A 72089-nucleotide genomic window follows, 5' to 3' on the forward strand; every position below is an offset into this window, starting at 1 on the left:
TTAACCTCACAATGCTGTTCCAATCCAGTATGGATGTATTATTTTTCACATTCATCATGGTAATGCTGGCACTGTGGAAAAATCGGGAAGCAACAAACCTTCCTGTATCTTGAAACCTTATTAATAATTGCATTTGATTTAGCTTGGGCTGCTAAATATCCAGACTATGGAGTACAATGACTATCCTTATTATTAATAAATTTCTCTCTTATTAATGATTTAAAATTATCTTATGGCTATGTGCAACCAATAAGAGTAGTCTGCTTACTAAATAAAAATATAAATATAAAAAAAATTAAAAAATGATTAAAAGTAATCTGATATATTAAAACAAAGAACTATAAAAATAATGTACTCACACATATACATATATATATATATTTTTTTCTAAAATTGATCCTTTCAGGAATCATATTCCTCTGCACTATACAAATTATAGTAATCCGATCAATACAAGTACAGAATTAATAAAATAAAATAGGATGACACCTACCTTATTCCATAATCCAAGCAAGAGCGCTTTCGCGAGTACCTCACAAAATATATAGAGCTACTATGAAATATATATAAATCAACAAAACAAAAAATATATAAGACAGCAACTACGAAATATATACAGAGCAACTGGTGATGCGAGATACTCACGTAATATATATATATATATATATATATATATATATATATATATATATATATATTATAATGCAGTACTGTCTTTGTATTGTAGTCTGTCGTTTCTTGGTATGCAATAACATTTTTATAATGGCTTTTCGTAGGTTTAAATACACACACAGAATAATGAAGAAAGGATATCTGCCACAACAAATAAAACCTTTTAGTGAATGGATTGCAATGAAAATCTCAGTGTCAGTAAACAGCATTTCCACGAGTTTTAGCTTGTTACTTGAAAAAGTAAGATTTTTAAAGCTTGAAATACTTAAGCTGCTTTAATGGTGTCACCATAATTTTATTTGTGAAATGAAGAAATACAAAATGAATGATGCTTCAACATGATCCACGACATCCGTAACAATTAGATGATTGTCAACCAGATGTAAAAGTTGTCTATTTGCCTCCTAAAATAATTTCCATGCTATAGTTTATTGTAAAGGTGTGGTAATGTCATTAAAAAAGCATTACCTGGACTGCTCATTCAAGAAAGCAATCAAACAAGAAATGAAAAAAAATTTTATCAACATTTAAAGAATTCGGAAACAACATTTATGATATCACAGAAAAAAAACCTGCTGCTGTGTCTAAAATAAAATTATTGAATGTGAACAACAATGTGTACCTATATTTTACTGTGAAATATCCTTATATTTTTTCAAAAATGAAATTGCAAAAGCCATTGTTGAGGACAATGAAGTAGTAATAAACTACATTTTAGATCCAGAAAGCCAAATAAATCTATAACTGGATACTAAATAACCATAAGCTATTTGAATCATTCACAATAACTAAGAAATTAGTAGTTAAAAGAATAAGGCTCAAGAAGAAGGACCACATAATGATGAAAATGTGGAACGAGAATCAGTTTTATGGAAAAGTCAATAGCTTGTTTCTAAACTCCAGACAAATTTTAATAACAGATTTGCTAGAGTTACACTAGTCATTTATTATGCCCTTATATGATGCAAAATATAAGAATGACTTATTAAAAGTTATAAAACAATAAAAAATAACCCACAAAACTTTGATTAAACAGTTTATTGTCTGGTAGAATATCAAAGAAACAAATAAATCATGGAGGAGCTCTAGTGCCAACAACATCCAAGAAATGAGCTGAGTAAACATAAAATATGAAAAATCTAAAATAAGACATTTTAAATAAATTATATATATTTAAGCCAAAATGTTCAGGATTTTTCTTTTTTTAAAGAATAAATTAAATTTTTAGAATCTAATTGCACTTTAATTTGATGTTTCAAACATTACCAGTCCTCTATAAATTTTTTATTTAGAACCTTTTGACATACAAAAGCAATAAGCTGGTAATTCATTTTTTCAATCCACAGTTACATGGAGGTGATCAGGAAGCAGGTTATCACTTTTTTACAATTTTGCACCAGTACACTATCACACAAAGTCCAAAATTTCTTTGATAACTAATTCCAGATTGAAAGAATAAATCTTTATTTTTACATTACTTTCTAATTTCATTAAGCTAAACAACTGAATTACTTGCACAGCTGAAGATGTGATACTGAACACATTAAACTAAGTTTGGAAAGAAATATATTGCAGGTGGAATAACATTTAAATTAACATTTTTACACTAATATCTATGTGGTTTTTGTTGAACATACATATTTAAATGTGTACAAGCCAAATCAAGGCTAATCCGTTAAAAACAGAACTATTTCTGTTTATCTGAATTTGTTTATTAAACAAAGGGAAGTTAAAAGATAGATGACAACCTACCAGATAGGAAGGGGTTATGAAAAAACAAAAAATAACTTTAAAATCACTTAGGAAATTTATAATCAGTAATGAACTATTATTAATTAATATTTACCTGCAGATGAATTGAATAATTCTGTAAAACTGAATGTGGTCTTTTCAGCTGATTTAAATGTTTTTTTTTAATTCATCAGCAACTTCATAATATGTTTCATTTGAAACACTTGGTTTGTTCACACATTCTTGTTCCTTTACCTCTTCTTTCTGCTTGTTTTTTGATTTTTTACTTTTTTTTTGCTTCACATCTTCTTCATTTTCATCAATTGATGAAGGTTTAACAATAAATTTCTCATGTTCAGGAACTGAGGGATCATAACGAACGCCTGTTGCTGAAGTAACATGTTTACTGCTGACAAAAAAAAATAAATAAATTTTTGATTTATTATTTTAATATTTAGTTTAAAAACTATACCACAATCAAAAAAGGATTAACTACTTTATAGTTCAATAAATCCAAAACTACACTTCTGAAAAACAATCTCAACAGATATAAGGATTGATGAAAAAGTCAGCGTAGATTACTGAATTGGATTATAACGGAGTAGAAATCGTGGACTGATGTCAGCCACTAGACACTTTGAATGATGGCTACTTAGAAAACAGGTTCCATGGATAAGCTTACAGGCCAAGTCACCAACTCACACATCCTACTAAGACAGTAGATTTACCGTGCTGTCTATTGACTTCAGAGCCTAGCAAGGTGGCTGACCAAAATATATATATCAACTAATGGAGTAGACCAAGAGGACAATCAAACCACAGAGTTCTACAAGTTCCTTGAGAAATCACAGTAGTCTTGTCTAGGGCTTATCTTTGAGTCAGAAATATAATTTACTTACATCAAAAATTAATTTAAACGTCAGGAAAACATTTTTGAAAGTATATGTTTGAAGTGTGGCTTTATATGGAAGTGAAACTTGGACAATTTGAGTACCTGAGAAGAAAAAATTAGAACTTTTGAAATGTGGTGCTATAGGAGAATGTTAAAAATCAAATGGGTGGATAAGTGAAAAATGAAGAGATGTTGCAACAAATTGTTGAAGACAGAAGCATTTGGAAAAATATAGTTAAAAAAAGAGACAGACTTATATGCTGCATATTAAGACATCCTGGAATAGTCGCTTTGATGTTAGAGGACAGTTAGATGGGAAAAATTGTGTAGGCAGGCAATATCTGGAATATGTAAAACAAATTGTTATCGATATAAGATGTAGGGAATATACCAGAATGAAACAACTGGCACTAGGTAGGGAATCTTGTGCCAGTATCAAACCAATCAAATGGCTGAAGACAAAAAAAAATGAAAATAAGATTTTAGGATAACTTACAAAAAAAAACCAGATAAAAGAAAGGTAAAAATAGGAATAATTACAAACAAGGTATGGGTTATTACATGTACTGTGTGCTATTACAAGCAACATACCAAGAGGATTTCATTGGTCAGAACACAGGAAGTTGAAGCCAATAAGAATACTGAAGATTTAAAGGCCATTTTCTACATTGAAGATGAAGATAATTAAAATGAAGAGTACAGATGTAGTCTAATACCTAAAATCAATAAAAATGCAATATGAAAAGAGGAGAAGAATACAACATTAAGAGAAATAAGAAAAAGAAAAGTAGTTGGAAGTAATAAGAGTTAGATAAAAAAAAAAGATAAACCTAAAATCGTTTTTCAAATTTTAATACCAAGTGTAAATGAATAATTGTGAACTCTCTTTTTAAAAATCATAAATTATACACAAGAATGGGGGCAATACAAAGGAGAAGAAATTGCAGATTTGATAGGCAGAAATACGGTGTACGGTGAGACATACAGATTTATCAAGCAATCTAAACAAGTTATATTCCACAATTACAAAAATTTTTCTTAGTGGTCTGGAGCAAAAAAGATGAGTGAGATTACATTGAGAGATCAATTGGTAAGGTTTCTCATTATCATACAAGTACAGAAAATTCTTGAAAGATATCCACACCAGTTAAAGCTGTTGCTGGTAGTTAGTATTATTATTATTATTATTATTATTATTATTATTATTATTATATATATTATTATTTTTTTATCATACAGTGATGTTTTATATCATTTCAAAGTTCATTTAAAATTTTTTCATATTTCATCAGCCTAGTTAGTTTTTTTATACCATTTCATATTTCATTCTTACTTTTTTAGTGCATTTTATTTTTGGTATTACTGTTTTATTTTGGTTTGGTTTTTTTTTGCGTTATTTATTTTATGAGAAATTATAAATTTATCAGTGAAATGACATCAAAAGAATTCAAAATTGGTTTTATAGAAATATACTGGATCATCGATACCTATGGAGAACCACTAATCCTGATTGTAAAATAGAAATTTAAAAATTAACTCATACAAAGAATTGATTGTAGCAATTGATATTTTCCTGATGCTCAAAAAAGTTTTTTTTAGTGAAAACTTCAGATTCTGTCTACAACCAATTGAAAGAATTTAAAAAAAAAGAAGATATAAAAAGAAGTGGTTACCTTAGATGTATATGTATCTAAGCTGTGGTACTTCAATATGCTAATGTTTACAACCGAAGGTGCTACATCTTGTCCTAGTCTCGAGACAGAAAAAGGGTACTGTTAAGAAGAAATGTCATAGTACCAACTTTTTATTTATAACATTTTTCTTGTTTTAAAGAGAACTTTAATATGATATACCACTCAAAGATGATACTGTTTAAAATATTAGAGTTACAACACCTGGGTCACCCAACAAAAAGGGATTGAAATTCTATTTCTTTCAATCCTATTTTTTGCTTGAGAGCACTAACAAAGATTTTTTTAACTGTAGCAGATAAATTGTTTAGATCGCTTGACAAACTGTTAAGATTTACATGAACCTGGAGTTAATAATGCTGACAATTCAGAAATGTCAGCTGAATTAGATTCAGCCGGTTTCCCAATTTATTGTCTGTCTGTGCATGTCTTAAATATGTAAAAATAAATTGGCCAGATATACTGCTTATAAAGATTTATCTGGATGATTTATCTTTATCAATAAATTGATGCAATTTAACATTCTGAATTTATCACGTGTACCTAAAATGAAACTGTGAAAAAACATGAACATAGAAGTAAAAAGTATTTAAAAATGGAGAGTTAGTTATTTTGAATTTGTAGATTTCAGTTCAACTTTTTTGTAGTAAGTTATTAGAAAATGTTAAAATATATTCAGTATTGTTGAAAAAGTTGAAAATTGATAAAAAGATCCGTACGACACTTACGAACAACATGGAAAGCAAACGTAAGGACATCATGATGAGAGCCAGTCATCAGCGGAAGGAGAAGAAAAATGGCAAAGTGTAAGAGATGTTGGAGAGGCCTGATGAATTTCCTGGGCTAGCTGAAGCTACAATGAATTTGTTTTTTTGAAAAAAAAACAGATAAAAATAACATACTTACAGTTTTTGTTTTTTCTGTTGACCAGAGAATTCTGTGCCAACAATGCTTTGTAATATTTTTAATTGTTTTTTAACTTTGTCATTTATTGTTTCCTCTTTCTCATCAAAATCTTCCAACCTCTCAATATCTTGTTTTTCATTATCATTTTTTTCTTCATCACTCTCATAAAATTTTTCATCCGTATAAAACCTTGAATCATTACCAAATCTAGACTGCAATTAAAAAAGCTAAAAAAAAGAAAATAAAAAAAAAATAAAAACTCAAAATCGATCAATAAAAATGAAAACATTATAATAAACAAGAAAAATGAGAATGTACGAAGCACTGATTAATATTATATGTTTCTATACCAATAAACTACTTTCTTTTTGTATATTTATAAATTCTTAAAATCACTGCCAAATAAACCAAACTTTTTACAATAAAATAAAAAAATAAAAATTACATAAATACAGAGGATTAGCTATACAGATTGAGTATGGAAACCCCTCGTCAACTTTAAAACCTTTCTGTATTAAAATAGAATATTATACAGAAGAATTGAGAGGAGAGTGGAAGAAGTGTTAGGAGAAGACCAATTTGGTTTCAGGAAAAGTATAGGGACAAGGGAAGCAATTTTAGGCCTCAGATTAATAGTAGAAGGAAGATTAAAGAAAAACAAACCGACATACTTGGCGTTTATAGACCTAGAAAAGGCTTTCGATAACGTAGACTGGAATAAAATGTTCAGCATTTTAAAATAAATTAGGGTTCAAATACAGAGATAGAAGAACAATTGCTAACATGTACAGGAACCAAACAGCAACAATAACAATTGAAGAACATAAGAAAGAAGCACTAATAAGAAAGGGAGTACGACAAGGATGTTCCCTATCTCCGTTACTTTTTAATCTTTACATGGAACTAGCAGTTAATGATGTTAAAGAACAATTTAGATTCGGAGTAACAGTACAAGGTGAAAAGATAAAGATGCTACGATTTGCTGATGATATAGTAATTCTAGCCGAGAGTAAAAAGGATTTAGAAGAAACAATGAACGGCATAGATGAAGTCCTACGCAAGAACTATCGCATGAAAATAAACAAGAACAAAACAAAAGTAATGAAATGTAGTAGAAATAACAAAGATGGACCACTGAATGTGAAAATAGGAGGAGAAAAGATTATGGAGGTAGAAGAATTTTGTTATTTGGGAAGTAAAATTACTAAAGATGGACGAAGCAGGAGCGATATAAAATGCCGAATAGCACAAGCTAAACGAGCCTTCAGTAAGAAATATAATTTGTTTACATCAAAAATGAATTTAAATGTCAGGAAAAGATTTTTGAAAGTGTATGTTTGGAGTGTCGCTTTATATGGAAGTGAAACTTGGACAATCGGAATATCTGAGAAGAAAAGATTAGAAGCTTTTGAAATGTGGTGCTATAGGAGAATGTTAAAAATCAGATGGGTGGATAAAGTGACAAATGAAGAGGTATTGCGGCAAATAGATGAAGAAAGAAGCATTTGGAAAAATATAGTTAAAAGAAGAGACAGACTTATAGGCCACATACTAAGGCATCCTGGAATAGTCGCTTTAATATTGGAAGGACAGGTAGAAGGGAAAAATTGTGTAGGCAGGCCACGTTTGGAGTATGTAAAACAAATTGTTGGGGATGTAGGATGTAGAGGGTATACTGAAATGAAACGACTAGCACTAGATAGGGAATCTTGGAGAGCTGCATCAAACCAGTCAAATGACTGAAGACAAAAAAAAAAAAAAATACTAATAAGCAAACTTTGAAAAAATTTAAGCAGTTGGCACCCAGAAAGAAAATATTTCATCCATTAGGCTTTGCTAGTTTATTTATTCAGAACTGTGTATCACAATTATAAAATATTAAACGATTTTTTTTCTTAGACCTTCAATAATTTCTAATCTGTAAATACATTTGGTAAAACTGAAATAGTAAGTTTATAAAAAATTACTGAAATGACTAAAAGCGATAGGTGATAAGCTGGAAAACAATGTAATTATGTTGATAAGATCCAATAAATAAGATATTGCACAAAACATTACAAATGATTTGGAGCACAAGAAAACTGATAAAAAGAAACACTAAATCTTGTAAATTCAATACATTTACAATTTTTTCCCCTTGTAAGATCCAAATACTTCATTAATTAGAAGTTCATTTGGATGTAACTCTGGAACCAATGAAAATAAGTCCAAAATTCAATTTTTTTTTGATTTTGGGATTTTTCGGTCACTTTTTCTTCCAAGTAATATCTCAATTTTTTACACGACTGCCCAAAAAGGAGTGTAATGTTTTTAGGGTGTGTATATGTATTTCATTTTTTATATTTGTAAAATCAAGTAACATTGTAAATACACAGTTATCATAGAAGCAATTAGAATCTTAAAATTAATATTCACAAAAAAAGACATTACAATTAATTAAATATCAAACGAAACAATTTATTTCATCATCAAGAAATTATAATAGAACAACTTAGACATATTTCTTGATTTTAGTAAAAATATTTCACTTTCATTTAGTGTTTGTCATGGTATAAAATTATAAAAATAACACTAGATCCAGTAGTAATATACATATCTTCGTAGCTCACGATTACAATTTTGAAGTTTTCTAACAGTTCAAGATGTATACATTGAAGATAATACGATGAATTTTGTATTATAAGTCACATATGCCACTATTAATTTTAAATTAAATATAATTTTCGAAATGCGAAACTTTAGGAGATGTCCTTGTCCACTGATTCCAATGATAACTAATTCTGAGAAGCACATGATGCAGTAAACTTATAAATTTGTTGTTATTTTCAGAAGTTTTCATAATGCATTTATCTTCCTTTAATTCAACTGAATTATCTTCGAATACCTCTATGGTCACGTCGTTACTCAGGGCTGATGAAACAGGTCTATCAGAATACGATTCTTTGCTGTTATCTGTTGTTTTCGATGATGTCTGGACATGAACGACCATTTCCTGCTTAAAACTAGCCAGTTGTTTTTCAAAATCTATCTTCGTTTTGTTATTTGCTCTAATAGAATCTAAATGTTGTACCTGTAGATCACGTTTCAGATTTTCATTTTCTCTTCTGAGAAATGCATTAGTGTATTCTTGTTTTTTGTATAATTCGTTGAAATGTTCTAGTTTAGCCTTCACTTCATCATAATCTTCAATTAATTCTTCCATTCTTTTTTTATTTGTTTTCATGACCTTTTCCTGTAGAACATATTTTTCATTTGCTTCAAATAATTCAGTTTTTAGTATTTTTATGTCTTCTTGGAACTGACGATTTTTTTCATTTAAATCTTTTAAAATATTGGTTTTCGATTCTTGAATTCGATTTAATTCAAGTATTTCAGTTTTCAACCTCTTTATAATGTTGTCTCTGATATATATCTCTTGAATTGTATTGTAAGTCTCGCCATTAATTTCTATGATTCCTTTAAATATTTGACTTGGTTCAGTTTGATTATTTTGCGACATTTTTCTTTAAACCGCTATAAAAATTCTTCTTACACCTATGAGTAGAAAAAATATAATGAATTAGGTAAAGTAAACAATTCAAATATAAAATAATTCTGTTCCACGGCAACAGACTTTCAGAATAATAAAAAAAGTAGATAGAATAATTCATTGTTAACTTCCGTTGGATGCATTATATTAAGAATTCTTTTTTACCTTTAATTACTTGATGTTTTTATTAGTATTGCATGGTTAGTTGATTGATGTGATGCCATCTACTGAGGCAATTAATGCTGACCTTCAGAACGTGTGCTTCTGGAATCATAGTGAGTGGCTGACCTATTTGAAAATGCCCAGGGTTAAAGGGGACACGTCTGAAGAATCAGAAAGGTAAGTTAACGGATGGGAGTTTAAACAACTTTCTGTTCTACATAAAATCGTAAATGTCAGTGATGCCTTACTATATGTTCTTAGCAAGAGATGCTTTACAGATTTTACTGAAACGAGGAGATCTGAGAGGAATGAATTTCTAGGTAATATTGTCTTCAGCGAGGGTATCAAGTATCGTTTCAAGATGTGCTATTGATGATAAAAGTTGGTTTAATTCGTTTGAGGTTCGAACGAAATTCTTTGCGTTGTCATGAACATTTTCCTCTCCGTGAAATAAAGCGTTATAACGCTGCCAAGAAGGATTTGGCGGTTAATTCTTGAACAAGCTCCAAGTGAATAGATTTCGTGGCCATGCAAACAAATAATGAAATGTATCGGAAATACGGTATCAGAAATACGGTGTACGGTGAGACATACAGATTTATCAAGCAATCTAAACAAGTTATATTCCACAATTACAAAAATTTTTCTTAGTGGTCTCGAGCAAAAAAGATGAGTGATATTACATTGAGAGATCAATTGGTAAGGTTTCTCATTATCATACAAGTACAGATAAATTCTTGAAAGATATCCACACCAGTTAAAGCTGTTGCTGGTAGTTTTATATCATTTCAAAGTTCATTTAAAATTTTTTCATATTTCATCAGCCTAGTTAGTTTTTTTATACCATTTCATATTTCATTCTAACTTTTTTAGTGCATTTTATTTTTGGTATTACTGGTTTATTTTGGTTTGGTTTTTTTGCGTTATTTATTTTGTGAGAAATTATTAATTTATCAGTGAAATGACATCAAAAGAATTCAAAATTGGTTTTATAGAAATATACTGGATCATCGATACCTATGGAGAACCACTAATCCTGATTGTAAAATAGAAATTTAAAAATTAACTCATACAAAGAATTGATTGTAGCAGTTGATATTTTCCTGATGCTCAAAAAAGTTTTTTTTAGTGAAAACTTCAGATTCTGTCTACAACCAATTGAAAGAATTTAAAAAAAAAAAGATATAAAAAGAAGTGGTTACCTTAGATGTATATGTATCTAAGCTGTGGTACTTCAATATGCTAATGTTTACAACCGATGGTGCTACATCTTGTCCTAGTCTCGAGACAGAAAAAGGGTACTGTTAAGAAGAAATGTCATAGTACCAACTTTTTATTTATAACATTTTTCTTGTTTTAAAGAGAACTTTAATATGATATACCACTCAAAGATGATACTGTTTAAAATATTAGAGTTACAACACCTGGGTCACCCAACAAAAAGGGATTGAAATTCTATTTCTTTCAATCCTATTTTTTGCTTGAGAGCACTAACAAAGATTTTTTTAACTGTAGCAGATAAATTGTTTAGATCGCTTGACAAACTGTTAAGATTTACATGAGCCTGGAGTTAATAATGCTGACAATTCAGAAATGTCAGCTGAATTAGATTCAGCCGGTTTCCCAATTTATTGTCTGTCTGAGCATGTCTTAAATATGTAAAAATAAATTGGCCAGATATACTGCTTATAAAGATTTATCTGGATGATTTATCTTTATCAATAAATTGATGCAATTTATTAACATTCTGAATTTATCACGTGTACCTAAAATGAAACTGTGAAAAAACATGAACATAGAAGTAAAAAGTATTTAAAAATGGAGAGTTAGTTATTTTGAATTTGTAGATTTCAGTTCAACTTTTATTTTGTAGTAAGTTATTAGAAAATGTTAAAATATATTCAGTATTGTTGAAAAAGTTGAAAATTGATGGAAGATCTGTACGACACACGAACAACATGGAAAGCAAACGAAGGACATCATGATGAGAGCCAGTCATCAGCGGAAGGAGAAGAAAAATGGCAAAGTGTAAGAGATGTTGGAGAGGCCTGATGAATTTCCTGGGCTAGCTGAAGCTAAAATGAATTTGTTTTTTTGAAAAAAAAAAACAGATAAAAATAACATACTTACAGTTTTTGTTTTTTCTGTTGACCAGAGAATTCTGTGCCAACAATGCTTTGTAATATTTTTAATTGTTTTTTAACTTCGTCATTTATTGTTTCCTCTTTCTCATCAAAATCTTCCAACCTCTCAATATCTTGTTTTTCATTATCATTTTTTTCTTCATCACTCTCATAAAATTTTTCATCCGTATAAAACCTTGAATCATTACCAAATCTAGACTGCAATTCAAAAAGCTAAAAAAAAGAAAATAAAAAAAAAATAAAAACTCAAAATCGATCAATAAAAATGAAAACATTATAATAAACAAGAAAAATGAGAATGTACGAAGCACTGATTAATATTATATGTTTCTATACCCATAAACTACTTTCTTTTTGTATATTTATAAATTCTTAAAATCACTGCCAAATAAACCAAACTTTTTACAATAAAATAAAAAAATAAAAATTACATAAATACAGAGGATTAGCTACACAGATTGAGTATGGAAACCTCTCGTCAACTTTAAAACCATTCCAGACAGAATACTGTAAGGATAAGGTATCAGTCAACTTTAGCTGACAAAAAATAGAATTTCAATCCCTTTTTGTGGGTTGGTCTAGGTGTTGTATTTCAAATTTATTTCAAACAGTAACATCTTTGTGTGATATATCATTTTAAAGTTCTCTTTAAGACAAGAAAAATGTTATAATTAAAAAGTTGGTATAATGTCTGGAACCAAAATGGTGACAACAGTTTAAAGTTTGGATTTTGAAAATTACTAAATTTAATATGTTCAAATAATAAAATTATACAAAAAGAAATTAAATTACATCTAATCTAATTAAAATTAATTTTAAAAGGTAAATTTTTATTTTAAAAGATAAAAAAAATTTATTTTTGTTCCTCTTTAATGAGTAAATAAATAAAAATATTGTCATGTAATCATGCTGATCATGATGGTTTCTTGCCATTGTTACAAAAATGCAGCTTACTTCATTGTTGTGTAATATTGCATTTAGTGTTTTATTACTACACTTTTAGTTTCTTAAGAGAATTTATTGTGATCGATTGGCTAATTGATTTTTTTTTATTTTACCATATTTGTAAACCACTTTCATTAGTTATAATTTTTTTACCTTTTTGTAATTGTTTTTTTACTGAATTAATTTTTTCTGTGCTACCTGTTAATATTACTATCAATATGTTACTTAATGAACAGAAGAGGGTCACACTTTTAATGATGAGGGGCTTTGGTGATAGGTTGTATAAGGAAGTTGTGAATTTTTCAATGCAACATTTAGTAATTGTAACTCTATTTCAAAAGGTACAATGCCAAAAACCATCAAATGATTTAAAGAAACAGAGAGCATTAATAGCAGAAAACCAGGGAGGCCTAAATCTACCATAAATAATAACTCGTTAAGAGATTATGCAAGAATTTACTGAGAATCCTCATTCCTCAACTCAAACAGCAGCACAAGAATATAATATTAGCCAGAGTTCAGCAATTTGAACATTAAGAATTGAAAATTTCAAACCCTTCAAAATTTGTCTGGTTCAAGAACTTAATGAAGATGACTACAATCAAACACTTGAGTTCTGAAAATATGATGAACAATATTTATGCAGATCCTAATTTAACAAACAACATAATCTTTAGGGATTAGGTCACATTTTTTTAAATGGCAATATAAATCACAATAATTGTCGACACTGGACTGACATTAATTCACACTGGTATCATGGTTTATACACAGTATCAAATCAAAGTAAATGTATAGGCAGGCATTGTTGGTGGACGATTGATACGGCTTATATTTATTGATGGAAATTTACACGCACTAAAATAAGAAATAATATGACAACATATCATTTTGATCCTATCATTTCAAACATTAAAATGTTGTCACCACTCTTTTTTTCTGTCTAGCCTCCAGAAGCACCGTAAGGTATTAACATCAGAGGATGAATGAGGATGATATGTATGAATGTAAATGAAGTTAGTCTTGTACAGTCTCAGGTAGACAACTCCTGTGATGTGTGGTTAATCGAAACGCAATCACCAAAGAACACCAGTATCCATGATCTAGTATTCAAATTTGTATAGAAGTGCCTTTACTAGGATTTGAACCTTAGAACAATCAACTTCAAAATCAGCTGATTTGCGATGACGAGTTTCCTACCAGACTGTTGGGTTAGTGACTTGTCACCACTGGATTACTTTCTATGGGGCTGCTTAAAAAGTATTGTTTATCATAATAAGACACAAGATATCGATGTTTTACAAAATAGAATTTGAGGACCAGCAGAAAATATTACTAGGAATCATTGAATAATGCAGGATTATACTTTTGCAACTGACTGAGACAATGTCAAACAACTGGAAGTCATTTTGAACATTTATTAAAATGAGATTTAAGTAAATATGGAAATGTTATGCTTAATAATTTTTTTTAAAAATAAATTTATTAAATATGCATTTAAACAAATTTTTATAAATTGATTTATTTGTGATTATAGTTCCTTAAATTAACAATGAATTTTTTCCAAAATCCAAACTTTATCCCGTTGCAATTTTGAACACAGACATTGTATCAACTTTTTATCTATACCATTTTTCTTGCCTTAAAAGAGACCTTTAAAATGATTTATCACATAATGGATGTCAAAAGGTAAAGTAGTCGACAGATATCTTATACTGAAAGTTACAGTATTCTATCAGGAATGGTTTTAAAGTTGTTAAGGAGTTTCCATACTTTTAACTTGCTCTGTACAACAGAAAGCAAATTAATGAAAACATAGGAAATTTCTTATTTCTTCTAACATTGTGGGTACACTACTGATCATAACTATTCTTTATGTGCTAAGAGTATTTGAGGATTTTTGTTTTGTGTTGTTTATCAGGTATGTTAAATTTTTCTCTGCAGTCAGTAATCCATCCTTAAAAACAGTAGAGGCTCTGAGGAAAAACTAGATAAATATTATCCTTGTAATGGGATATTAAAAAATTCAATCACACAAAAATTTGGATTATTTTCAAGTATCTTTTAAAAATAAAAAAACACAGTTAAACTTTAATAAATATAATAATGATGATAGAATAAATTTAAACACACCAGCTTAAATGCACAAACTCAGGAGATAGAAAGATAGTACGAATAGATTACTTTCTAGCATACTAATCTTTGATTTATTAACATTCCATGTGGAATATCAACAGAACAGGGCCTAGTCATAGTTTTTCAAATTTTAATCCTAGTAGTTAAGGTTAACATTTAAAAACAAAGTTAAAATAAAATACATCCAGTTATCTAGATGATATTTTAGCCATTATTTGTTGATCAGTTCCACAAGCAATACATCCTGGCCTGGCAACCTGCGATATAACATAGTAATATACAGTCACTTCTCAAGCAAAGGATTCACCTGTCTCTACAGGTCTTCACTAAAGTTACACAATAGTTATCCTGGAGTAGTTGAGATATACTTATCATTTCTGAGGCCAGCACAAAACAACTGATTCACTCAAAACAAGCTATGTAATTGTTTTCAGCCTCTTTCATAATTGCAAATACCGAATATCAAAGGAGTTTTTACATTTTTATTTATTTATATTTATTAGAAAACATTTGTATTTTTATAATAAAAAAGATAATGCATAAGGTAAGAATGAGAAAAAAAGTTTGAATATCACAAAAAATTTGCAAGTGTACATACTATATCATTCAATGTATTTGAAGTTCATATTTATTACCTTTTAGAAAAATATATATAGGTGAAATAATATTTATGAAGAAAGTTATTCTTTTTTAAACTAAGTGTAACAAAAACTCAATTTATCAGTTTACACAAGATATGATAACAGTATTTTGTAATTTAGGGGGCCAGGCTTTATTTAATAAGCATTTCAGTCACAAGGCTTCCTATGAAGCCACTAGACAAAACAGTTGCTGGGTTGGTGGTCCACAGCAAGCCTTCCACTGGATCACAGAAAGGGTATGCTTTGGAGGTCATGTATCATTAGCATGGATCTAGCAGATTAAACCTAAACCCAGAGAACTAAAAATTGGATCCGAACTGGCTTACTATGAAAAAACACTGGATAAAAAAAAAAAGACAAACCAGTCCATGGGTTGGCCCATAGCAAGCTCCCACTGGATCACAGGAAGGGTATACTTTACAGGTCATGTATCTTAGGCATGGATCTAGCAGGTTAAACCTAAACCCACAGAACTAAAAATTGAGTGCGAACTGGGGTATGAGAAAACTCTAGCCTTGGAGAAAACAAAATATGAGACAAAATAATCCAACGGAAAGGTAAAGACCTCTTCTTCTCTATGATGGACAACTTAAAAGTTTGTTCATCCATACTTACACAACCCTATGTAAACTTAAGCAATTAAGAAAAAAGCTTGCTTATTGCTGGAATTGTGAACCATATCCAAGTTTGCAAGTCTGAATTACAAATTGTTCATTTAGAAACCCTCTAGTATATACACGTAGTAAGTTAGTATATTACTTTGGTTTATTAAAATTAAAAAAACTGAATAAAAAATATTGTATTTATAATAGTAAAATATTCAATAATTCTAGAGCTCAACAAAGAATTTACAGTAAGTTTTTTGTTCAGCTCAATTATTGAATAACTATGTTCCTATTTAAACACTATGTTCTATGTTTCTATTCATTAACTATGTTCTTAATTTAACACTGTATTTGTTATTTCAATAGCTATGCTAATAACTTACTTTTTTTCCTTTATCACCTTCAAACTGTTGTTTTACATCAAACGAATGCAATACTTCATTTTCATCACAAGAATCATCATTGAATAATTTGCTTTTCTTATCATAATGATTTACTTTTTCAGTTTTATGTAAATTATCAACACTTTTATCATAATCAGTATCATCATCATCATCATTAAAAACAATCTTTTTGTTCAAATTTCCAGAATCCTAAAGAAAAGATCATATAGATGTTTAATTACTTATAATATAATTATTTCATACTCCCAAGATATTCATCTAATTAAAATTTAATAACGTACATGTACAAAATATCATACCTAAAACCTCAAAAATAATTTTCAGTTAAAACACTACTGAGATTAAAATAATTATTTTAAAGTTTTCATTAGTAATTATTTAAATTTCTCAACCAATGTTTTTAATTTAATTTTTTTCACTATTTCTAATAAAAAAATCAAATCGGAAACAGCTTTGCAACAATGATTATACTGATCAACATACAATTTGGAATTGAAAAGGGAGTAGGTGTTCTATATAGTATTTGATATGCTGAATCTGAATATGTATTCTGAAAAAAATCATCACATAACATTCGTAAGTTACAATCCCTTAAATTTATTTGTTCAATATAATACAAATAAGTTAGTACATCTGTATGTGTTTGCTTATTGTTAATAATATTCTTAATAATGTTAAAACCTACTTCCCTAATATATTAAGAAAAAAAACCATATGCAGGTCTGAATCACAAATTGTTCAGTCAGAAACCCTCAAGTAAGTTAGCAAAAACTCTTGATTTAATAAAATTAAAAAAGCGGAATAAAAAAGTATTTAATACTACTAACAAACAGTTTCAACTCAAACCTTAAAATAACATTAAGTCATGAAGTCAAACAAAACCAATGCTAGAAAATGGATATCGACAATTAGACTGCTTTGTATCTAATTCATAACTTATCAAAATATCTAAACATGATTTACAGAAAAGAGGAAAAATGTATTTAGGTTTTAAAAATGTATTAATACAAAAGAACAAAATTAGGAGTTCCAAAACAAGAGGGTTACGATAATTTAGAAAAGTGAGTAACTTTTTTTTGTTTTTAAGTCAATTTTTTTATGGTTTCGTTTGGTTTTTCAACAAAGATCGATATAAAACATTTTACGAGGTGTGTGAGAAAAGTAATGAGATTGGTAACACTGCAAGCGATCTGGCAACACTGTGTCCATTGGTCTGTGTTAGACCGGTTTGTTCATCCCTTCCATATGCTCGGTACGAGTTTCAACGCCATTCAGCCAACACATTATTTTTGACAGCACCATCAGTGAAGTTGTATTTTTGTTGTGCGGTACGAAAATGGAGCATCGGAATTTAGAGCAATGTTGTGCAATCAAGTTTTGTGTTAAACTTGGGGAATCCGCGAGTAAGTGTGGCCTTTGAAAAATTGAAACAGGCCTATGGGGAACATTGCTTATCAAGAGCACAAGTTTTCTGCTGGCACAAATCATTTTTGGAAGGCCGAGAACACGTTGAAGATCAACCTCGCTCAGGGAGACCTTCAACTTCAAAATCTGATGAGTGAACAGCTAAATTTAAACACTTTCACCGTACATCAAATTTTACAGACGATTTGCACATGTAAAAGTTTTGTGCGAAATTGGTGCCGAAAAACCTCATAAAAGAACAGATGGACAATCGAAGAAACGTGTACGTTGATCTGCTTAAGAGGACTGACAATGACCAAGAATTCTTCAATCTTGTGATCACAGGTGATGAATCCTGGATATTTGAGTACGATCCTGAAACAAAGCAGCAAAGCAGTGTGGCACACTCCAGCATCTCCTCGACGAAAAAATGCTGAATGACCAAATCAAAGATCAAAACCATGCTGATTTGCTTTTTTGACAGTAGGGGTACTGTGCATAAAAAATTTGTTCCTCCAGGACAAACTGTCAACCAAGTATTTTACAAAGGTGTTCTTGAAAGGCTCAGGAAAAGAGTTATTCACGTGAGACCAGACATTGCAGACAAGTGGATGCTTCATCATGAGAATGCCCCGTGTCACATGGCAATTTCCATCAGGGAATTTTTGATCTCAAAATGCATTCCTGCGGTTCCTCAACCCCCCTATTCACCTGATTTGAGTCCTTGTGCCTTTTTCCTTTTCCCAAAATTGAAACATATCTTAAAAGGACGTCTTTTGGAACTCTGGAGAACACTCAAGGCTGTGACCGACCAGTTGAAGCCTTCCAGCGCTGCTACCAGGAGTGGGAACAATGACTCCGCCGGTATATAGCTTCCCAAGAGAACTACTTTGAAGGGGATAATATTGTTTGAAAAAAATAAAAACTTTGGTAAGTAAAAAGTCAGTCTCATTACTTTTCTCACACACCTCATATTTGATTTTTATTGACTTTAATTACATCAATCAATTTTCTCAGAAATAAATTTTGTCTCCAGTTTTTTGAGCTTTATAACAATTCTCTCAGATACAGTTCTGGGAACAATTTCTATTTTTCATGTGAGATATCATACAAAACCATAATTATTTTGCTCAATAATTGTGTCCGTTGAGTTTTAGTATAGAAAGAGCATGAATTTGTTTTTTTTTTTAAACAGCCCCAACAAGGCAACCAACTGGTCTTCACCACCAATCATAACATACATGATCACCTCAAAGTATCATGGCAGCAGTCTCTGCCCTTCCTATCTGGCCTCTGTTCTAGAGGTTCACCCACTGGGGTCCCCCCCGCATCATCGGAGCACGTCGACCTCCATTCTGGACAGCTGACATGTTTCTCCGCTAGGGAGCCACCCTTCCTATCTGTAACCTATTAGCTCCTGACTTCAATTTGCATGCCGGGAGCTCCCCTGTGACCTTCTCACACCTTGAGGGTCCTCCATACCATCATCGGGAAGCACCGACTCTCCCACTCTTGTGTGTGTGTATGTGTGTGTGTGTGTGCGAACCAGTATACCCTAGGCGTGGAGGCTACCTCCCTTGTACCACACATTACCAAGTTTCGCCCCTTCCTTTTTTTCTTTCATCCTTGTCAGATAAGTTCCTCCCTTTTCACAGAGCGTGCTATCTAACATAGCAGTAGTTACTGGCACGTTTTCCACATACAACTTAAGTAGCATCCCCTCTATACAAAAATACCATTTAAATATACAAAACTAAAAATATTAAGCCTGCTATACAACAGGCAGCACTGGATGGTGCGTCTAGCACATAATTATTAAATCCAGTTACAAAGCTCCACCAATCAGACTCCTAATTAACTATGAACTATTACAGTATAACTAGAGGTGCAGATCTGGCAAGAATACAAGATGAAAGTAGAATCAAACCACTCCATGTCATTTGACAATACAAAATAATACATTAGTGTAAATACAAGATTGAATTTCTTAAAACTACCACAATAAAAATAGAATGAATCTAAATGTACTTTACTGCACTATAAAGAAAACAACAGTTTTCTGTGTTTTCCTAAACAACAGTTAAAAAAAAAAAAAATAATAATAAATAAAAAAAACACTTTTTTTAATCAGGGTTTGCTACCTTGAATTATTTTTATGTCAAATTTGTAAAAAGCTTATAAAAATTAAAAATATATATCTTTTAGAAAATTTTTATGTAAAAAGAATTATAATTTAATCTTAAAAATAATACAACAGACCAAAAATTGTCTAAAATATACAAGAAAAAAATACTTATTTAACACAGCTAATTAATGTAATCTTACTTAAAAGTGGGAGAGGGCTTCCTGAATCTTATGATGTTAATATAGATTGGGAGGGATAAAAAACCTTAAAATTTTACTTATTAAATTCATAAATGCATTCTCATGCTGAATTTAAAAAAAATATTTTATTACTTAAAACAGTTCTTTTTAGATAAACATTAATATAACAACAGCCATAGAAAATGTACACGTAATTACTTACCACAGAAGATAGAGCCTTTTTAATAGTTTGTTTTCTTTGATCAATTGCTTTCTTCATTTCTTTAATAGATTTCAATCTTTTTTCATCAGCGTTTATAAAATTTCTTGAAAATTTACTCTCTGAACCATTATTTTTTTTATCTATATCTGAAAATTTGTTACTATCAAGAAAGTTACATTTTTCTTTAGAACCAATAATTTTTTTAGGGAAGACATTTTCATGTCTTTCATTAACTGTAGTTGAAAAATCAGAACTGTCATCAAATTTTGTAATTTTTCTTCCACTAAATTCATCACAGTCTTTCCAAACATTACTAAAATTTTCCAGTTTTGTTAGAATATTACTGTTACTTTTACTATTAAAATTAATTTTAGGTAAAGTAGAAGTTTTAATATCTTCTATTTTTACTGACTCTTCATTATTTTCAAATAAATCACCATTATTTGATTCAAAGCAACTATGTGGCATCTTAGTTGCATCATTTGTCTTTCCAGAAATGTTATCCTTAGCAGCTCTTCTTTCATTTTCTAATTTATTCAATATACTCTCTTTTGCAAATTCTACGGTTATTTCTTTTCCAAGCCACTTTTTTCTAGGTAATTTTTTTAGACCTGAAACAAAAATGACACACATCAGATTTTGGTCTTCTCATGTACTTTTAAGACACAGATAATTTTTTCTTTCAGAAACAAAATCTATTAAAATATTACCACACAAATAACTTATATCACATATTAAAAAGCCAATTAACACATTAATTGAAAAACTATATTTCATTAACTACAATTTTTAATTTTGCTAGAAATGTACTTAACTTTCATACAGATCTTCAATAACCAGAAAGTACACAGAAAATCGAATGAAATGATATGAAAATTAAAAAAAAAAGATAAAACTTTAATTTCTCTTTAAACAATGACATATGACAGCAATAATACCAAATCATTAATTGCTAGTTTCAAAAGGATCTTTGTTCACTGAAACAAGCAGTTTCAAAAATATTTTATTAAATATAATATGCTACGCTGAGAGAAAAAATAACCATCCTTCAAAACCTGATTAAAAATAGGCAGGTAAATTGTGGGCTAAAAAAAATTCATATGATAATTGTAGATAATTCACATTATTTTACTTAAAAGGATATAAAATAATCAAGATTGTTATTAACTACAATTTAATATTATTAATTACAATATAATTAGGATATTTAATTTTTCTAAACAAAGATTTAAAACTGCTGCATAGAACTGTTTGATCTTAGTTCTTTTATAAAAAAAAATAATTGTAGAAATAATTATCGAATGATTTTTGGAATATTCTCAGAGATTTTAGATTATAAAACAGAAGTAAAAAAGCAAAATATGCTGTTATCGCATTTTATTTCTCTGAATTCATTTCAGCAAAAATAAATATTTATAGAGAAATATAACTAAAATAACTATAAATGACTACTTTTAACTACTTCATTTCAATATCTAAGGAACTAGCAAAGAGTAGCTTAAGAAATCATAAACAAAATTATGTTAGCTCATAATAACATCAGTAAGATCAAGCAAAGTCTGTTCTGTGAAACCTGAAATACTAATTTTCAGATTTCCATTTTTCCAATATTTTTTATATAGAGATTAGATTAATGACATTCTTGAAGAGCTATCTATAAGAAACTGGACAAGAACAATGCCAAAACTCTAAAAACCAATGATACAATCTTGATTAGATTGGTTTTATATAATGGTATTCAGAAAAGGATTGTGTATGGTTAAATATAATATTTACACTTGCCAATTAACAGAGCTGTTCATAAATAGATTATGGCTGATGGTTGGTTCATGATTGCATAAGATAACTTCTCAACTAAGTATGCTTGTTGCCAATTATTATGCAGAATAATTTTAAGTAAAAACAGGATGATCACAATATTGGCACTTGATTTATAAAAATTATTAATAATGTGTTTTAATGTCAATAATATTAAATTTATAACACACATACATGCTGAAAGTGACTCTTGAAAACCTTGCAGATTTACAAAAGCAAACGTAGAAATTATCTCATTTTAATCCAAATCACTATAACGAAATGTAAGTTCAACGGATAATACTTCACCATATTTAGAAAAGCGACTTCTTATAACATCATCAATTTCATGTGGCAGATTGCCAACAAAAAACCGTTTCTTTTCCATGCTAATCTATCTGTGAGTAACAAAGAAAAAAATATTCTGATAAGCAATATACATATACCGGGTGATACTATGGGTGATAAGTATGGAAACAGCTTTATACTGTATACTGAGAAGTATCTGGAGTCAGAAAGAAATGGGTTTCTACATAGGTAAAAAAAATCTGCGTTATGGTGTGTTTTTAATTTTTATTTACTATATTGAATCAAACTTAACTTTTTTAAATAGGAATGTAGACATATGACACATCATTCTGATTTAAAATTTTACAAGAAAAACAATGGTGAAACCTGTTTTTCTGTTATGCCTTTGTTATTGGGTTATAAGCATTCAAAGTTGAATGCTTATGTTTTTCTTATTATTTTTGTTTGTCTTATAGTGTTAACAAAAAAACGAGGTAAAACGCACTGCATGAACAATTTTATTGCATTTTACATTCATCATGCATACAATAATGAACTTTAAACAGTGCTATAATATTGATAATAATAAACAATAACTAATAATTAACAACAAAACAACAATTTAAGTGGCTATATAAACTGATATTATTTACTTTACATATTACAATATTTATTTTACAATTTTAAATAAATGTTTTCGAAAATTACTGATGAAATAAATTTTGAAAGCATGCCATTCAACAATAAACGTTCAAAATGCTTCACCTCTACAGCTTGGCAATGTGCTAAGCTCAAGTAATATCAGTTTATAAATTGTTGTATCATGTCTGGTGGTAGACAAGCAAATTTGTCAATTATTCTTTTCAATTCATCAATGTCTGCAGGATTTTTTTGTAAACATTATGTTTCAGGCATCCCTAAAAAAGTAATCCATAGAAGACAGGTTTGAGGACCTGGCAGGCCATTCTATGGCTCCTCTACGACCCATCCAGAGATTTGAAAATTGTTTGTTTAAAATTTCCCATGCCCTGACATAATAATGAGGTGGTTTCCCATCTTTCTGAAACTATTAGTATTATTTAATAATTCTTGTCCAACATTTTCCCGGATGTTTGGTAACATCCTATCAGCTTACAAGTTGCAGTAAACACCTCCTGCAGGATTGTCATCTAAAATAAAAGATCCTACAATACAATGACCAAAGATTCCCGCCCAAACATTCGCTTTTTGAGGGTACTAAGTATGAGCCTCCATATTCATCTGGGATTATGATTGCTCCAATATCAACAGTTTTGCTTATTCACATGGCCATCTATTTAACTTAAAAAACACTTCATCAGTAAATATTAATGAATTACAAAAATTTGCATCTTTATCTAATTTTTGCATTATAATATTACAATACTCAACTCGGCGATCTGAAAGTACTTGCACCAGATGTAGCTTTAAGGGTGAAATTTATTTGTTTTAAGAATTTTTAGAACTGACAAATAAGTTATGTCATGTTGGACAGCAGCTTTCTGAACTGATGAATGACGGTCTTCAACAAAGATCTGCATGCAATACATCTAATCACTTGGCATCAGTTGTGAAAGTTCTTGGTCTAGCGGTGCGAGGACAATTATTTACAGTATCAGCTTGAAACCCCTGTACTGTCTTGATCACAGTCAATTTACTTATTGGTTCTCTGTTTGGAAATCTATTATTAAATAAATAAATCCTCTTGTAAAGGCCAAACTCTATCACCATACTCATACATCAACAGATTTATTCTTTCAGTTTAACTTAAAAAAGGTATTGTTGTTTGAAGATTTAATACAACTAAATAAATGAATGAGGAAACTAATAATAAAACTTTCACCAAAAACAATAATAAAAAATTTGAACCACTAGGCCTACAACTTAATTTTTACTAGCACTCTAAAATTTTAGCATTACAAGTATGTTGAGGTAAAAAGGAGAAATGAGGAGTTAATAAAGATGCATTATTTCAACGTAATACAAACTTTCTTTTTTCTGTTTAGCCTCCAGAACCACTGTAATGTATTATTTCAGAGGATGAGTGAGGATGATATTTATGAATGTAAATGAAATGTAATCTACTCCTGACCACTCCAGAGATATGTGGTTAATTGCAATCCAACAAAGATCACTGCATTGTTGTAAATTAATACATGCTTTACTCAAATAAATTTGTAAAACATTTTTTAAGTAAGTATTTCCAGCTGATTAGTTTCATTTATGATAAGTAACAAATATCAGCTTATATTAACACTGGATGTTAATTTTTATTAAAAAATAATATCGGTTGATATAGCTAGCTGTGTTTTAATTATTAGTTATTGTTTATTATTATTAATATTATAGCACAGTTTAAAGTCAGTTATTGTATGTATTATGAATGTAAAATACAATAAAATTGTTCATGCAGAATGTTTACCCTCTTTTATTGTGAACATGATTTTTTCTGTCATTGCAACTTTAAATGCTTATAACTCGATAATGAACGCATTAGCAGAATGCGTTCACATTTAATCTTTATATTTAAATAAATTAAATTTGATTCAATATGGCAGACAAACACTAAAAACCCTCCATAATGCAGATGTTTTTTTAACAATGTAGAACTCCATTCCTTTCTGCCTCCCAAATACCTCTTAGATATGCAGTATAAAGCTGTTTCCATACTTAAATATCACCATGTGTGTGTATATATATATATATATATATTTGATACATAAGGGCATATATACACACATACATTTTATATATATCAAGAACCATTCAATAATAAAATTTTAACTTGTCCATATACATATTTCATTACCCTTAATTATTTTGATCAGAAAAAACACTAACTAAACATTAACTCACTTCAGCAACCATAAAAAAAAAAGAATGATATGCAGCTAGTATGAGATTTGCAACAAAAACCAGCAAAGCATATTGCCTCTGAGCACATAGCATTACATCACTATATTGAGGTTCTATTTTAAAAGTTAGATTTCTTTATGGCAGACCTATTTGAGTTAATAATATAATCAGTATAGACTGTAGAATCCAGTTTATAGAGCATGAACATCTTTTAATGATATATTCCTTTCTAAGATTGGCAGTTCATTTTTTTAAAATCTTTGTATAATGGTATCAAAACTTGAATTTTATCAGTAACTGTTCTGCTTTGTGTAAAGGAATACAATTACATACTGCATTAAGCTCTTTTTCGCTTTGTAGACAAAGGACCTCATAATATCTAACAGGTCTTTTTATTTAGTAGTTACAGAAAACTTGAATATGGATAGTCTTCAAATACACTAAAATCAGCTTCTATACCAATAAGTTTAAGCAGCTTTGATTTAATATAAAAAAGAACAATCAATATTAAAGATTGTAATATTGTTTTTAAAAAAGTATATTTTGTTTTCCTGATACAATGAAAAATTTGGAAGTTGTCTGTAAAGGTAAATCTAAAACTGGACAGTAAGTAATTGACTTAAAATGTATGTAGTGAACAGTCTAATTATTAAAAAAGAATTAATTTGCCTACTGTAAAATAATAAAATTCTGTATGAAGAAAAACTTAAAACTAAGTAAATACTGCCAGTTTATGACATAAGCTAAATATTTGACGTTTTATTATTTAAAAGATACTGACTTAATGTTTTTAACAAATATATACCTTTAAAGTAAGAACTTAACCAGCAAAGGTACGGTATGTTGTGGTGCAAACTGAACTTGAACACTAGGTTAGGAACCAAATTATTTGGCAACTTCAACATCGAAATTATATTTTTTATACTAGAAAATAACACTGGTAAATTATTAAATAAAGCACATATACTGTACCCTTAATTCATTATCATACCATATTATTTATAATTCGAGCAATCTACCACGTGCAAGTAAACCACATTCATAGTACGTAACAAATATGTATTTCAAATTCATTCCGCAATGTAACAACTTAGTAAAATGTTTACTGTAACAGTAATGAATAGACAACACTCACTTCTAAAATAAATACTAACTTACTGTAACAGTAATGAATAGACAACACTCACTTCTAAAATAAATACTAACTTACATAATCATAATATTTTCAGTGCATTTAAACTAACCTAAGCGCATTCTTAGTGTTGCACACAGTCTATCTGAACTACTCTCAATGTACATTTTGAAAAACTAATCTAAAAGCCGTACGGTTAATTTTTAACTAAAAATATACGTTTATCAGATGCCCTTTTAACATTTAATACATTATACTTTAGAAGACCACTTTGGGTAACATAATTTATTTAAAATTGTAAAGTTTTGAAACGACTGCTTTTTCAAAAATATAAGTTTTATTACCGAGCATCGCTGTCAAAGAAATAGGAAAAATATCGTAGTTGATCCTCATTTGCTAATAACTCAAGACTAAATAGCATTGATGGTTACGAATATAATGTGAGCCCTTAAGGGTTCTGCGAGCTCTGTCAAACCACGTGCCGTATTTCCATCCTCTCACACAAGGTGATCATAAGCAAGGGCTGATCACTTTCATTCCTTGTTTATGACGACAAATCTGAAGAGTTCATCACAGTTGTCACCATGGTAGACTAAAGACGATTCTCCTGCCCTTCTCACATCGCCATTGTTTGTGAAATAAGATTTAATAGCGTTCATCACCTATGTCTTTTGCAGCTGCTGATCAAGATTTAACACGAATTCTGTACTCCAGCTCAACAGACGCACAAATCAACATTCTTTATTTCTAATGCGGGTGTGGAGTTGATTCCTTTCAGAGTATTTTCAACTTGAGGAACAACCAGATTCAAAAAGAATAAAGTCGGTCAAGATACATAGCACCAGTTTAATTATTTATCTTGTATGCAGCTCCAATGTGGGGTGCTTCGCTGCAAATAAGAAGAAATTTAGAAAGAGTTACTATAGTTCATCGTAGGGCCTTGCTGGGAGTTGCCTCGGCTTATTGTAGAGCCTCATATGGTGCATTGTGCGTGATTACATCAACATCGACAATAGAATTAGGAATGCAAAGTTGACGGGAGTTTACTTCTCCCTACTTATCGCAGAACCTGGACAGAGTCCCTTGCTGCTGGGTCATTCTAATCGGGCTTGTTTTTTTTTAAAGGGTTACTTTATATAGCGGGTCTAATTTTCTCAAGTTTTGGTTATTTTTATTTAGTTAATTTAAGACGGATTTAATTGCATTCCAATCCGTTGTTGAACCAGCGTTATCGAACCCATTTTATGGGCCGACCGCGGAAGGCTAGGCTTATGAAGCCTGTCCTCCCGACGCAATTCCCCTTCAGACAGTCTACTGAAGTCCTTTCGGTGCTAACGCTTAATAGGCTAGCAGGAATACGCCACAACGGGGCACTAACTGTAAGGAGGGAGCAATGCGATCCCTACTCCGGAGGAGTCGCAATTGCTGGTTTATTTTATCTAACTTGTAAGTTTTGAAAAGGAGAGGTTGTGTAGAAGCTCTTCATCCGCTTCTGGTATAGCTGCCCTTCAGGACGCATCTTTGCTGGGCTCTGTTCCGGACTCCAGTCCGTGATGTTCAGACGAGTGGTTGGTCTTCCTTCTTCTTCATCTTCTTCTTCTCCCTCTTCTTCTTCCGAAGACCTCTTCGTTCTTCTTTGGCCTGCACTTTCCAAGAATTGGTAGTAACCGAAGTTACATACCATTAACCTTGAAATTCCCGAGGCCCCGAAGGGCTGAACGGGGGAAAGTGCAGGTTTCTTCGTTCTTCCGTGCTGTCAGTGGCTGCTGGGCAGGTGACTGCTGGGCAAGTGGCTGCTGGGCTCGTTCCCTCTTTCTTCTTTCTTGAAAGGAAAGGAAGGTAATAGGGAACTTACAAAATTTTGATACCTATTCGCGATCGCGGTTTTGGGGCGGCGATTTTCTTAGAAGTAAACAGAAATTATACACTCCACGTAATTATTAACCTTCAGACACACGTGTGTCTGAGAAGGGGTTGGGGGGACCGCGTGGCCGCAGTGAAGAAACCATTTGTTTTTGTGGTGGCTGTTGGTATCTGCAACAAAAGAAGCAGAACACACACACACGAAGAAAAAATAAAAATAAATAAAAATTTGATTTTTACTTTCCTTTGGACTGGCAGGATGAGAGGAAGGAAAGGCCGTTTCCCAAGACTGCACGACGAGTCGTTCCACATCCTCCTGTTTCTGAAACAAGAGAAACAGAACAAAACACCCGCAGAAAAAAAAAATTAAAAATTAAAAATTTTGACCGCGTTTTTGTTTTATGCGCGACTTACCGTATTTTACTGTATACCTCGCGAAAACTATTGACTCGCGACCCCGGAAACGCGTCTGACGCGCTATTCCGTTTATGGCTCATGCGATATGGAGACCCCTAAGCCTGGTTTGTCGATTCTCGGCTCCCGCACCGCACCATCACGGTGGTTCGTCCAGTACGGCGTGAGGCCGCTTCTTTACAACTGTCGGGGTTGGGTCCTCTCGGCAGATGTCCCAAAGATGACTGTGTTCGGACACAGCCGCTCTCCCGAACAGTCTGCGCGCCTGGGCCACCCCCACCTCGGACACGGATTGAAATCGGATCATCAGATCGGAGAGTGGCGTTCCTGACGAACCACGGAGCTCCAAAGATCGTCCGCAACGCGATGTTTTGGACGGCCTCGATCTTCTTTTGAAGCGAGGAGCTCAACACTGCCCCCCATGCCGGGTAAGCATATGTTAGAATCGGCAGTACGTACAGCCGAAAAATGAGAAGCTTAGTTGCCAGTGGGTACGGGCTGGCACTGTTCAGCACTGGGTATAGCGAGGCTCTGGCGGCCTTAGCCCTCCGGGTCGCATAATTTACATGTTCGCCGAAGGTATGCCGCCTGTCCAACACCACCCCCAGGTACTTAACTGTTTTCTCAAATGGGATTTTCTCCCCTGAGATTTCCAGCTGTCTGGCCGGTTTTCGTGTCTTGCATGTGAACATCACGGCCACCGATTTTTCACCGTTGACCCTGATTCTCCACATGTCGAGCCACGGTTCCACTAAGTCCAGCTGCCTTTGGAGCCTCCGGACCGCGTAATCCACATTTGCGGATTCGTAGAAATATGCCGTGTCGTCTGCGTAAAGGGCCGTTTTGACCCCTTCCGACAGCGGCATATCGTTCACGTACAAAGTGTACAAGAACGGGGAGAGCACTGCTCCTTGGGGAACCCCAGCGGCTATTTCTCTGGTAGGGGAAATCGTTTCCCCTACGCGCACGACAAAATGTCGGTCTAGCAGATATGACCGCATCAGTCTGACATAGCGGTAAGGGATCGCCGATCGCGCTAGCTTATAAAGCAGCCCGCTATGCCAAACTTTGTCAAAGGCCTTGGCCACATCCAGAAAAAACGGCTGCAGTCACCGCTTTTCTGTTCAGGCCTCCGACAAGGTCATCTATTATTTTTACCAGTTGGAGGGTAGTTGAGTGACCCTCCCTGAACCCAAATTGCTTGGGCCGCACTTCTCCCTCCATGTATCGCCTCAGTTTTTCGAGGAAAATTCTCTCGAACAGCTTAGACAATACCGGTAACAGGGAGATTGGCCTATAATTCCGTGGGAAAAGTGAACTTTTCCCCGGTTTGGATAAACATACGACTTTGGCTGTTTTCCAACAATTCGGGAAATATCCAACGTACAAAATGGACGTGAATATCACCGAAATTGTTGTAATCACGGAGGCCGGTATGTTCCGGAATGCACGGGCGCTGATCCCGTCGACACCCGGGGCCTTGTCGGGGCTTGTGGCCTTAATGGCTGCGGAAACTTCCGCTTCAGTGACTTGGTCAATCTCTAGAGGGGCGTCCTCCACCTGTGAGAAATAATCTACAATAAAGGATTCCACCTCGGTTGTGTGCTCGTCGTTCGTGGCGGGAGGGGGGTTTGGAGTGAATTGTTCCTCCAAGGTATCGGCGAAAACCTCGGCCCTCTCCGCCTCCGAGTAGGCAAGAAAACCTCGCTGCCCCACAACCGGATGGCGAGGCTTCTTCCCTTCTCGCAGTCTCCTGTTCAACCTGAACACCGAGGAGATGTCGTCAGAGACCGAGGCGAGGTATTCGTTCCACGAATCCTCTCGATGGCTTGTCAGCAGTTGTTTTACCCTGTCCGTTTGATTATAAAAGGCCCGCTTATCAGCGGTGGACAGGGTGATTGGATATCTCCTCCTCAGTCGTCGTTTCTCCGTTATGGCTTCGGAGATATGAGGAGGGAGGTCGAGTTTTGGCCGATGAGCTGCCTGCCAGGGCCTCGGTCATTGACGACGTGACGCGCCCGACAGTGTCGTCGATTTCCTCCGGGGTGTTCAGGAGCTCAGGATTTACCGGCCTGTACTCCCGCTGGAGGGTCTCGTAAAACCTTTTCCAGTTAACTGACCTTCGGGGTATAGGCGGGGGATCTCGGCCACCCCCTGCCTGACCTAGTTCTAACAGAACAGGGGAATAGTCCGAGCTGAGGTCTTCTATCGTTTCAATCATGAATGGGAGGGTACCCCCCTTCATGACTGCGATATCCAGCACGTCAGGCCTACATCTGCCTGTGCGATGAACGAACGTGGGCACCTCAGGGCCTACGACGACCAAGCGGCGGGCTCTCGCCCTTTCGTACAGCAATCTGCCATTCGGATTTGTCAGATTGCTGTTACATGACACGTGTTTGGCATTGAGGTCGCCCATGAGTATCATGGGCCCATCCCAATTTTCTAGCACGGCATCCAGATCTGCGCCGGTTACCGCATCGTTCGGCTTGCTATAAGCCGAAACCAGCCGATACACCGTGCCCAGATGCTCCACATGCACACACGTTTGCTCCATCACGTTTGTATGAAGAACAACGCGCGTATGCATGTGGCGTCTGTGGACTAAACCGCAGTTCCACCAGAGGTGCGGTTTCCGGGTCGAACTGGCCTATCCTCCTATATGTAAAATAGTTCCGAAGGGTCAGTTGCCTGTTTGGGTTCAAGCACGTCTCAGACAACAGTATCACGTCTATCAGTAGATCCTCGGCCAGACGGCTTAGTTCCTCCGTCCGGCCTACTACTGAGTTGGCGTTCCACTGCAAGAGTCTGAGGGTGGGCCTAACCATACCTAGACAGTACAGCCATGAGGCACTCTATTAAGGACTGGATACAGTCCTTTAGAGATTTTGCCTGGAGCAGGCGTGGCAAAACCATCATTATATCTGGCAGGATATCCCTCACTGTCATCTGTGACAGGAAGTCCATGCCAGTGGTCTCCAACGGGGTAGCCGGTTTCGGATTGCCGCTGGAGGTGCCTTTTGGCGCGGCCGCCCTTTTGGTGGGGCGCGGGGCCACAGGGGCCGCGGTGTTTTTAACAGCCTGCTTGGCCTTCCCAGCCGGAGCAGGCTTTGCCTTTCCCGTCGAGGAAGGCTTGGCCTTCTTCGCCGGGGCCGGCTTTGTCGCCGCCTTTTGTTTCACCACCTTCTTAGTGGTTTCCGCCGGTTTGGCTTGGTGGGTGTTGGGGAGGGTACCTCCCATTTTTTCACGACCGCCTTGGCCACAGGTGTCGGCACCTCCGGTTTGGGGGCTGTTTTTCCCCCACCGGCAACACGGGCCCAGCTGCGGCCGTCTACAGTCGCGGGCTTTTTAAGTCCCTTGACTTTGTTTGTCTGCTCCTTGTAATAGGGGCAGCCCCTGTAATTGGCCGGATGTGGCTCCTTACAGTTGACGCATGAGGCTGGTTCCTCACGCGGCTTGACACAGGCAGAAGTGTCGTGGTTTCCACCACACTTCACGCATTGCTGGGCCCTCTGGCAGTAATTGAACGAATGTCCAAATTTCTGGCATCTGTGGCACTGGGTTGGCCCCCCTCGTGACACAAATGCAGTCACTGCGACCTTGCAGTAAAAAATACTGCCAAGGTCGTAAATGGTCCGGGCCAAAGGGGTCCTCTTAAGGGCCACTAGGCAGGTCGGGGTTTCCCGACAGTCCCTTGTGAGGAGCTTCTTAACTGAAACCACCTCAAAGCCAAGGGAGGTCAGTTCCTCCCTTACTTCTTCCGGGGTAGCCTCATAGGGGATCCTCCGTATAACTACCTTCAGCTCCCTGTCCTTCGGGAGCTGAAAGGAGTGAAAGGCGATTCCTTCGAGTGCAGGAAACTCTGCACCGCCCGGTAATCCGCCTCGCTGCCCAGCTGCAGCCTTATCGAGAGCCCAGTGCTTTTTGCCACCAGGCGCCCCCCAATCCTCGACTTAATATCGCGCGCTAATGCTGGCCACTCCTTTGGGCAGTCCAGCATTATCGGCGGAATTTTCTCCCGCCTGACGGTAGCAGGCTGTGATGGGGCCCCATCATCAGCCTGCGGGGTGACGGTTACAGCCTTGCTGCAACCCGCTACTGGCTCCGTTTCCATGGGAGGAACGGAGTCCCGGCGTTCCTGGCGCTTCCTAGCGCCAGACCCGCTTTCCTCTCCACCGTCGGACAGTTCCGGAGTGGGAGAACGGGGTGGGGGAGGCCTTATTTTTCCTTCCATGAAGGAAAAAATAAAACCGAAATTAAAATTAAAAAAGGCACTTTAACTGTGGCACTTTTCCAGTGCCACAGATAGAGAAACAAGAGAGGTGCGGTTAGAATCACTGAGCAATTACCAGAGACCATTATAGGTTGGTTATATGATAGAAAGTGAAAAAAACTGGAAGCAAGTTCATGTATTTTCTTAAGAGGTACTTCGAGCCAAGAAACTGGAGGAATGCCAGAGGGGATTTTAGAATAGGAAAGGGTGACAGCCCCATTGGTGGGGGCTGGCATGCTCCAGTGTCTCAATTCCAATGACCGGCTAGGGACTCCAGAGGATTAAATGACCGTCTAGGGACTCCGGTTAGGGATTAAATGTTGAAAAGACCCGATGCTGTGTCTGGCGCAATTGTGTCTAGGCACGGTGTCAAATGGGTACAATTAAAATAAAGTAATAATGGATCTGACTGACATGCTGACCTGCCATGTCAGATGTACAGCTGGTAGGTGGGAAGGCTTGTCATTAAAACAGACACCCTTCTGGTTCAAGTTATACTGACAAGTTGGACCAAACCAGAGGAGCTGAAGGAAAAAAATAAAAAGTTTAATGGAGGCTTACTGATGAAATTTATTAAATCGGTGTCTGAAAGGAAGAATTCAAAACGCCAATGAGAGCTTCCACAGTCTTTTATGGAAGTGTGAGGAAACCAAAAGTGTTTTGCGATCGGTAGTAGAAGCAGCAGTAGTAGAGTCAACGAGCAAGTTTAATTTTGGTAATACAGAAATAATAGGTAATATGGAAATTAGCTTTGTATCCCCAAGAAAATCACTAGAATCTTAGCAAGAAAATGTGATCACTGAAAAAAAAAGAAAATGATCATAAAAATTAAAGGAAAGAAGTAACTGCAAATGGAACAGATAATGAAAGATGAGAAGAAAAAGAACCAGAAGGCATCACATATGTAGCTGGGGAATTCTAAATCAGATAAGGTACTAAGCGAGAAAATTATCTGGATGTGGTTTTGTAACTTTGAATGTAATTTTCTGTATGTTTGTTTTTCATTTTCTTTGACAAGAAAAAATCATCATAACTTCAGTGTCTTAAAAGGTAAAGACATATTTTTTTTTTTATTTTTTCAGTAGATTTTTCTCTATTTTTACAAAAATGGATACAATAAAATTGCCGTATGGAAGATTAAAAAAATATATACAGTAAATCAGAATTATAAAATATTGATGTTTGGAAAAAAATTATTATCAAATTTCCCATTCATGATAAACTGTTTAAAATGTGTAGAAAAATAGAACACAGTTTTTATCTTCAATTTAAAAAAAATTGTAAAAATAGCATTAAATTAAATTAGTTATGATTTTTTTTTGTATATTCCTAATTTATCAACCCCACCAGAATAGTAAGGAGTGGAGGAATTATTTTTGACTAATAAAATAATAAAAATGATGATAAAGCAATAGTGAAATTAATTAGAACGACCTGGAACTTGTAACATATAAAGCTTAAAAAAATTTTTTTAGGGCTTCCCCCTTTAAGTGTGGAACCTTGAAAACCTGATGATTTCATATTTGACCAAGAAATCTTGGATTAGATATGATAAGTGAAGAGGAGTGTTTTCTTAATGCAACTGTAACTTTCTGATTCCCACATGTCTAGTCTCTTGAAGCTGCATCACAGAAATGACACAAAAACTCCAGGTAGTACTGCTTGTTGACAGTGGGATCTTCGTGATGGACATCTCTGCAGTAGTAAAAAAAGAAGCAATTAGTATAATTTTAATTTTGCTTCTCACTTGTCCTGGTTTCTTTGGTATTTGGATGATGGTGACAACTCAGCTTTGGTTTTTGGATTGTGCCTGTATATCTAAGATTCATCACAGTGAATAATTGTTGGCGCACTACAGCACGTTCTATGTATTGTCAAAACAAATCTCTTTTTGTTCAAGTGAAATAGGTTTGGACAAATTTTGCAGCTATGTGAATGCTAAATTGTGTGTTCCAACCCAACTCTAAGTCATTTGCAATTTCTCGGACAGTTAACAGATGATTTTCCGTAATCAAACTGGGCATCTGTTAAGTACTTTGGATTTCAGCTTATTGACAGCCTACCAGAGTGTTGGTATTCAACTGAAGTTTGCTGATTTTGAAATCATTTATAATATCATTACAATTTTCTCTCAAATAAATCATTCATTTGATGGAAAAATTCAAGAAAAAATAATTGTTAAACTAGTTGTAAAAAAGATACATTCTAAATTGGTTTAACTTACATTCAGTAGCTGTTTCTTTAAGTCTTTCTGTGCATTTTTACACAGATTTCATAAGAAATCTACCTATTGTAATGGATATCATGATTTGACTTCAATAAAATTTCGACACAGCTTCGCACTTTAAATCCCCCAGACACCAAAACCACTGTCAGTTCAAAAGTTTATGTATACATTATATATATATATATATATATATATATATATATATATATATACAGAGTGTCCCATATAAAACACAACCCATCAATCACTCATCCATGAAATTTCAAAAGTCAAGCTTACTCCCCTACTCGTTACTGAAATGGACTGGTCCAACATCTGAACATCGCGGCGACGCAGTAGAACACTACCGATAGTAACAACAATGGAATCATAACGTTCAGTGTATTACTAGAGACAAGATGGCGTTTTCGCTAGATGAACGTGTTTTCATTGTTGAGTTGTACTTCAGTACGAAATCAGGGGTTGCAGTGCAAGATTTGTTTCGCCATAAGTACCCAGATAAACCAGCTCCTAACAAAACATCAGTATTAAGGTTAGTTGCAAAATTTAGAGAGACCGGTTCTACTAATAACAAGGAACACAAAAGATCTGCGTCAGTGTTGAATACAGATACAGTCACGGAAATCAAAGACCGATTACTCGCCTCGCCAAATAAATCGATCAGACGTTTGTCTGCTGAAATTACTTTGTCTAAATCAACTGTTCATCGGGCGACCAAACAATTACAATTACGACCTTAACGCATTCAAACGGTTCATCAACTTGTTGAACCCGACAAAGAAAAACGGCTACAATATTGTCAATGGTTCCGTCGATTTCTGTGTGAGGGAATTAATGTTATGGATTCGTTATTTTTCATAGATGAAGCACGGTTTCATTTGGATGGCTACGTAAACAGCTAAAACAGTAGAATTTGGAGTGCTGAAAACCTCCACGTTTATCACGAAAAACAATTACATCCGCAGAAGTTGGGCGTGTGGTGTGCGATATCGCGGAAGAAAATAATCGGTCCTATTTTTTTCGAGTACACCATTAATGCAGAACGATATCAGGATATTTTATTTCAGTTCATTGCACTCTTGGAAGAGGAAGACAGACAACGCTGGCTACAACATGACGGTGCGACATCGCACTACGCAGGTTCAACTTCTGATTTCGTTGAGGAATTCTTTGGTAATCGTGTTATCGGTCGAGGCTTTTGGCCACCAAGATCTCCAGATTTGACTGCGGCGGATTTTTTTCTACGGGGTTACCTCAAAGAAAAAGCCTACAGTAACAAACCACGAACACTTGAAAGTCAATATTGAACAAGCTGTATTAAATATCCAGCCACAAACTTTGAAAAAAGTTGCAAGAAACTCTGTAAAAAGAATTGAAGCTTGTATTCAAGAAGATGGCGGCCACTTCCAACATTTACTCTAAATGAAAGGTAATGGATGGTAATAATAAAAATTACATTTACATTTATACATGCCTTTTTATTATTTCATTACCTACCAATATAAGATTGGGTTGCGTTTTATATGGGACACTCTGTAAATATATTTCACTTTCTTGTGGACACGATAACTGCTGTAATTTTGCACCAATCAATTTCAAATTAATATATAAAATATAACGACCAAAAATCTTGGTAGAGTTTGTAAATGGGCAAAATCAGACCATGGGGGTGGAAATGGGGCGGCTCTTTTGAAAAAAACAAAATATCACTATAACTTTCTTATTAATTGAAATATCGTATTCGTTAAAAAGTTCGTACTATTCTTTGGATAAGGGTCTAAAACTTACCTAAGTAAAGCTTTTTTGATATCGCCAATCACTGACCCAGGGGGTGGAAAAAATAGGGTTTCAAAGACAAAAAAAAATCATACCTCCCTTAATAGGCACAGTATTGAATCGGTTTAAAGTGGTTGTTAGTCCTCTAAACATTAACTACAAATTTTGTCTGAAACAATTTTTGATATGACCAACCCTTATATAAAAAACATAAACTTTTTCAACTTTTCTTTAAATTTTTATTATTAAAAATAATATCTTATTAAGGGTTAATAATTGGATTGCTAGTTCTTTCTAATTTTTTGACTTCAGCAATTTTATAAATGAAAAATTTCTTTATTTAATTTTTTAAATATTTTGCATGATTTTTTTGAAGTCCAAATTATCATTTCTTTTTTAATATAGTTTTCTGACATGTGTGATCATTTCAAAAATTATTTAAATGATTTTTTACGAAGCAGTCATTACAGATTCCAACCATTACCTTTGGTGACATTCATAACAGAGTGGAATGTAATCTTTCATCCAGTAGGTTCAAATTCCTTCGAAACTTGGAAGTTTTCATATTCAATGAAATCATTTTCTAAGAAAATCAATAAAAGATTGGGAAAAAATAGCTTTAGTTAATGTAGGAATCAGTTGAATGGAACTAAAATTGATATAGTGTAGATACAAACCTGTATAGCTATGAATTTATGCATTACTTTATTGTTCGTCACATCTTTTTGCTTGCTTTTGTAGAAAGAGATTCTTATTAGTATAAGCACTGATGCTTGTGTAAAATTTTTAGAATGATCAATTTTAACATGTGTGCACCTTTTGCCTCAATGCAGGTTTATCATATTGACCCACCGGGTTGGTCTAGTGGTTAACGCGTCTTCCCAAATCAGCTGATTTGGAAGTCGAGAGTTACAGCGTTCAAGTCCTAGTAAAGCCAGATATTTTTACATGGATTTGAATACTAGATCGTGGATACCAGTGTTCTTCGGTGGTTGGGTTTCAATTAACCACACATCTCAGGAACGGTCGAACTGAGAATGTACAAGACTACATTTCATATACACTCATACATATCATCCTCATTCATCCTCTGAAGAATTATCTAAACGGTAGTTACCGGAGGCTAAACAGGAAAAGAAAGGAAAGAAAAAAAGAAAGGTTTATCATATTACTTGGATTCAACAATCTGACACAATTGTTGTTCCTGGAAGAGTATGCCCACAATTTTTTACTGAAAACAAATGCCGACTGAAAAGGTATTGTATAGTATGTTACCTATACAGGAGTATTTTTTGAATGTTTTGGCAGACATCACCAAATGCTGAGGTTAACATTGTATATTCTGAAATTGAGTAGGAATCATCAGTTAATACCAACATTCATTTGCCATAAATTTTTGCTGCCAAGTCAAATCCATTTAATGGAATAGAAAATTTTTTCATAAAAAATGATAAAATTTATCAAAATATTCCATAACTGATATGAATGATTCTAAAGCTGTTATCTTTAATGTAAAGGAAGATTTTTAATACTTCATAATGCATTATGTTTATTACATTTAATTCAGTTCAAACTTAAAATCTGTTAATTATTTTAATTCAGTGAATAGTGATTAATGATCAATTACTAAGTCTTGTAATAAGTATAACATTTACAAACTAATATGTACATAGACATATTAACCTAAATGATGTTTGGGAATGATATAATGACACGTTGCTGTTTGGAAGCATTAGTTTTTCACACAAATATGAGTAACACAGTTTTTTCAAATCCCTCTAGATGTATAATATAAAATTTAACATAATTATTTTATTAACCTCTGTTTAAATGTTAGATTTCACTATTTGGGTATCCAGATACTTAATACTGTATGTATAACACTGTTGTACTGGTGTCAGGAATGGCATACAGCCAGAACAATTCTGGAAAATCCCAGAAAAAAATGATCATCAAAAAAGGAAAAAAAGTTATCTAGTATTTTTAACAATTAAATTTAAAAATGATTGTTACAGTAGTAAGCTAATATTGGATTGTGTAATTCCTTCAGTTTCCTGCAACAACCATAATTACATGACCTTCTGCATTAAAATGTCAATAAATTCAACATGACACATGAATATGGTTCCTAAGTAGTTTTAGGAGATCACTAGTTATAATATTTGTTCACTTATTAATATGACATAAGAAATTATTCATCACTGTCATAAACAGGCTTTGTTTTTTAACTTTTTTTTGTTCCTTTATTCTAACCTTTTCTTTTATGAAAGAATGTCATGAGTCATAGATTGCTAACTCATTATCTTATTCTACCCTACTTAAAATATCCATCTTAACTCTTTCTAGTTACCTCTTTCTCAATCTATATCTTGGACTTTTCCATTTGCCTCCTAATTCAACATTTTCAATGCTGTACTTTCCTTGATCATTCTTTTAATGTCCTCAGACATTTCTTTCTATCTGGCTACCATGATTTTGTACTCTATACTCTTCTTCCTATTTTTCCACCATCCTCTATTGGCTCATGCTTCAAACATTTAAAATCTAGCACTTCAAGAAGTTCACCTAGTAGTTTTAACTTTCCTCTTTCTTTTCTGGAGCAGTTTTGTACTTTCTTCATATGCTTTTAGTACTTCATGCTTTAACCCTTTCATCGCGAACAACAAGCACTGCCTGAATTTCATTTTTACTTTTAATCCATACATGATAACATTATCTCACCAAACAATCATTTTTTCCAATACTCCTCTTCCACAAATCATGTCTTCACCTCTTCATAAGTTTTATTCATTATTGCTATAAATAATACTGATATAATTAAATTTGTTATAACATCAAACTGTTTTAAGGTTATTATAAGTTATAATTTAGAATGAAAGGCCAGAGAGTGAATAAATTTACATTTTAACAAAACATAGGCTAATTCTAGATTTAATTCCAGTAGTATTTATGTGCATACCATGCCGACACATTATCCCTTATAGTTCTATTAATGTATTATGATGATCTGGAATTGCTTTTACGAATACAAATTCATTTTCTGACAGATATTTGTGTCAAGAGTAGTACCTGAATTCAATGCTATGGAAGTGTTTACAGTGTAATTAAAAAAATTTAAAAATATTTGTAAAAGCAGAAAAAAATTATACCAAACATTCGGATTATTCTTCTGCTTCAGTATCAATAACAAGGTATTTCTTTACAAGATTTATGCAGTAATAGTTCAGAATGTGCGATTTTTATTTAAATAAACAAATTATTCCTTTAAGAATTTATTGAATTTACCACAGACGACCAAATACTTTAATTCAGAATGACATATTCTAGTTAATTATTGCTTCAGGACTCTTATTCAGTTGTCTGTGATAGTAGATCTTCAGCTATATTTATTAGCACCAAATAAAAATAATTTTGGACTCAAATTACGATCCGTATCCACCACTAAAGTCATAATTCTTAAATCTGTCTCCTTTCAAGTGACATATCATCACCTCTAGCAAAAATGTTCATTTAATAATGAATATCATACAGATAATAGTGGTATGGCAGTAGCTCTACCTTTCAATATTAGAGTTTTTAGAAATGGTTAAATTATTTAAAATTAGCATTTTAATACTAAAAATAAGTTAAATTTAACATTTAGAAGAACATTATTTAATCAATAACTTTTTTTGAGTAATTCTGAGTATGTTTTTTCATAAAGAATTTAAATCAAGGTTTTTTTTTTAGATTAATTATAATTTTTGGAAGTATATTATAAGTATTATAATGTTTGCTAGCTCACATTTCTGAGAGATATGCATACATTGGTTTAAAAAAAATTACTTTATAAAGCAGCAAGAAATGTTGTTATTAACTTTGTTTTTATACTATTATATATAACTCTGGTTATAGTAGTAATTTACTACTACTGCTCAATAGTAGTTATGAAGGTGGGTTGTATTTGAAACATTATGACTGTATTATCTGATATTCATACATTTACTTGTAGTGGATTAAATTTGTGTTTCATATTAATAAAATATTCTATCTTTTTGGTGCTTTCATTTATACATTTTTGCATATAATATTATTATGTAGTAACTGCTCTAAAAAAATGTTGAAATTGGGATTTAAAAAAAACATTACATTTAATAGCAATGTTGAGGATAAAAACTAACACATCTTTAACTGTGTGTAATGTATTTTAATCTGCTACATAAGTTTAATAATGTTAAAAAGAGATCTGATTATTAGTTATATTGTGATGTAATTATAATGAAAAGTTTCACTGTTAAAGTGTGAAAATGTCTGATAATTGAATTTTTCAAGCAAGAAAGTAATGAGTATAGGTAAAATAAATAACAAGGGGCTAGGAGAAAGCATGTGGTGCTGGAATATGCATTTATAGAAGAGAAAATAAACAACAGAAATGTGTGAGGCTGCTCACTGATATTTTAATATTTAAAAAAAGTAGAAAATAGAATAGAATAGAAATAGGATGGGGTTTAATTAACAAATCATTAAATTGATGAAAGGATCAACTGACTTCTATTATTTGACTGAATAAGAAATATACAGAGAATGGAAAATCAGGAATAATTAATAAAGTTTTGCTACAACAAACTTGAAGAATATTTAATATTAAAGGTGCTCTGTTCTCACACTAACTTCATCAATTGAAAAATTATCAGATTTATAAGAACATATATTAACAAATATATCATAATAATGGATAACATTATTAACAAGATTATTACTTTGTAAACATTAGTTTCATAGGAAAAATGAACTATTTCTGTTAAAAGTTACTACAACTCCATTTAGGATGAAATACTATTTTTTGTTTGACACTGTAAATAGCACATAATTTTCTCTTTAAAAAATTACTTTTTATTTTTTTTACTGAGCTTTAAAAACTTTTTCCTAATAATTTCTGCATTGTACCTAAGGAGATATCTAATTTTCACTCTTACAGTGCTTTGTTTTGTTTGTATGTAGATTATTTAACTTTTACCATATTAATTAAACAGACAATTCTGTTTTATTATTCTATTTTATCCTTGATAATCAGCTATGACATTAATTTAAATATATAAGCTTTGACAACAACATGCTTAATCAAATTTTTATAATAAAATACTTCTAATAACTTCAAAACATTTTTAGTCATTTTTACGACAATCTTCAGAGACTGGTGCTGATATTCTTACAGTGGTGTAGCTAATGCTACTGCTGGCAGTTTTTTAAATGATGCAGAAACATATGTAGAATTTGAATATAATATATATAAACACATGATGTAAAAGTTTGCTAAGGTGTAATCATTTTCATGTATGTGCAGTGTACATACACACACGTAGTATATATACAGGTTGTTTTTAATGCAGATGATTGTGTGATTTCTGTTTACGAGATGATTAGTAAATGTTGCCTCTACTTTGCTAAGGAGGTCTTTCAAGTATATGTTGAAGTTTTTTTGAAATTGCTTCCCATTTGACCAATATAGAACACTGTGCAATTGGAACAGTTGTTACTTTATACTTTCCAGAGGTGTTGTGCTTGTTAGGAAAATTGTATTCTGTGCGTAAGCAAAATTATTTTCCTTTGTTTGTTCTGAAAACTAGACTGCATTCAGATTTTTAGATTTGTAACTGTTTTATATACTGATTGACTGCAGACAGCATATTCAATCTTGTATTATAGGTCAGTACTGTTGTTACATTGCTGTAGGAATGTTAACAAAATATTTTAGGGCTAATTAGTATGTACTTTTCATTAATCCATTGTTACCCACTGTCAGAATAGTGTAAAAACCTCACAAGTACAGTATAATTTAGTAATATTTTCAATAATGTTTTTTTAATATTTATAATAATCCTCTCAGGCTTTATAAAAATTATGATAATAAGGATCATTGTAAAAATTTACATTGCAGAAAAATGCCAATGGTTATTACTTGTGTACAAAGATATGAGGAAAATGATTTTGATAACCTCAAGAAAAATAAGCTTTTTTTACTAAATTCTGTATAGAGTATAAAATCAAATTAACCCACATCAACAATCTCTTTTGGAAGGTTAAGAAAATTTAAACATTAAAGCACTTTAACAAAGTTTACAATGTTGATATATCATGCAGTAAATGTTTTAAAATTATATATAATTATACTATAGGCATTATAATTATATTATTATAATTATACTATAGGCCAATAAAATTAAATTCCTAATAATTTTTATCAGTTTTTACTGTCATTTTATTTGTAATTATGTACATACAAAAATACATATAATTTTTTCAAGATAAAAAATTCATCCACTCATCATTTATTACAATAGTATTTTTTTAGTGTGAAACAGCTACTATTTTAGCAAAAGAAATAAACAATTGATAATGATATAAAATAAGTTAATAGAATGTAACGTCAATGAGACCAACAATCAGTAAATATTACATTACTTTAAACAGATTTAATCATTTTATCTAATGTTAAATATTCAAACTAGCCCACTGTTACAAGCAGCATTACATTTAAATACAGAATTTATGAATACAAATCTTTTATATGTAGGAATGCAGTTACCTCTGAGAACACAATCAAAAATTTAATTAAGAACCCACAAATTAGTAACAGAAACAAAATTTGTACATCACACAACTTTAAAATGTTTTGAAAAAAACTGAATGTGTTCAAATATTCTTTTAGGAAAGACATTTTCAATCAAAAGTAGCAAAGAGAAAGCAAGACTACATATGTATATGCTTAAAAGTTCTACAATACAGCATCCACCACATAAGATGAAGCTTGTGTTGAACATCATGTAAATATCTAAAACTATTTCTGTAAAAAAATTAATTAATATTTATGTATAAATCATAGTTTTATCAAAAAAAAAAAAAAAAAAATGATCGCATGAAATTTCAACTTTATTAAATGATTTTTAAATTTGGACAGTTTTTCTGTATGACATATGCATTTTTCATTATGATAAATATTTAGAGGAAAGGTGGTATTGTTCCTTATACAGAATAAATATGATTATGTTATTTGACAAATAAATTAAAATACTGGACTTTTAAGGATGTAAAAATTACTCATGAAATAATGATTAGTTTCTGCAGAATTCCATTGTCAAGAACATGCTTGTTATTTTCATTGATTTCTTGAATTTTATCTAGTAACTATTTTTTTTTTTTTTATATTAATTTTAAAAATAAAAACTTTAGTTTACAGCTACTTGTATTGCATAAGTTAGAAAAACGAAACTGACAACATGTATGTGACTAAAAAATTTGTTTTTTTGTTAGTTATTAAATGCAAACAGAAAAAATATCATTTAGACTTTACTGCAATCATATAGCCCTATAGATACAATAATGATTAGTAAATAAACTTAATGAATTTTATAATTGCAAAAAATATAATAAATTGATTTTATTTACTTTCTTCTAATGATTTACAATACTTTCTTATATGAATTCATTGTTAGATTTTTTAAACTATTTGCTTATAAACCAATATGGTTAAAACTATAGACATTTAAAATAATTTTAAATGATTTAATTAAGAAAATTAAATCAAGATAACTGAAAAAATTAAAAGTATCATTATATGGTACTATTTTTTCAAAAGCAATATATAAAGTTGCTATGGAGGAATACAATTCACAGGGTCTTATAAAAATATTGGGGCAGTATCCTTAAAACATCATTGTATATGGTTATCTAATGTTGTTATATGGTTATCTGTGTTAATTAATTTAATTAATTTCATTCACAGAATGCAAAATTATTTTCATCAAAATTCTTCCGATAAAATTTCTACAATAATAAAAGATGATATTGGAATAAAAAGTTTGTTTTGTGTTGACTGTAAATCAGAGTGTAACGTTAAATGGTCTATATGATTAAGAAATGTGTTTATATTTGGATAAACTCCCATAATTCTGCTAAAAAAGTGTGGATAATAAACCTAAAACTTAAAAGTTTTCATCTCTTTTTTTTGTGTAGATGTTTGTATTTGACACACTTAAAAGCTGTACTTTTTCTATCAATACTAGCATTAATTTAAATGAAAACATTTAAAAAAGTTACTTTACTGTTTTACAGAAAAATAATTGCCAGTTCTGATAGCACTATCATTTTTAATATACATTAGTTTTTTCTTCTAGTAGAAAGATACAATAATTTATGCACAAGCTACCATCTTTAGTGGTACAATCTATACACACACACATATATACACTCATACACACTTATATTACACTTAAAACAAGTATGAACTATAGTGCGAACAATGAAAATAAAAGCTTGCTTGCACAAGGCAGACTATATTGATCTTTTCTCATAACATTAGGCTCATTCAGAAACTGAGTATTCTGCAATACATTGTGTTGTAACTATTTTCATAAATAGCAGAAATTCTTTCCACAATTAAAATCTATTATCATTTTGTTTAAATTCAGACAATAATTTCTTTAAAAATATTTAGTATACTTATAAATATTTCTTTCTTTATACAGTACAAACTTGTATTTTTTTTAACCCCCAGAACCACTGTTAGGCATTATTTCAGAGAATGAGATAAATGACAATTTTTGTAGTGTGTGAAAATGCCATGTCTGACTGGGGTTTGAACCTGGGACCTCCAGATTAAAGACCAAGACACTACAACTCCCTCCACAAAGGCCAGCAGTACAAACTTGTATTAATAAATTATTATTACACATCAGAATGTTTCATTTGAGTTATATTTATATGCATTTGTTGTAATGGGTATTAGTAATGTTGATGATGTTTATAGTAATAAACATCATCATTAAATAATACGCCTATACCCTACAAATTATAATAATTAATTAATAACTTAGTCATTTTATACTTCTTAGAATAACTAAGTAATTTTTTTCATACTGTTAACTAATATTCAGTACCAGTCTTAACTTTTCAACTATTTCATGAAGTGGGCATCTGAAAAATTAATTTCTGGTCTTCCCCCCGTCACTAGTTGTTATCAATGATGTGCCATACCACAATTTACTTCTAGAGAAGCCTCCAAAGTCAAATGATAGGGAAAGTGGCATGATTAATTGGCTAGAAAAATACAATATTCTGTTTAATAAAGCAATGTTAAAACCACAATTGTATGACATAATTAAATCACATAGAAATTAAAAAATAAAGTACCATTTTGATGAACTATTAAAAAACAGGGGCATCAGGTTCTGTGACTTCCACCTTATCATCCCAATTTAAATCTGATCAAGATAGTATGGTCGGCTCTGAAAAGATATGTTGGTAATAATAACCATTTTTAATGTCAAATATTAAAAAATTAACTGACGAAAAAATGAATGAAATGAATAAGGATGATAGGAAACCATATTTGAAATACGTAAAAAAAAAAAAACTGAAACTGAGTATAAGAAAATGGATGACAAAACGACAGATAAATTTATCATACATCTAGACAGTGGTAGTGAAAGTGACTTCCGATGAAGACAGAGAAAAACTTGACAGGAACTGAACATATAATGCAAATTTCAGGTAAGTGTTAATAATAATAGTACAATCAACAATATCATACAAAAAAAAAATTGAAAATTCTAAATATTACACAATAATAATTATAAATCTAATTTAGTGTATTTATGAATACAATATACATTCAAGCAGTAGTTAAAATTTTTTTAGTTTAAAAATACACCAAAATTAAAATTCTTGATTTGCACTCTTTATTTATTGAATTATTAATACTAATTGCATAATAATGAATTATAACTAATAAAATATGTAAACGGTAATAAATTAAACATGTATAGATAAAAGTACAATGATTATTATTGTCCTATCAGATAGGTGAAAATTATTTTAGGTTTGATAGTAGTGCAGTCTCGACTTTCTCCAACAGAAGCTTTTATTTTCACTGTACACACAGTACTTTCCTCTTAGAATTATGTTAAATGAAAATAAGAATCAATAGCTATTATTTTTATCTTGTTATATCAGTGATAGGATTCAATAGTTTTTAATACAAAATACTTTTATTTATTTAGAACACTTTTACATAACATTCTTCTTGACTGAAAATAATGTGTCCAGAATATGTAACAATGTTTATCATAAGGCTTCAAGTGTCACTTTTAATATTTTCAAGTCATATAGTTTCTAAAGAAAGTATAGCAATCTGACTAATTTGCTATTAACTTTGTTAAGTTTTACTCAAAACAAAAAGAATATATATTCTGTAATTATAATTCTATAGCACTCTATGTAAGAACATTTATGTTAATAGTAATTAACAAACATTAATTACTGATAATTAATATCTAACAACAAAGATTTTTTAAGTAGAAAACAAGTGTTTACAAAAGGAAACATGAAATGTCTTTTATAATACTTCTGTTATATAATATCTACAGCATTAGTTATGAAATCCCTAGCCATCATTATATTTTGGTGTAAAAGTCACCCCACTCAAAACTGGGTTTTGAGATACTAAAATGTCTTCTCAAATATATAACTTTATACATATTTAGAATACAGAAAAACGAAGACTATAATGTCTTTCTAGTTTACTTACTTTGCATTTTCTATTTTGCAAATGTTTTAACAGTAGCTATTTCAGTGATAGTATACTAAAAAACATCTTTTTAATTCTTCTGAAACACATTTTGATTGGATTCCATGAATATAGGATGCTAAAAATTACAGTAAATTTGAGATACTGTATATCTAAGATTGAATTGTAAGACATCGGCTACAGAAAAATCAACTGGTATATAAAGGTACAGATGAAAATGATTTCATTATGATGTGAATTTTGGTAGGCAATTGATTATTAAGTATCACAACAGATTAGTGCAGAGGCAATAGTTTCTCTAGAGTTGAGAAATTGCTACTACAGCTCAATGGTTTCTAAATGTTTAAATGGTTTTAATGTCTTTGTTGAAGTATAATATGTTTAGTTGATCTAAGCATTCTAATTCTGGTAAGTATCGATTGTTTACTCTGAATATATGTTCTGTAATAAATTGAATAAATGTGGATGAGGATTTTAATGAAATTTTTGCATATAATATAGGTCACTATATGCGAAACTAAAAGATCATAAAAATCACAGTGATGAATTATGAAGTAAAATATAAAGATTGTTGTTTATTTGAAACTCAACTTAAAAACGTGCTGGCTGTTGTATGACCATAACATACTTTTACATATATTTAATGAGGGAAGTGAGAAGGATGAATTTATAAATAAGAAATGCCAGTCTTGAAGATCAACCAAATAATATCTGATCTAGAATCTAGAGTTACACTTACATCAATAGTTTATAAGCTTAGTTACTCATTTAAAACAGTAATAAATACAATCATAATAATGCCATTACATGTTTTACAGTAACATTTATAATATGTTAATATACATCTGTGTTCTAATTCTGAAACAAGATAACCAAGTAAAATTATACATACACTGATTTAATTAAAGAAACAGAATAAAGTTATTTTTAAATCCTTTTTTTAGAATTGTATTTAATTGCTTGTAAAATCTTTTTTTAATAATTGGATAGGAGTCCAATAATAAATTAAGATCTTCTGATCTTAATTAAAAATTTTATGCTGATATGTAGTATGGATGAGGAACTGGGAGGGAAAAAAATCTTAGTTTTTTTAATTGAAGATTTTAGACTTGAAGTTGTCAACAAATCTGAGTAAGAGAGAAGGAAACAAAAATCTTACAGCCCTTCATTTTTTAAAAAGAGCTGTAAGATTTGTGTGATGTAATATTTGAATAACTGGTTTGTGAGTGTAAATCAATTATATTAATTTAGTCTATCAATTACTGTAATTTTGTTTTATGTTTAGCTATAACACCAATACTTTATCATCCATTAATATTTTAACAAGAGTTTAGAAAGACTGTTGTCAATCTGCTTTGACTAGAATTAAATATTCCAGAGTGGAATTTTTTATTACTACTTATGTTTAACTACTTAAATTCTATTCAATATTTAGTTGTAACTTCTAATACATTACTCTCTCTTAACAAACAATTTAATTATGCTATTTCACCTCAAAATGAGTTTTGTTTAAAATAAAAGCAATTTTTTCTGGTTAACAGAAAACTCCAATCTAAGACTTACCCATTAGTAAATATTATTCAGTACAGATTGTTCAAAATGAATATACTGGTTGTTTTAAAGCTATGTAATATTTCTCAAGTTTCACGTATATTGATTAATTGTATATGGAATGAAATAGCAACGGCTTTAGCTGTGTGCAAGCTCATAAACTGTTTCCTTTACCTTCCACTTGAAAGCGTTAGTAGCAAAGATGGCAACCCCCCAACAGAAAGTCTTCTGTGTTTGCAGTTTGCAAAGTTTGAATCTGTAATTACCATTCAACATGGTGGTATAAACAATTTGAAACCACTGGCTGTATTTGTAAAGGAAAAGACTACAAGATGATCGAGTGTGTCCAAAGACAATCTTGAACATGTAAGAAAGTCTTCTGTGCGTAAACTTAGGAAATCTATTAGGAAGGCTAGTTGTGGATTAACAAATCCAATGATGTATGTGTGGAGAGTTTTAAGGAAATGCTTACAACTGCATCCGTATTGTTTACAGCTGTTACAAGCTCTAAGCCTACAAACTATGGTTTGCGTGCTAGCTTCACAAATGAAATGATGTACTATGACAATGAAGATTTTCTTTATTGTGTCATATACAGTGATGAATTAACATTTTATGTTAATGGAAACGTAAACACTCATAAATTTGTGTATCTGGAGATCAGAAAATCCTCACGAAATACTGTAGTGTGAATGAGACTTCCCAAAACTGAATGTTTTTTGTGCTGTATCCCAATGGCAAGTTTACACTCGCTGTCAGAGTTCTTTTTCACAGAAACAAGTTCTCTGGAATGGACTGTCTTGATACGTTACAACTATGGCTCTTTCCTCAACCGAAATATGAACCAATATACTAAGAGATAAAATAAATTCAACAAATTTAAATTAAATTAAATTTTTCATATTATTAGCTAGCTCTATATTACTTTCACTATATTATAAATTAATAAGGCTGTCAGACAATGAAAAGGAAATAAGTTATGATTATAACTGAGTTGCAAACTAAAAATTGAGCTGAAAAGGATAAATTGTAATTTGTATATTGTAACCAATTTAGACAATCACCTGTCAGTAATTTGATGAAGAGAAAAGAAAATGTATATTTGAAATACTTCCAAAAGCGGGAGTGGTGAATTACACTAGTAAATAACAAAAATATTATTGTGAATTAATGAATGAGATATTATACATTATTAATCTGACTGAATGTTAAATTCAATTTTACTTATTCAACATTCTGAGTTCTTAATTCTGACAAAACAAAGATTTGCTTTTAACTCAGCTATCTAGGACAGATGAAGCTGGATTACTTTTTTAGAGTTCTGCCTGATATATAATTTCAGGTCTTATATATTTTCTAGTTTATTCTAATCCTACAAGTTCATTTAAAGCAAACTCCATATCCCAAATCTTTCTTATTTATTGCTGCTTGTCATTTGTTTTTTCAAACATTATAATTAAAAAAAATAAATAAATATAAAAATAACTTGTCAATTACAATAACTTTATTATGGTCTGAACATAATAATTTTATGCTTAAAAAATATTTTTTGTTTTTTTGAAAATCTTTAATTCTACAAATTTTTATATTAACTGGTAGTTTAGCTAGTCTGCAACCTCTTAAGCTGCTTTAGTCTAGATAAACAAGGTTTTATAGCAATACAGTAATAGACAGATCCTGGATAAAATGATAAACTATATCCTTTATAGCCTGACTGTTCTGTAATAATGAAGGGTATATTTCACATAAATGCAAACTGCCAAACAACAAACTGGCTTTTTTGTAATTGCTAAAGTTAAATATTGTTGAATAAATATATAGTGCATCCTGTTGGCATTTAGTAGATAATAACCATTTTGATCAATGTTTATTAAAATAAATAAAAATAATAATATTTATCATGCACTATATTTTGATTAAAATTTGGGAAATATTTATTTGCACCTTACATTTTTTACTAAAGAGTACTATATTAAACATTATTTTGTAATTTACCGTGCTGTAAATACTAATTTAGAGTGAACATTTATTTTCTCTCAAACATAAAATATTCCAAGTATTAAATGCATTTATATTATTAAGTAAAAGGGTTATGTACTAAAATATATAGTAAAAAGCACTGTTATCATGTTAACACAATAGTGTGTAGGGATACAGATTGTTCTATATTATAATGAAAACATGGTACTACTAAGATTGTCATAAGAACAGAGTAATTCTTTATCCTTACCTACAGCATTTACTAAACAAATTGGTATAATACTTACTATTTACTAAACTAACATGTGTTCTCTTAAATATATAACAAATTTTCAAAATTAAAGCAGGAAAGCTTTTTCATAAATATAAAAAATGTTTCTTAACTGATTACATATCTTCATAAAAAGATAAACCATGTAAAGAGTCTGACAGTTTTTGTGTAAGTTCAGGGTAATATGTGACTTATGGATCTTACTCAGATGTATTGAAACAGGTTTTCAGATTGTGAAGTAAGCAGAACTAAATATTGGTTCTATTAATAATAGCATATAAAAAACCATTAAAAGGTAACATCTAGATTTAAGCCTATGTTTAACAGTATTATGAAACAAGTGATAAATGTCAGTACTAAATCAAAAGCCCAATTACAGTATAATTGTATTTAAATTACAGTATACAACAGGAAATTAAAAAATACATTTTGTAAGTCTTAAGTTTTTTAATGTTTGTTATTTATCATTGAAGGTTGAGCCATCTTATTTAAAACATAATTCTCAAAAATAATATTAAAATATGTTTTAAGAACCTTTAACTCCATCTTCAATCTTCTAAAGTTTGACATATTGGTTCTACATATGCAGAACCATACATAGCGCAAACTTAGAGGTGTATATGGAATTAACAGTATTCTATTCTCCAATTTCTAAACCTCATCCAGTTAGCATGTTTATTTTGTTAGCCACGTGGGGATTCCGGGTAATGAACATGCAGACTCCGCTGCTAAAGACATATGTGGTCAACCATCCTTCACTACCCGTGTTACTACATCAGACTTTATTAACTGTGTAAAACTCACTCTTTACGCAAAGTGGCAAGATGACTGGATGGATAGACAGATAACAAACTCCGGCAAATTAAAGGTTGTGTGTTGCCATGGGATTCCTCATACAGGTAAATTTGTTGGGAGGAAGTGGTCCTCTCCTGACTGCAGATAGGACATACGAGAGCTACTCACCGGTATCTGATGTTAGCAGTAAATATACAGATATGCATACAATAAAACTGCCGTTTGACTATGTGCCACATTCTTGTGGAATGCATACGTTATGCAGCCTTGCGTCAAAAATTTAAATTTGCCAGGAATTTTCATCAAATCTTGGGCAATAATAAAGAAGTTTTGGCCCACGTGTTTTTTGTTTCTCCAGGGGGCTAATATTTTACATTATAGTGTTTTTAGATTTTTTTAATGTAATTCCATGTTTTTTTGTCTTAACATTTTAGTTTAAGTTTTTTGTCTTTTCTTTGTTTTTAATAATTTAGTTTGTTCTGTTTTTAATTTTTTACTTTTTTGTTTTTGTTTTTATTTTTTTGTGGTTTTTGTTATTCTATTAGGCTTTATATATGTATTTCCTGTTCTATTTTCTGGGAGTTTTTATTTAATTTTTAATTGTAAATTTTTAACTTTAGTTTCTAACCTCATATATTGTATTTGGGTGATGATAACGCTGAAGCATTTTTTGCTCAGAAAAAAGCTACACAAAAAAATATTTATTTTGTTACTGAGATGCACAATATGATCCCTACTGTCTTACCTGGCTATTGGTTAAGTGAAAATTTTTTATATGACAGTTTGACTACTTAGCTAATAAAAATGCTTTCTTTTTAATATAAAAGGACAACAAAGGCATAAATTTGTAAATAACAAATTAATTCCATTGTAACTGAAAAAAATAAATAAGTCCACTTTACTGATAAGACAAAAGTCAGTCAAATTTAAAATATCCTCGTCAGAGTAAATTTATTTAATTTTATCTAATCACAAAGTGATTTGATTTGGTTTATCTGTAAATTTTGTCAATCTACATAGATTTATCTGCACATGTTTGAATAAGTGCTCATATTTATTTATCTTATATATTTGTAGCTTTCAGTTTAGTCTTTAGATGAAACAACCCATGAATCTCTACACATACATGGCTACAATAAATGAATGAATTTTTGTTCAAAACACAGTTTTACAGTCTCATTGTTTGATATGGAGATGTTATATAATAAGCAGAATACTGCCATGTATTGTGCTCCCTCTTTAGATGCTATTGTTTTTTTAGTTTTTCCAGCACAGAATTAATAATAATTCACATTAAATATTTAAAACCTGAGAAAGTAAAAAAAAAAAAAAAAAAATATCCGATCAACACCAGAGATGTCATACTACGAAAGAGTGAAGCCAATAAATTCATTAAAAAAAAAAAACAACAAACAATTATTAGATGTACACTTATTTAAAAATAATTTAAATGACTTATTGGAAACATAACCCAGATTTACCACTCCAATAGCTAACTGTTAGTAACTGATACTTATGATGATAATGAAAATCAAAGTGAAACAAAATTAATCTTTGATAGATAAGAGATTTATTTTGCTGTATTTATAATAATTTTTTTTTCTGGTAAATTATTCCTGAAAATGATTCTAATTAAAACCTATTTTCAAAGGCAAATGGGAAATTCCAAATGATTTGCAATATGAAGACATTTATTGATTGTTTTAATAGTGAAAACTTAGTTGAAGGATGCATTACAAAGATTTATTCATTATGTAAAGCTTATTTTAGAGAAAAATGGAAAAGAAATATAATTAATGAAATTAAAATTACATGATCAATTTAGGAAATTCAATTTTATTTATTAAGTAGAAATTACAGGAGGAAACATTTGCATACTACTTATGGAGTTTCCAGAGCAATAAATGTGCCCAAAAAACATGAAAAACGGATACTTTTAAAGAGAATAGTATCTAAAACATCCAATTTCCAGAAAACTTCAGAAAAGGTTGATGGAAATAAAGTCACAGTAATTCTAGTATAGTCTCAGTGTTTACTACATCTTATTCAATTTAAACATCATTAAGGAGTATGGACTAATATAAATAACTTTATTACTGAAGTTCTTTTATCAAAAAGAAATTGTTTTTCCCAGAATACAACAGCACATAAACAACTTTAAAAGTTAATGGCTTTTATAATATGAGTCATGTTCAACATCAGAACATGTTTTTTTGTTGCAAGACATTTATAATATTAATCTACTAAATACAATCAAAATAGTATATTAAAAAAAAATTTTTTTTAATTATAAGAGAATAAATTATGGTTGGTAACTTAATATTTATAATGTAGCACAAAGTTTCATTTTTAATATATTTCAGACACTTTTTGAAAAAATAAAATAAAAATAGCTGAATAATTATTTTAAAAAATATTTCTTATTAAAAAGGAAATAAAGTGAATATTAAAACACTAAATTTACAGAGCACATAGACCAGACATTTTGCTCTACATTTAACAACTACAGGTTGAATTAAATAAAATTACAAATAGAAACTAAAACAAAAATAATTATGGATTACAATATATTATCTTTTATACTCAAAATTATACACATTCATTAATATTATATAATAATATTGTTACAAACATTAATAAAATCTGACAACATATAATAAACAACAAACAAATATATAACACACTTTGTTAACAAATATTAACACTTAACTTTAAGTGTTAAATTTTGTTAACATGTAAAAATATGGTAATAATTAACTATTACTGTTCTTCTCAGGAATGTTTGGGAGGATAGTTGTATTGGAAGGGCTGCTTATTTTATCTATACTTGTACAACCTCGCTCTTCCATATCCTTCCAATACTGATAATTGTTCCTTACATTATAAAGTAATTCCGGCATATCAATAAATACTGAAAAAACCAACAAAATTAATTTAATTTTAACCTTAAAACTAACCAACAATTATGAATTTTAAATAACCAACCAAACTAACCTTAAATAAGGAAGAGGTGCTCATGTGTTTTTTTATGTTCATGTTTGACCAAACAAACAAATTTCAACGATTCTTTTTCTATTAAAAAAAATTAGATATTATTTAACTTAGTTGGAATACTTATAGTTAGCGTAAAAAGAAACATACATATCCCCTGTACTCCAGTCACCCTAGTTCATAGTCAGTAATCATCTCTTTATATTATTTCTCTGTGTTCCTTTGCTTATTTTTATCAAGATATAATTTAGGAGTGTCGTTATTTCTGTAAATGACTTTTTTCACATGACCTACTTCTTTGTTGGTGTGTACGTTAAAAATTAAAATAAACTTAAAAGAGCACAATCAACTTAAAATTACTATACTAAAAATTAAAAAAATAATATTTTTAAATTTTCTATTACAGTTAGGCTGAAATAAGTTAAGGGTAATTAAGTTTTTTTAGTGTTGAATTCAATAAATCAAAATTTACAGAATAATGAAAAAACTATTTCTCACATATTTTTAAAAATGTAAGATTATTTTTTAAAATTTATTTTATTAAAAACACAAATTATATCAGATATAACAACAGTAGTTAACAGAAATTCTTTAAAAAAATAATTTATTGATAAATATTACTATATTTTTGTGTTCCCTTATTTGTTGGTTAAACTGTACACTATTAAAAATTTTAATATCCATTTGGGCAATTGGTATGTTCAAATGAAAAACTGTGTCAGCTTATACACTAAATATAGGCTTGAGATCATATAAAAGGATTAACTGCACATCATCAATTGTTTATATATTAAAATATACCATTGAAAATGTCTATATGATTGTAAGGAAATACTGCTGACTGCTAGGGGATTACATATTAACATTTTAATAATATATATAGACTGTAAAGTCATCGTGTAAGTCAACCAGCAGGTATAGAGTAGACACCAAAATTTAATGTTGTGTTTTAGTTACTAACAAGTTAAATATTTTCTTTACTGGACCTTTTAGTTACTTTATATCTTGCAGTGTTAGTTTAAATCAGAATAATTCTGATGTTATGTTTTAATATTTTATGCATATGCAGATTAAATTTCTAATTATTTTATTTTTCATTTTGTGTGTCAATGTCTATCATAGTTGTCATGCTAATGAAACTATTATTTTTTGAATAAAGTGGTTTTAAAGATTCTTAGTATCTAACTCAGGGCCTTTGTGTCACAAGGTTAGTTTGTTTTTGGTAACTCTGTGCATTACTGATGATTTATGATTTTTTTAACATTTGAGCAAATTTTTTCAACTGAAGTAGAAATATATTTTATTTTACTCAAATTTTTACAATGTAGATATTTTTATTAATTTTAAAGGGCAAGGTAAAAAAGAATAAATGATCAATACAACAAAAATATATTTTATATCAGTTTGTAATACTAATGAATATTAGAATTTTAGTTATAATAATCTATATGAAATTATTATTTTAATTGTGCATTACGCAAAATTTAAATTACAGTAAAATCTCCTTATTCGCAGGGTTAGAGACTAAAAATGCCGCGAATATAGAACGGAACTAATACTCGTTTAAGGAAGAATAGTTAGGTTGTATGTAAAATGAAAAATATCATGGGTACTTACTTAGGGCGATGTTATTGATGAAATGGAGACGGCATCATTAATTTATAAGTACTGGTTTAGTACAATACATAGGTACACTACACAAAAAAATATTTAACAAAATTCAGTATATTTCCTAATTTACTCGTAAGTACTTACTGAACTGTCTGATTTAAAAACTCACTACAGTACGTACAGTATTAGAAAAATGTATTACATGTTCAAATCGTATCAAAAGTCAAGAAAACAGCGCAACAGTACTACGTACACTAAAACTAAAATTACTGTAAATTTACAAAATTAGCCTACAGTATTTTGGATTGCATTTATAAAAATTTGTTAATTTTTCCTTGTCTCGCTCTTGTTTCTAAATCCGTGTGAAGTTCTGTGTATTCTTGTAGGCATCTTCAATTTTGCGCTTAAAGATTAAGCTTATATTCAAAGGTAGATCAGCATCTATAAAAAACTGGATAAGATCATGGGATAATTTAATGCCTTCAGAAAGCGTTTTGAACTGTTTTCCAGGGATCATATCTTCTACCTCCAAATGTTCATACTGTACCTGCGCCATTAAATCTTTTAATATTTTTATTTTTTAATGTCACTACATAATGTACGTACGCGAATACGGAAAATTCTAGTCGCGAATATAGAGAAGACATCGCAAAATATTGCACCGCGAATAACGAATTCCCGAACACGAAGATTTCACTGTAAATGTGTGTTTTAATATTTTAGTATTGGTAGTACAAAATTTCTTTAATAAAATAATAATTGATAACTAATTTAATGAATAATATGTAAATAATTAATAAAATAATGGGTACTTTGTCGGAAAATGCCCACTACCAAAAATCAGATATTTTTTTAATCGATACAAAATAACATATACTATAATTATTAGGTAAAATTAAGCAGTAGAAATAATGCTAAAATGATAAAGGTCAAGGACGAAGAGACCAGTTTCTTATTGGTTGACACCATTTGTTTATCTTTGTTGATAATTATGTTTGTAAAAAATTATAAATTTATAATAAATAAAAAATTATAAATGTAATCTTTTTTTCCTATTCAGCCAGTGGGAATTACCGTTCAGGTATTACTTTGGAGGTTGAATGAGGATGATATGTATGAATGCAAATGAAGTGTAGTCTTGTAAAGTCTCAGTTTGACCATTCCTGAAATGTGTGGTTAATTGAAACCCAACCACCAAAGAACACCAGTATCCACAATCTAGTATTCAAATTCGTATAAAAGTAGCCTTTCTGAGGACTTGGACGCTGGAACTCTCGACTTCCAAATCAGTTGATTTGGGAAGACGCGTTCACCACATGACCAACCCGGTGGGTTTATAAATGTAATCTAACCAAACTTAACCTACGCTCGCTTCGCACACTAGTCAAGGTTAGCGAGCGTAGGTTAAGTCTGGTTAAATTATATTTATAATTTTATTTATTTATTTTCTAATTTCAATATAGCATTTCAGTGGTGCCATCTAAGAACTAACTACAGAAGCTAAGGGGTTATTTTTTTCTTACAAATGAGTTCAATACCAGAACTTAGCTTAGGTATGTATAAAACTAACATTGTGTATTTAGATGTGCAAAAAATATACATTTTTCTATTTTTGGCAGATACAGTAGTTATGGAGCCACAAACCTTTTCATCACTTGTTGAAATTATTGACAGTAAAAAAAGGTAATTGAGTTTTTGCAAACAAAGAAAATTTTACATGAAACAAAAGTTTCATATAAAATTAAAAAAAAAAAAACATAATATGAAATTACAATTTACTGCAAAGAGAATTCGATGGTTGTGTAATAAACTAAGCTGCCATCAGGAAATTTCCTTATTAAAAGATACATGGCTAGAGGATACTCATTTGTCTTTGGAAAATACTGTTTATTTATTGTTGGGTTAATGACCTACAGAAAATAGGAGGAGAGGGCAATGACTGTCAAGATGAATCCCCAATTTTTCCAAGCAAAAGTATAATTAAGGAAGAGTTCTGCCAAATCAATGGATTTTCGGAGGTATATGCAGAGAGACAAGAGAGTGCTTCATGTTTGCTGTACCGAATTGGAAAAAAAAATATTTTGCTTGATATCATTAAGACTTGCATGTAAAAGGTTCTTTAATAATATCCGACAAGTGGAAATCTTATGAAGATATTCCCAAATTAGATGGCTATAACTTTCAACATCTTACAATAAATCATTCAGAGTATTTCGTGGATCTTGAGATCGGAGTACACACACAAAATATTGAAAATTTATGATTGTGTTTCAAACAACGTAACAAAAAAGAAAAGGGCACCTAGAGAACTAATGGATTCTTATATTTGTGAATCTTATGATGCCACAGATATAGGGATGAAGAAGATTTATTTGAATTAATGCTCTCTCTTTTTCCTGTTTAGCCTCCGGGAATTACCGTTCAGGTATTACTTCAGAGGATGAATAAGGATGATATGTATGAGTGCAAATGAAGTGTAATCTTGTACAGTCTGAGTTCGACCATTCCTGATTAATGTGCACATTAATTTGAATTAATGCTGCAACACATCAGTGAATTTTATAAATAAATCATTCAATTGTTATTGTATTTTGTAAATTCTGTATTGCAATCACGTATAATAACAGTAGGTCTGAAAAGTTCCCGAACTAAATTTCTGTAGTCGATACAAGTAGCCATCTCTCGGGCAACCAAAGTATGTAGAGTATGATGTCTGACGAGTGTGTGTATAAAATTTCATCATGTTTCGTCCCTGCAGTCTCTAGTTATATTCGGCCGCATTTGTTGTGTTCATCTGACTTTATGCGAGCTCACGCCATGGAACAGAGAACCACAATAAAATTTTGTTATACTTAAAAAATTTTTCGTTGAAACTTATTATGTGTAACAGCAAGGCCGACAGCGACCCGAATTTATTGCAAAGAATTGTAACTGGGGATGAAAGCTGGTGTTTCATGTATGATTCCCAAACAAAAAGTCATTCCGCTGCTCGGTTGAATCCTGGAACACAAAGACCTACAAAAGTCAGGCAGCAAAAATCTAGAATGAAAACGATGTTGATTGGATTCTTTACTCAAAAGGCCTGATTCATCATGAATTTGTCCCAACTGGTCAAACTGTGAATTTTAAATTCTATTTGGAAATAATGAAACGCTGATGCGTCGCATTCATCGAATCCGGCTCGAGTACCGTGATCCGGGCAGTTAAACTCTTTTGCATACAATGCCCCCGGCACACTTGGGAACAGTTTTAACATGTTACTATGCCGTAAATCAAATCACCGTCATATCCCACTTGTCCTATTCACCCGACTTGGCTCTAGCAGATCATTTTCTGTTCCCAAAACTCAAATTGAAGATGAAAGGCCGCTTTTTCGAATACATTCCAGCCATCCAAAGGGCTTGCACCCAGCATTTGAAGGCAAACCCACAAAGTGATTTCAACAGAGCATTTGACGAGCTCTACCAGGGCTGAACAAGTGTATAACCAGAGAAGGATTCTAGAGGGCTGATGTGAGTAAATTCATTTATCTTTAAATCTGTATTTTTATTTAATTTTGTTCGGGAACTTTTCAGACATACTGTGTATGTCTGAAAAGTACATTAAAAAGTGTTTAATAATTATTCCAATTTTGTGCTACATTACCATTATATAGTATTTTATATATCATTAATAATAAATATTGTATTAAAAAGTATCTTTTATGTATTTATCACTTATCCTTCATTTCTCCTGGTTAATTTTACTTAATAATTATAGTATATGTTATTTTGTATCATTAAAAAAAAATATCTTATTTTTGGTGGTGGATATTTTTCAAAAAAGTACCAAATAATGAATAAAGGACACATTAACAGAAATAAATAATTAAAATTATATAATAGTTAAAAAAGTATGTATAAAAAGAGTATAGTTTGTTAAGTACTGTCATAAATTAAACAATAATAAAATAAAATGGTCCGATAAATGGTATAAAATGATGATGGATAAAGGGGATTTTCAGAATGATTTTAGTGGAATAATTTTTTTTTTTTTGTTTTTTTTTTAGGGTGAAAAACGAGCGGTCGTTATCATCGCCCGGAAAATAAATAAATAAATAAAAATAAAAGTAATTAAAACTTAAAACTACTATCACAGTAAGCAAAATCCGGAATGGGTGTAAAAGGCCCATTCTCGGATAACAAAAACACTAACATGTAACTTAAAACTACGTTAAAAACTATCATATTAAAACTAAATAAAAACTTAAAACTAAAAAAGAGATAAAACTTACAACTAGTATCACAAAAATCTTACAACTAATATCACAGACGAATTTAAAAAACATATAAAAAAAAACAACAAAATATGAATATATATATATATAAAACAAAATTCCGATAGGGAGTGTAAAAGGCTCGCTACTCGGATAACAAAAACAATACATAGGACTAGAGTAATTAAATTTTTTGTATTAACCCTATACTACGCAAAAACAGAAACATCCGGTTTAAAACCTCTTTATCTTTACACAAGATACCACGGATGTTTCTGGGTAGTTTAAATTTACGACGCAATGCCGCATAACATATGCAGTCCACGAGTATGTGGCGCACAGTCACGCGGCAGTTGCATCTTGCGCATAGAGGTGGTTGTCCTCTTGTAAACAGGTACACGTGTGTGACCCTCGTGTGTCCTATCCGCAATCGACAGAGAACTACTTCCTCACGCCAGGGTTTTCTGTATGAGGAGTTCCATGGTAACACAGAATCTTTAATCTGACGGAGTTTATTATCAACGGTAGCCGCCCAATCACCTTGCCACCTTGTTCTTAATAATTGTTTTACATAGTTAATGAAATCAGAAGTAGCAACTCGGGTGGTGAAAGGAGGCTGGTTACATGCTTCTTTGGCAGCGGAATCTGCATGTTCATTACCTGGAATCCCTACGTGGCTAGGGACCCAGCAAAAACTTAATTCTGTGTTGCGATTATTCAACTCAGCGATTGTGTTGTAAATTTCAATGACGATAGGATGTTTGGAATAAAAGTTTTTTAAGGCTTGGAGAGCACTACACGAGTCACTGCAAATAAGAATTTTTCTATATTTAGGGTTAATGATGTTTAGAGCCTTATTTATAGCGTATAGTTCAGCGGTAAACACACTCGTAATACGGGTAGACCAAACATATAAGTTCTCTCATTGACAACAAATGCATACCCAACTGTATCGTTTTGTTTCGATCCATCAGTGTATACAACCGCATCTGGTTTCATCTTGGAGAACACACTGAAACATTTGCTGAAAGACAATAGATGGTGTTGATTGTTTATTGTATGTAGTCAGGTCATAATTAAAATTTATTAAGGTTTATTCTCCATGGAGGATATGAGCAAGGATACATAGGAAAGAATGACGGTGTGTCAACATTTATATGCTGCAGCAGACGCCAGGTACGGACACCTACAGGTGCAGTACGACGTGGATGATCCTCACATTTTCCTAGATTAGGATTTCTAAAGACCGAGTCAAGAGCCGGGTGATTCGGCTGTCCTCTGAGATGAGCAAAATAAGATAATAAAAGCTGGTCTCGTCTATCCCAAAGTGATGGTTCACCACAGTCTACAAGTAAGCTTGCGACAGGACTTGATCTAAACGCGCCTGTGGCAAGCCGAAGGAAAGCATGATGTACACTATCCAGCATTTTAAGCACGAATTGACGAGCTGAAGAGTAGGCGACACAACCATAATCTAAATGGGAGCGAACAAAGGAATAGTAAATACGTATCATACATGACCTATCGGCTCCCCAGTTGGTGTTAGTAAGGACTCGCATCATATCTAGAAGTTTGGAACATTTTGTTTTCAATTCTTTTAAATGTTTGACCCAAGTAAGACGGCTATCAAAAAATAAACCTAAAAACTTGACGTAAGTAGAGATAGTAATAGTCTCACCGTTCAGAAATATTTGCGGAATAGAAGGGTTTCGTAGCCGAGAAAAAACTACACATTTTGTTTTTTCGGATGAAAATGTGAAACCAGTAATCCTGGACCAAGCTTCAAGGTGAGATATAGTGTTCTGCAGTAGTCTCACTGCTGTAGGTGTTGAACGGCTTGCAATATAGATAGCAAAGTCGTCAGCAAATAGAGAACATGAGACAGGAGCCTGCACACATTTGGTAATATCGTTTATGGCTACAGAAAATAAGGTGGCACTTAATACACTATCTTGTAACGTTGAAAATCGTTATTATATGATGAGGTGAGAGACACCGAGCGGAAAGATTTTGCTAGACTATTTGCCACTTCCGAGGATAATGAAAGGAGTTCTCGTTCATCAAGAAGACCAAGAATAGATTGTTTCGGTGATCCGAAAATTGCACGAATTTTCTTCCATACAGTAGACGTGGGAGTAGTGCGTGAGATAGTGCTCACGTATTTCGTCCATGAATTCCTCTTAGCGTCCAAGAATACTCGACGGCACACCGCTCTAGCCCTGCGGTATAAATTTAGATGTTCTGTTGTAGGCCTACGATTAAATTTTCGTAGTGCCTGTCGTCGATTCCTAATAGCATATTTGCAATCATCGTTCCACCATGGAACGAAAGGACGTCTAGGATTACCCGATGTTTGTGGGATATATCTGTTGGCATTCTCAAGTATCATGGACGTAAAAGAAGAATATTGGTCGAGGATGTTCGCTTCATCGTCATACTGAGATTGGAATGCTTTATGGTATCCGTTCCAATCTGCCTTTTCAACAATCCATCTCCGTGGCCTTCTTTTAATCTCGCAGTCTACACCGAAACCAATAATAATTTGTCTATGATCACTGCCGTGAAAGTCATCACAAACAGACCAATTAAAATGAGGGAGCACATTCGGTGAGCATATGGAGAGATCAAGGTTAGATACAGTACCAGTTGATAAGGACATGAATGTGTGTGATCCATCATTCAGTAGGCAAAGGTCAAAGTCTTGTCTCAATCTGTTTATCATATTTCCTCGAGTGGAGCAGAAGGTTGAGCCCCAGGAAATATGATGGGCACTGAAGTCTCCTACTATTAACGATGGAGATGGTATTTGCGTGAGGAGATTTGAGACATCTAAAGCACTGAACTCAGTGTTCGGTGAGAGATACAGATTGCAGATATGCAATTTTAAGGGAATAGAGACCTTTACTGCAATAGCAGGAATGACAGTGGTTAGTTGAATTCTTGTAGCAGACACCCCATTCTTCATGAAAATCGCTACTCCACCACTCTCCCTACTGTCTACTAGGCAGTCGTATCTCTCACAGAAGTATCCTCTGAGTGTAATTGGGTCATGTTGTAGAAGGTGAGTTTCTTGGAAACACATGATTAGTGGATCATGTGCGTGCGCTAGTACTCTGATATCTTCAATGCGGGACCGAATACTTCTAACATTCCACTGAATAATGTTCATAAGTGTAAAAAAATAAATAAAAAAAAAAGTTTCAGAAATTATATAAAAATTAGTTGTAGGTGATTCGGTTTTTCTTTTTTGTATTTTTTTATTTTAAAGAACTCCGATGCCCTAGGGTCGGGTGGTTCTTCAACCATAACCTCCAGTAAATGAGGTGATGGTGGAGGAGATTTATTTGAATGGGATGCTGCAGTTAACATCCCAGAGGTGGTGGTTATGTGGGTTCCCTTTACGGGGAGCTTATTAGGTGGCTTACTGCCATCTGTGATAGTCGCTACTCGTGCTGGTACGACTTTGGGAGCAAGAACTTTCGTGTGTATCACACTGTTGGATTCACTAACTGCGACGAAAGACGTTTTCTTCATCTTTGTCAGCTCTGAGATAGTGGCTGTAAGTGAAGCTACTTGATCAGAAAGCATCTGAACAAGTTTTTTAAGCTCATTGCAGGATCCGCATTGCTGATTATTAACATTTGTAGGAATTTGTTTAGATGTAGCGGTGGCAAAAGATACATCTGGTTTAACCAGGTTCCGTGAATTATTTAACTTTTTGTATTCTCTTCGTGCGGCCGGGAAAGATAGCTTTTGCTCCGTACAGATTTTGAGAATTGCCTTTTCTTCTTTAAAGATTGGGCAATCTCGGGAGCGGGCTGTGAGTGTGGACTGCAGTTTGCACATTTTTCAGTTTCTTCGCAGTTAGTGTCATTGTGACCTTCTTTAGCACATCGAGCACAGATCTCAGTTTTTGTACAAGATGTTGTAGTGTGACCAAAATCTTGGCATTTGAAACATCGCCGTGGGTTGGGTATGGATGGTCGTACCCGAACCGAGAGGTAACCCACTTTAATCTTTTCTGGTGGAACAGGGAGATTAAATGTTAATATAAGAGACGGTGTCGGTTCTTCTGTTCCGTTCTGCCGTTTCATAATACGTTTCACTTCAACAACATCTTGGTGGCAAAGCTCGTCAACTATTTCATTGATATGTATATCTAAAAGGTCTCGACAAAAAATTACACCCCTGCTCGTATTTAAAGTTTTGTGGTTTTCAGCACTTATATTTATACCACCCATATTACGGAGACGTAAGATTGATCGACTCTGTTCGTCGTTGAATGTTTCAACCAGAATCGATCCATCGCGTAATTTCCTGATGTTCTTCGGGGAACCACTTGCACCTGTTACAGTTTTATTTATTAGGAAAGGTGAAACCTTTTGGAGGGAGCCACCTTCCTGACTATTTCCGAGAACAACGAATCGAATATTTTTAGTATTCAAGTCTAAAGATTTGTAGTTCTCTTCCATAGGACTTTTATCCTCGTCAGACAAAGCTGATCGAGGTCTCTTCGCAAGACTTAATTTGGTGGTTTTTTCAGATGGACCACCAACCATCTTGGGATTTAATATAGGATCAGAAATTTTGGTCCCACGAGTACCGGCGAAAAATGGACCATTCCAGCAGAGCGCACGCGTACTGGAGCTAGAGCTAAGTACAACTGGGTTCGCCCTGGTGCCCAGAGGACATCGTTCAAGACTCGCTACGTAGAGCCATTCACCCATTGGCACGATTTGTTCCCACCTTGGGTTACAGTTGCATTTCGTAAGATGTCGCAACACCACCGAGTGTTAATGTAAGAAATATCAGTGTAGGATGTTGTGTAATTTTGTGAGTGTGTATGTTGTAATTTATGTAGTGTTTTTGGTGTAGTATATGTGTATAATGTAAAGTGTTCTGCAGCTCACTGTATAGTGAGAAGAATAGCTGCAGAGGCTAGGCCCGTGGGGACGCCAACCCCCAAAGTCTTAAAGAATAAGACTCCCCGTCGGGGTAGTGGGGTAATGAGTAAATATATAAGTAAGGGGATTTCAACAATTTTGAAGGAAAAAATGAAATGTAGATGAGCAGGATGATTGAGGTAATGCAGAATCAGGGAGAAAAAGTACATTGTTGGGGAGAAAACAGAAATATGGTTGAAAAAACAAATTACACCAAGTAATCTGGAAAATACAATAGTCAAGATATTTAATGAAATTAATGAACAATCTACTAAAAACTTAATTTTTAAAATGACACAAACATAAAGATAGATAATATTAAAAAAAAAAACTGGGAAAAATATGAAAATTGAAAAAAATGTCTAAATAAAATAAATATTTTAAAAATTAAGATTTAAAGATCAAATAAAGAAAAAACAATTTTTTTATATGATTATAAAATAATTATTAAGATAATCATTCTTAAACATATCAATAAATGAAAACAAAATAAAATTGCAGAAAAAAAATGTAAATAAATAATAAACAGAAAATCAAGAGCAGAGGTAGCCCAAATTGACTGAGTGACAGAAATGAAATTAAATAAATTAAAAATAATAAAACAAGATAATTAATTAATAGTCAGGCAAGATAAAATAGTTAACAGAAAAGAAAACAAGGAATGTTTTTAATCTACAACATTATATAAAATAAATTTAAAAAATGAAGACTTAATTCTATAATTTTGTTTGTGTTAAATTCATAACATTACTAAATTTATATTACATCGGATAGATGAAAGCAATAAAAACCTGATGAATAAGTGTGGGCCTCACCATGAAGAATGATGCTAAAATGAAATGGTTAAGCAATGTATGGAACAATAAAACACTAAGAAAGAGATGAGAAAAGGAATTTGATTAACACCATATTCAGCAGAAGAAAAATCTGGTTTGGGTACATATTAAAGCAATAATATCTGTTGAGAGATCTTTAGAAGGAAAGAGAAGAGAAAGGATTTGTGGATAGCAGAAAAATAAAAATAATGGGTGTTAACATATTAGGAAGCACATAATAGAAATGGAGAAACAGAAAACAACAAAAGAAAAGTTATTTTCTCTCTACAATCTATAATTTGCTCTATTTTTTAACTGCATTATATCTAATTAAAGTTAGCTTACCATCCCATGCTTCAAACATATCATTTATGATATAATCAATAAATCCCATTTGTGACTTAGGTATTGAGCACGACTGTCTATCAAACATAGGCATCACAATAGGCAGGTTTCTGGTCTTCTCTTCATCTGTCTGTAACATATATTAATTGTACTTTACATAATCTCTAAGTCATGTAAAAAAAAGTGATGAATTGAAAATATTAAGTTGATAAAATAAAAAAAAATATTTGTGTTACTTTTTCATGGGTTACATAGGTTCCATGAACTATATTTTTTATTCAAAATTATTTTCTTATCTTAAAATACATTTCTTGAATAATCACAACTATCATTAATAATGCAAAGAATATTAAGTTTCATTAAACTTTATTTAATTAAAATTTAATCAAGCAAACAACACTGCTCACCACTGTATGTGTTGCTGTGCTGGTGCCAAAAACAGCAATGCAAGCAGAATATAATATTTATGCAATGGAATCAACAAATATAGAAGGGGAAATATTGGTGAATACATGTATAACATTTTTTATTTTACCCACAATAATATTTGAGACCTACGGCACATTTTAGATGTGATGAAATTAAATGAGCACATTTTTAAATGTGCCGTAAGCTTTTTTTTGGATGAGTCAGATGTACCCGTCCTAGGATGAAAATTTTTAAGGTGAAGATAATGAATGAGAAAATTGAAAAATTTACATCTTTACAAATTAAGAAAAAAAAATTGTAAAATTTACTTTAAATAAAAAATGAGTACATTGATTCATATTTCAGAAGATCAAATTTTAAAATGAATCGTGAACTAAAAATCTTTAATTAAAAAAATTATACCTTTCCATCCAAAAAGGTGAGTTGTTAAGATTTTAAATTTAAGTTTTAAAATGACTACTGGGAATTTAAAGCTATGAAACTATGTATGAATTCAATTTTTGTTTAACTCAAAGCCTTAAGACATTTACTAAGCATTATCTACTGCTGTTTTCAGAATTTTCTCTAAATAATATTGTTTGATAACAAAAAATTAATTATCATTTCTTCAACGTTTCAAAAGTAAAGCAGACCAAATATATTAGGATGATAAAGTGGTACTAAAGCAACATTAATAAGGAAATATAGTAAACTATTTTAAATAAGAATCCTGTCAGAAATAACCTGATTAAAATATTCCTCAGCAATTCGCCGTGCCCACTCAACACATAATTTTACATTACGGGTAGGATTAGAGACATCAGCACATTTAATCATCATTCTTTTTACCAAAATTGCATCGTCTGGAGACATTTCTATAAATTCCTGGTTGTCACTTGGGCTCTGAAACAAAAGAATTGGATCAAATAAGGTAAATATACCATGAAAATGTCTAAAATCAAGTATTCACCTTAAAATTATAAGCATACAGATATTAAAATGTATAATTTTAAATCAAGCCTATTTCTCTAAAATTAAATGTTACATCAAGTGACTAGGATGTAACAGTGCTTCATTATTTGTATACATTAAACAAATGCAATTTTTCCGGAGTTGAATTAAATGGACATTCAACTTCACTTTCAACCAGTAGAGAACCAAGAGCTCTATTCTCCTGCTCTATGTTTTATACACAAAGAGATTCACAAATGTGAATGTAAAAACTTTCACGATATGTTCTGTTGGTGTAAATAAAGAAAAAAATTCACATAAACATAGTTTTGGAAACGCCTCGTTAGTGAATGTCAGCTGGTGAAAGATTTTACAGTGATTTGTGTGACTTCAGTAAAATTAAGCTAGACTAAATTCTTGGGATCTAAATTAAGGGATAAATTTATTTATTTAATATGAAATATGACTGAAAAATTGAAAAAAATAAGTCACAGAACTGCAGTTTTAGTAGTTTTCAAGATATTTAGGATAACTTACATAAAAACCCAGATAAAAGAAAGGTAAACTCAAAATCGATCAATAAAAATGAAAACATTATAATAAACAAGAAAAATGAGAATGTACGAAGCACTGATTAATATTATATGTTTCTATACCAATAAACTACTTTCTTTTTGTATATTTATAAATTCTTAAAATCACTGCCAAATAAACCAAACTTTTTACAATAAAATAAAAAAATAAAAATTACATAAATACAGAGGATTAGCTATACAGATTGAGTATGGAAACCTCTCGTCAACTTTAAAACCATTCCAGACAGAATACTGTAAGAATAAGGTATCAGTCAACTTTAGGTGACAAAAAATAGAATTTCAATCCCTTTTTGTGGGTTGGTCTAGGTGTTGTATTTCAAATTTATTTCAAACAGTAACATCTTTGTGTGATATATCATTTTAAAGTTCTCTTTAAGACAAGAAAAATGTTATAATTAAAAAGTTGGTATAATGTCTGGAACCAAAATGGTGACAACAGTTTAAAGTTTGGATTTTGAAAATTACTAAATTTAATATGTTCAAATAATAAAATTATACAAAAAGAAATTAAATTACATCTAATCTAATTAAAATTAATTTTAAAAGGTAAATTTTTATTTTAAAAGATAAAAAAAATTTATTTTTGTTCCTCTTTAATGAGTAAATAAATAAAAATATTGTCATGTAATCATGCTGATCATGATGGTTTCTTGCCATTGTTACAAAAATGAAGCTTACTTCATTGTTGTGTAATATTGCATTTAGTGTGTTTCATTACTACACTTTTAGTTTCTTAAGAGAATTTATTGTGATCGATTGGCTAATTGATTTTTTTTTATTTTACCATATTTGTAAACCACTTTCATTAGTTATAATTTTTTTACCTTTTTGTAATTGTTTTTTTACTGAATTAATTTTTTCTGTGCTACCTGTTAATATTACCATCAACATGTTACTTAATGAACAGAAGAGGGTCACACTTTTAATGATGAGGGGCTTTGGTGATAGGTTGTATAAGGAAGTTGTGAATTTTTCAATGCAACATTTAGTAATTGTAACTCTATTTCAAAAGGTACAATGCCAAAAACCATCAAATGATTTAAAGAAACAGAGAGCATTAATAGCGGAAAACCAGGGAGGCCTAAATCTACCATAAATAATAACTCGTTAAGAGATTATGCAAGAATTTACTGAGAATCCTCATTCCTCAACTCAAACAGCAGCACAAGAATATAATATTAGCCAGAGTTCAGCAATTTGAACATTAAGAATTGAAAATTTCAAACCCTTCAAAATTTGTCTGGTTCAAGAACTTAATGAAGATGACTACAATCAAACACTTGAGTTCTGAAAATATGATGAACAATATTTATGCAGATCCTAATTTATCAAACAACATAATCTTTAGGCAGAAAGGCTCCTGGAATAGACGGAATAGCTGTAGAATTACTGCGCAGTGCAGGTGAGGAAGCGATTGATAGATTATACAAACTGGTGTGTAATATTTATGAAAATGGGGAATTTCCACCAGACTTCAAAAAAAGTGTTATAGTTATGATACCAAAGAAAGCAGGGGCAGATAAATGTGAAGAATACAGAACTAGTCATGCATCAAAAATCTTAACTAGAATTTTATACAGAAGAATTGAGAGGAGAGTGGAAGAAGTGTTAGGAGAAGACCAATTTGGTTTCAGGAAAAGTATAGGGACAAGGGAAGCAATTTTAGGCCTCAGATTAAAGAAAAACAAACCAACATACTTGGCGTTTATAGACCTAGAAAAGGCTTTCGATAACGTAGACTGGAATAAAATGTTCAGCATTTTAAAAAATTAGGGTTCAAATACAGAGATAGAAGAACAATTGCTAACATGTACAGGAACCAAACAGCAACAATAACAATTGAAGAACATAAGAAAGAAGCCCTAATAAGAAAGGGAGTCCGACAAGGATGTTCCTTATCTCCGTTACTTTTTAATCTTTACATGGAACTAGCAGTTAATGATGTTAAAGAACAATTTAGATTCGGAGTAACAGTACAAGGTGAAAAGATAAAGATGCTACGATTTGCTGATGATATAGTAATTCTAGCCGAGAGTAAAAAGGATTTAGAAGAAACAATGAACGGCATAGATGAAGTCCTACGCAAGAACTATCGCATGAAAATAAACAAGAACAAAACAAAAGTAATGAAATGTAGTAGAAATAACAAAGATGGACCACTGAATGTGAAAATAGGAGGAGAAAAGATTACGGAGGTAGAAGAATTTTGTTATTTGGGAAGTAAAATTACTAAAGATGGACGAAGCAGGAGCGATATAAAATGCCGAATAGCACAAGCTAAACGAGCCTTCAGTAAGAAATATAATTTGTTTACATCAAAAATGAATTTAAATGTCAGGAAAAGATTTTTGAAAGTGTATGTTTGGAGTGTCGCTTTATATGGAAGTGAAACTTGGACAATCGGAATATCTGAGAAGAAAAGATTAGAAGCTTTTGAAATGTGGTGCTATAGGAGAATGTTAAAAATCAGATGGGTGGATAAAGTGACAAATGAAGAGGTATTGCGGCAAATAGATGAAGAAAGAAGCATTTGGAAAAATATAGTTAAAAGAAGAGACAGACTTATAGGCCACATCCTAAGGCATCCTGGAATAGTCGCTTTAATATTGGAAGGACAGGTAGAAGGGAAAAATTGTGTAGGCAGGCCACGTTTGGAGTATGTAAAACAAATTGTTGGGGATGTAGGATGTAGAGGGTATACTGAAATGAAACGACTAGCACTAGATAGGGAATCTTGGAGAGCTGCATCAAACCAGTCAAATGACTGAAGACAAAAAAAAAAAAATACTAATAAGCAAACTTTGAAAAAATTTAAGCAGTTGGCACCCAGAAAGAAAATATTTCATCCATTAGGCTTTGCTAGTTTATTTATTCAGAACTATGTATCACAATTATAAAATATTAAACGATTTTTTTTCTTAGACCTTCAGTAATTTCTAATCTGTAAATACATTTGGTAAAACTGAAATAGTAAGTTTAT

At 31.7% G+C, this 72089-nt stretch overlaps 1 protein-coding gene and 1 pseudogene across 1 annotated transcript in view; both read right to left on the reverse strand.

Annotated features, from left to right (window-relative positions):
- Window positions 1-1744: 1744 nt before the first annotated feature.
- LOC142320809 (uncharacterized) lies at window positions 1745-26520 on the reverse strand (annotated as a pseudogene).
- Window positions 26521-54669: 28149 nt separating this feature from the next.
- The window catches only part of LOC142320810 (high affinity cAMP-specific and IBMX-insensitive 3',5'-cyclic phosphodiesterase 8-like), a 52317-nt gene continuing 34897 nt past the window's right edge, over window positions 54670-72089 (reverse strand). The window contains exons 8-10 of the mRNA XM_075358789.1: window positions 68307-68465; window positions 67155-67284; window positions 54670-55105 (exon numbers count right to left, since the gene is read on the reverse strand). Of these exons, the coding sequence (XP_075214904.1) occupies window positions 54948-55105; window positions 67155-67284; window positions 68307-68465 (447 nt within the window). The 3' untranslated portion in view covers window positions 54670-54947. The remainder of the gene's footprint in view (window positions 55106-67154; window positions 67285-68306; window positions 68466-72089) is intronic.

Source organism: Lycorma delicatula, chromosome 3 (assembly GCF_047948215.1).
Source record: "Lycorma delicatula isolate Av1 chromosome 3, ASM4794821v1, whole genome shotgun sequence".
Taxonomy (NCBI): domain Eukaryota; kingdom Metazoa; phylum Arthropoda; class Insecta; order Hemiptera; family Fulgoridae; genus Lycorma; species Lycorma delicatula.